Below are 72,089 nucleotides of genomic sequence, written 5' to 3' on the forward strand. Positions count from 1 at the left end.
AAAAGCATCTCCCTTTGGTGGAGTTCTCGTATAATAATAGCTATCACACCAGCATCCAAGCCGCTCCATTCGAGGCATTGTACGGGCGTAAATGTCGGTCACCTCTCTGTTGGGCAGAGGTGGGGATAGTCAGATCACGGGTCCAGAGATTGTAGTGGACGCCATAGAAAAGATTGCACAGATACGACAACGCATGGCGGCAGCACGCGACCGTCAAAAAGCCTACGCGGACAAGCGTAGAAAGCCATTGGAATTTGAGGTCGGGGACCGGGTTTTATTGAAAGTTTCACCCTGGAAGGGTGTGGTTCGTTTTGGCAAACGGGGCAAACTGAATCCGCGGTACGTCGGACCATTTGAAATACTAGAAAAGATTGGCAAAGTAGCATACAAGTTGAACCTACCAGCTGAACTCGGGGCAGTTCACAATGTCTTTCATGTGTCGAACTTAAAGAAGTGCCTATCAGATGAAAACCTCATCATTCCTTTTAAGGAACTCACTATCGACGAGCGGTTGCAGTTCGTCGAGGAACCAGTTGAAATCACGGACCGGGATGTGAAGGTCCTCAAAAGCAAGAGGATCCCTCTTGTTCGAGTTCGTTGGAACTCCAAACGTGGCCCAGAGTACACCTGGGAACGCGAAGACAGGATGACAGAAAAGTACCCCCAATTGTTCGAAACCAATGCTACCACTACTGAGGCCGAAGCCACTACTACTTCGGAATTTCGGGACGAAATTCCAGATCAATGGGGGAAGGATGTGACACCCCAGGAAAATCAGTGAACAATACAGTTTACCTAGCTTCCTCAGTGAGTGCATACCAAATTTCGGGACGAAATTTCCAATTAGTTGGGGATAATGTGACAACTCGAACCTCAGACTTACTTTGTGTAACGATACGTGTTTACGAGAACGTTATTAATTGAATGAATACTTGGTAGGTTATGTTTATATGCATTATGTGTGTATGTAAGTTGTGTGTACACGAACCCAAACCACACACTAAAACCCGATCGCACAAGGCTAACCGGATACACAAGCCCAATTGGGCCACACTTTGAAATCGGATACCATAGGGCAGCCGAGTGGGCTCGGCCCACTCCCCCACTCGCAACACAAAACCGGGTTTAGGGGTTTGTTTTATTGTTTTTGCAAAACACAAACACACACACCAAACTCTCTCCCTCTCTCTCTCGGAAATCGTCTTTCTCGGAACCGGAGATCACACCCTTGAAGTTCTCGGCTCCGTCTTTTGCTTACATCTCGGTTAGCATCAACCTCTTGTTTACGTGTTTATATATGTTTTGTTAGTAACCGGATTTACATGATTATTGTTTATAATCGGATATATGAATGTTATGTTTTTATGTTTGCCATGCTAGATGACCCTATCATGTATGAATTAGGGATTTATGCTAGTTATATTGAATGCATAGTAATCGGAATCAAAGGCCACTGTCATCGTTATTGTTTTGATTGGAATACATGTTGATTAACCGGCTGTAATGTTGATAGGGATTCAGATTTAAGTTGCATGATAAAGGGGTAATTTTATCACATGAATCCGATAGTATAGATGTTCTTGACATGTTATGAACGTACATGAACCTGTTGATTTCTGAATTGATTTCGGTGTTTGATCTGTTTTCCGAAACTGCCTAATTGTTTGCTGATATTACGGAATGTTAGTTGAATTGAAATTGGAAACTGATAATTGATTTCATTAATGCGTATTGCATGAATTAAGGAAACTGTTACATCCTTGGTTGCGACTCAGATTGCGAGTCGGAACCCACAGTCTCGACTCGAGACCACACAGCAACATCAGCCGAAACCATGGTTGCGAGTCTTGTTGCGACTCGTAACCAGGGCATGAAAAGTCGAGACCAAAGGTTGCGAGTCCCGTTGCGACTCGTAACCGGACCATGATGAGCCGAAATCACCATTGCGACTCGCAACCAGCTGTTGCGACTCGTAACCCAGTTGCGACTCGAGAACATTAGTTGCGACTCGAGACCACCTTTGCACGTACACTGTTTTGGGCCTTCGTTGTCACGGGCCCAATCAGTTGGGCCAAATGTTTGGGTTTGTGGACCGTTTGTTATTGGACCAGTATGCGTTACTAACTTGGGCCGAGTGAGAATCTGGACTATTTAGATTGGGCTGTTATATGTATTGGTTGAATGTTAATGCCATGCTCTTACCTGTTTACATGCATACGTGATAGTAACGTGTTAACATATGTGATGCACCCATGTATTACTTTAGTCAAGACCTGACTTGTATAAAAACCGTGATAGGACGTGGTTGACCATTTACTTGCTACCTGTACTCTTTGTGTATCTGCCGAGCAAACCAAGGTGAGTTCACACAGCCAAGGCATGGGATTCCCGGGTTGGGAATCGGGTTGGATATGTTGAATATGGAATGATTACTCGTACTTACGCATTCTCTAGACTATAGACCATCGTCCTCAGGATAGTCAGGACACGTTACGTAAAGCCTACGTAACCCAGTATTTGCCATTTGTCTCCCGGGTCGGGAGGACACGTTATGTAAAGCCTACGTAACCCAATACCATCTACTGGCTTCCAGGTCGGAAGGCCACGCTGCGTAAAGCCTACCTAGCCCCCACGCATACCATGTCCTCGGGGAAGGGCACGTCACGTAAAGCCTACGTGACCCTGTACGTTTTCCTGTTCTCGGTAAAGAAGAACACATGGTCGGAAGTTAGTCTAGTAAGTACCGTTAATGAGAAGCCCTCAATAGCCAGGTTAAACATGGGAAGCCCCCACCAGTAATATGAACACAAGGTTTGGGAAGCCCCCACCTTTAGTACACACTAGTATGGGAAGCCCCCACTAGCTAAACTTATGCACTAGATTATGAACTTACTTTCTGTGAACTCGCTCAACTAGTTTGTTGATTATTTGCTGCATGCCTTGCAGGACCTTAGGTACATTATGGAGCTTGCACAAGGAGGAGCAGGTCATTGTGGGATACGGATCGTGAACTTTATCTGAACTTATAACTATTTTGAGATTACATACTATGCTTCCGCTATTTAAACGATGTTTGGTTTTGAAACCTCAATCATGTCATGATGATTTACATTAATTACTTTTATTATTAAATGCTATGTTTGATATGATTGATGGCTTGATCCTGGTCATGTCACGCCTCCAAGCGGTGGTACTCCGCGTGTGGATTTTGGGGGTGTGACATGTATCGATCACTGAAACGATTACAAGCTCTGACAACACTTCAGCGGCACTTCGTGGCTCACTGGAAGAAAACACCTTGAACTATGTATCTGATTTCGCCCCTAATGACACCTATATATAGGGTTTATGATGTGACAACTCGAATTTCCAAGATTCCTATTTCGCATTTATTGCACGTTCATGTATTGTTTAGTTGTTTAATTGCACAAATAATTGGCTATGGAATTGTATACGTTTTGATACAATGAAGTGTATTGTGTGATTGTGCATGGTTATGTGTTAATTGTGATAAACTTGTCAAATATATAAACTTGGTGGTGAAACTGTGAAACTGTTTGAGATGGTGTACTATTGTAAAATATAATAATTAAGGGTGTGTAGAGTTATTAGTGAAACTTATATGATACTTAACCCTAATCCTTCACTAAACCTCACACAAAAATCCAAGCACGTACTTTCACTTTCTTTGGTTCTCCCTGGCAATCATCACCATCATCATTGGCAAGATATTCATCACTTTCGATTCCGCATTTTCTCTAGAATCAACACAAGGTAAATGACTATTGATTATTTGATTGCATCAATTCTTGATTCTTGTAATATGTGTAAACCCTAGTTTTCATATGATAGTTCTATGGTTATTGGTTGAGTTCTGATGATTTAAGAAATAATGTTGATTAGTGTATGATCAATTGCCTGATGTTAAGACACCAGACATGTCAGGATGATTTAATTGATAATTGAATTGCTGCTAGACAGAATGCAATGTGATTAGGGTTCTTAGACGTGATGATATGAAAACGTAACTGTTACGATGCAAAGAACGTATGACTTTTTGTTATGACTTTTTGTTAGTCAGAGTTTTAATGAATGTGTTTGTCTGAGTTTCGTAACCTGATTTAATTGTCTGAGTTTTAAAAAGGGCATACTTGATCTGAGTTTTGATATATATACTTTAGTCCGAATTTTTATTATGTAGAGGGTCCGAATTACTTGATTGTGTGTGTGTGTCCGATCTTTATAACAAGGCAACATGGTCCGACTTTTAGATGTGATGTGTCCGAGTTCTTTATCACATGTATGTTGTCCGAATTCTTTTTAAGGCAAAGCATTAGTCCGAGTTTTGTGAGCCCACACCACATGTCCGACTTTTAAACATATGTGTATGGTCTGTGTTTTGGCAAGGACATGTTGTCCGAGTTTTGTAAATGAGGGAGGGTGGTCCGACTTTTAATACAAAGCTTAAGAGTCCGAGTTTTAACCCTTGTCACAATGGTCCGAGTTTCAAAGGGGCATGGGCCATGTCCGACCTTTGTGACCCCCATGTTGTCCGACTTTTAATTCCCAAACCCCTCTAGTCCGATTTTCAGACAAGGGAAGCCCCCCCCCCCCACACACACACACTTGTCCGAGTTTTAAGAAGGGCAAGGCCCTGTCCGAGGTTGTGTAATGATTTCTGTGGAACAATGAGTTGTATGTTAAGTGATGTGAATCTGTTAAGGTGTGTATGATTTAATTGAAGCCTCAAACTCTGTTAAACCTGTTAAGCTTATTAACGATGTTAACATGTTAAGTATGTTAACAGTGGCAATTAGGTTAACATCCACGTTAGATTAAAACTGTGTAATTAAAGACGCGACGCATGAATTATGTGATTACGATTAACTGTTTACGTGATGTATGATTCTGTATATAATCGTATGATACTGAATGCAACTGTATGATCTTGCATGTATGAATCGGTCTATGTGATATCATCCTGTACACAATAAGCACACAAAACACAGTTGCTTGAATATCAATGACTTGCAAACCCTAATTTGATGCAAACACTTACATCGTATCATGTGCAACATATCCTAGGTCGTGTGTAACGGACTAGGCATTTGATAAACCCTAGAAGCAATAACATACCGAGCAAACAAAGGTGAGTTCACACAGCCAAGGCATGGGGTTCCCAGGGTGGGAATGGGATTGAATGATTTATTCGTACATACTTAGTTAATCAAACCTAATGATATGGTCCTCGGGAGAGGAAGAGTAAAGATAAGATACGGCTAGACTTGTATACCCATTTGAACTGATCTTCGAACACACGCCAGGGGTTGGCTGCGATATTATGACTAATCATTCGCACACATGCCTTGGGAAGGCCCGCGAACTATAGATACTAAAACTTTGCAAGTAATGCCAGGGTGGCCGCGATACAAATATACAAAGTCTAGGATATTTGGGGGTATTACCCCAAATCTTCGTATACATGCCGAGAGGCCCGCGATGGAAACTAATACGATACATGGCTTAACGAACGAACATAATGCTACTCATACTATTACCATTACTGAACTATACACTGTGAACTCGCTCAACTAGTTGTTGACTCTCTGCTGCATGCCTTGCAGGACCTTAGGTACTTATGGAGCTTGCACAAGGAGGAGCAGGTCATTGTGGACAAGGATTCGTGAATGTTTGCTAGACACTTATGACATTTCAAACTATTAACTATATTGGGTTTATTCACATGCTTCCGCTACTTAAACAAAGTTTGGTTTTGAACATCAATCATGTCGTGATGAATTACATTATCTACTTTTATTATTAAATGCTGTGTTCGATATGATTGGTGGCTTGATCCTGGTCATGTCATGCTCCCAGACGGTGATACTGCGCAGGTGGATTTTGGGGGTGTGACAGATTGGTATCAGAGCCATTGGTTATAGAGAACTTGGTTTTAATATGGGAAAACGTTTTTACTAAAACCAGACTATAACCAGAACAGTGCTCTCAACGATCCACAACGACGCTTCGCTCCACGTGCAAGACTCAACCTCCTAGGTAATAAGGTTATTGTTTATTGCCTACATGCTAGAATTACATAGAACTTTGCTCCTGGTATGCTTAGATCACATTGCTCACTATATGTTATTGCTTGAGAACACTTATGTGCTTACACTCTTCTGTCATCGCACTACTCGCGAACCATTCTCACTTACGTTACATTTGCTATGAAGATCATGGCCGGATATATCAACATGACACAAGCGCAGTTGACGGCTCTCATTAACGAACGAATTGCTACTGCACTTGCAGCCATACAAGCAGGAGGTAAACCCTGCAGTCATAACTAGGATCTTTAGATCCTACACTCCTAAACCAACTCTTGTGTTTAACCTTTTCCTATTCTTATACACAATAGGTCAACACGCTCAGTCACCTGTTTACACCTTCAAAAACCTCAGGGAATGTCGACCTTGTACTTTCAGTGGAACTGAGGGAGTTGAAGACCTCCTCCATTGGTTCGAGAGGCTCGAAACTGACTTTGAGGTGCATGATTGCCCTGAGTCACGTAGATTAAAGTTTGCTACTGGAACACTCGAAGGTGCTGCGTTAACCTGGTGGGAATCACAGGTTCAAATGTTAGGGCTGGCAGCTGCTTATGCCACCCCCTGGAACGAGTTCAAGGACCTAATTAAGGAAGAATTTTGCAGTAGAGAAGTCATTCACAAAAAAGAGGTAGAGTTCCTCAACCTACAGATGGTGGGGTCTGAAATTGAAGCTTATACGAAGAGATCGAATGAATTAGCCACATTTTTTCCTACTATGGTAGACCCTCCCACCAAACGCATCGAGCTGTATCTCAAGGGTCTAGCGCCCGAAATTCAGAGTCATGTGACCGCAGCTAATCTCGGCACTATCCAGCAAGTCACTCGGCTTGCTCATCATCTCACAGACCAGGCAGTAGAACAAAACAAACTACCGAAACGTGTTAAAGCCGATACTACATGTGCATCTAGTGATAACAAACGCAAGTGGGATGAAAACCTGAGCAAGGGATTAATTTTGGTCCAGCCTCTGACGCAGCAGCAAGAGATAGATGACTACCAGAGCCCCAGACAGCAGTTTTCTAGTAGTCATGGGCACAAAAGATATCGAGGAATTCACCCATGCTGCAACAATTGTAACAGACACCACGGTGGCCAGTGCAACAAGGGTCGTTGCCAGCGGTGTCTCAAGATTGGTCATGAAGCTAAGGATTGTCGAAACTCACGTCCTGTAACTCAAGAACAACAACGACCGCCTCAATCTTCACAGAACCAGCAACTGCAACTACCAGCTCCACAGAACACACAGCAGCAGCCACAGCGTGGAAACCGGGGATGTTTCCAAGATTGATCTAAGGTCAGGGTCGAGTTATCCTCTTCCACGCATTGACGACTTATTCGACCAGTTGCAAGGGTCGAGTTACTATTCCAAGATTGATCTAAGGTCAGGGTATCATCAGCTGAGAGTCCGGGATGGGGACGTCTCCATGACAACATTCAGAACTCGCTACGGTCACTACGAGTTTCTAGTCATGCCATTTGGGCTTACGAACGCGCCTGCAGTTTTCATGGATCTTATGAACAGGGTGTGCAAACCCTATCTAGACAAGTTCGTCATTGTTTTCATCGACGACATCCTGATCTACTCCAAGAGTCAGGAGGAACACGAGCAGCACTTACGACTCATCTTGGAACTTCTTCGAAAGGAACAATTGTACACCAAGTTTTCTAAATGCGACTTCTGGCTTCGTGAAGTCCACTTCTTAGGCCATGTGGTGAACAGGGATGGGATTCATGTTGATCCGTCCAAGGTAGATTCGATCAGGAAGTGGCCTGCACCGCGTACACCGACGGAAATACGCCAATTCTTGGGTTTGGCGGGGTACTACAGACGATTCATTAAAGACTTTTCAAAGATCGCACAGCCGCTTACAAAGCTGACACAGAAAGGTGTCACCTACCGTTGGGGAGATTCCCAGGAAACCGCCTTTCAGCACTTAAAGGATAGGCTATGCAGCGCACCTATTCTCTCATTTCCAGAGGGCACGGACGATTTTGTGGTCTATTGTGACGCATCGATACAGGGGCTTGGTTGTGTATTGATGCAGCGTGACAAAGTTATTGCCTACGCTTCGCGACAACTCAAAGTTCATGAACGGAAATACACGACGCACGATTTAGAGCTGGGAGCTGTTGTTTTCGCGCTCAAGATATGGCGACACTACCTGTACGGTACCAGGTGCACTATTTACACCGATCACAGGAGTCTCGAGCATATCTTCAAGCAGAAGGAATTGAACATGCGTCAACGACGATGGGTCGAGCTACTTAATGATTATGAATGCGCTATCAAGTACGATCCAGGCAAAGCCAATGTTGTGGCTGACGCTCTCAGTCGAAAAGACACTCTACCTAGGCGTGTACGAGCTCTGCAGCTCACTATTCAGTCTGATCTTCCTGCACAGATACGAAATGCTCAGGTTGAAGCATTGAAACCAGAAAACGTCAGGGCTGAAGCTTTACGCGGCTCAAGGCAACGATTAGAACAAAAGGAAGACGGCGCCTACTATGTAACAGGACACATCTGGGTCCCACTATATGGCGGTTTATGGGAACTTGTGATGGATGAAGCTCATAATTCTCGCTACTCGGTACATCCAGGTTCGGATAAAATGTATCACGACATCAGAACTACATATTGGTGGCCTAGCATGAAGGCCCACATTGCAACTTACGTCGGTAAATGTTTGACTTGTGCGAGAGTCAAGACAGAGTACTAGAAACCCTCAGGTCTACTGCAACAACCCAGGATACCACAGTGGAAATGGGAAGAAATTTCCATCTGGGTGATCGTAGATCGACTCACAAAGTCTGCTCATTTCTTGGCTATCAAAGAAACGGATAAGTTCTCTACATTAGCAGACATCTACTTGAAAGAAGTTGTTCCGAGGCACAGGGTGCCCACCTCTATTATTTCGGATCGCGATGCACGATTCACTTCAGAACTATGGCAAGCAATGCACAAAGCTTTTGGCTCTCGATTAGACATGAGCACAACATATCACCCTCAGACGGATGGGCAGTCTGAGCGCACGATTCAAACCTTAGAAGACATGCTTCGGGCATGTGTTATCGATTTCGGCAACAACTGGGAAAAACACCTCCCTTTAGTGGAGTTTTCGTACAATAACAGTTACCACACCAGCATACAAGCCGCTCCATTCGAGGCATTGTACGGGCGTAAATGCCGGTCACCTCTCTGTTGGGCAGAGGTGGGGGATAGTCAGATTACAGGTCCAGAAATGGTAGTTGATGCTACTGAACGAATAGCACAAATACGACAACGCATGGCGGCAGCTCGTGATCGCCAGAAAAGCTACGCGGATAAGCGTAGGAAGCCATTGGAATTTCAGGTCGGGGACCGGGTTTGACTTAAAGTCTCACCCTGGAAGGGTGTGGTTCGATTTGGTAAACGAGGCAAGCTCAATCCACGGTATGTTGGACCGTTCGAAATCACTGAAAGAATAGGCAAAGTAACCTACAGACTAAACGTACCAGCTGAACTCGGTGCAGTTCACAACGTATTCCATGTGTCGAATCTGAAGAAGTGTCTGTCAGATGAGACCCTCATAGTTCCTTTCAAGGAACTCACTATCGACGAGCGGTTACAGTTCTTCGAGGAACCAGTTGAAATCACGGACCAGGATGTTAAGGTCCTCAAACACAAGAGAATCCCTCTTGTCCGAGTTCGTTGGAACTCCAAACATGGCCCAGAGTACACCTGGGAACGCGAAGACCAGATGACAGAAAAGTATCCCCAGTTATTCGGAACCAATGCAACCACTACTGAGACTGAAGCTACTACTGCGGAATTTCGGGACGAAATTCCAAATCAACGGGGGGATGATGTGACACCCCAGGAAAACCAGTAAACGATACAACTTACCTAGCTTCCTCAGTAACCGCATGCTAAATTTCGAGACGAAATTTCTTTTAAGTTGGGGATAATGTGACAACTCGAATTTCCAAGATTCCTATTTCGCATTTATTGCACGTTCATGTATTGTTTAGTTGTTTAATTGCACAAATAATTGGCTATGGAATTGTATACGTTTTGATACAATGAAGTGTATTGTGTGATTGTGCATGGTTATGTGTTAATTGTGATAAACTTGTCAAATATATAAACTTGGTGGTGAAACTGTGAAACTGTTTGAGATGGTGTACTATTGTAAAATATAATAATTAAGGGTGTGTAGAGTTACTAGTGAAACTTATATGATACTTAACCCTAATCCTTCACTAAACCTCACACAAAAATCCAAGCACGTACTTTCACTTTCTTTGGTTCTCTCTGGCAATCATCACCATCATCATTGGCAAGATATTCATCACTTTCGATTCCGCATTTTCTCTAGAATCAACACAAGGTAAATGACTATTGATTATTTGATTGCATCAATTCTTGATTCTTGTAATATGTGTAAACCCTAGTTTTCATATGATAGTTCTGTGGTTATTGGTTGAGTTCTGATGATTTAAGAAATAATGTTGATTAGTGTATGATCAATTGCCTGATGTTAAGACACCAGACATGTTTGGATGATTGAATTGATAATTGAATTGCTGCTAGACAGAATGCAATGTGATTAGGGTTCTTAGACGTGATGATATGAAAACGTAACTGTTACGATGCAAAGAACGTATGACTTTTTGTTAGTCAGAGTTTTAATGAATGTGTTTGTCTGAGTTTCGTAACCTGATTTAATTGTCTGAGTTTTAAAAAGGGCATGCTTGATCCGAGTTTTGATATATATACTTTAGTCCGAATTTTTATGATGTAGAGGGTCCGAATTACTTGATTGTGTGTGTGTGTCCGATCTTTATAACAAGGCAACATGGTCCGACCTTTTAGATGTGATGTGTCCGAGTTCTTTATCACATGTATGTTGTCCGAATTCTTTTTAAGGCAAAGCATTAGTCCGAGTTTTGTGAGCCCACACCACATGTCTGACTTTTAAACATATGTGTATGGTCTGAGTTTTGGCTAGGACATGTTGTCCGAGTTTTGTAAAGGAGGGAGGGTGGTCCGACTTTTAAAACAAAGCTTAAGAGTCCGAGTTTTAACCCTTGTCACAATGGTCCGAGTTTCAAAGGGGCATGGCCCATGTCCGACCTTTGTGACCCCCATGTTGTCCGACTTTTAATCCGCAAACCCCTCTAGTCCGATTTTCAGACAAGGGAAGCCCCCCCCACCCCACACACTTGTCCGAGTTTTAAGAAGGGCAAGGCCCTGTCCGAGGTTGTGTAATGATTTCTGTGGAACAATGAGTTGTATGTTAAGTGATGTGAATTTGTTAAGGTGTGTATGATTTAATTGAAGCCGCAAACTCTGTTAAACCTGTTAAGCTTATTAACGATGTTAACATGTTAAGTATGTTAACAGTGGCAATTAGGTTAACATCCACGTTAGATTAAAACTGTGTAATCAAAGACATGACGCATGAATTATATGAATACGATTAACTGTTTACGTGATGTATGATTCTGTATATAATCGTATGATACTGAATGCAACTGTATGATCTTGCATGTATGAATCGGTCTATGTGATATCATCCTGTACACAATAAGCACACAAAACACAGTTGCTTGAATATCAATGACTTGCAAACCCTAATTTGATGCAAACACTTACATCGTATCATGTGCAACATATCATAGGTCGTGTGTAACGGACTTAGACATTTGATAAACCCTAGAAGCAATAACATACCGAGCAAATCAAGGTGAGTTCACACAGCCAAGGCATGGGGTTCCCAGGGTGGGAATGGGATTGAATGATTTATTCGTACATACTTAGTTAATCGAACCTAATGATATGGTCCTCGGGAGAGGAAGAGTAAAGATAAGATACGGCTAGACTTGTATACCCATTTGAACTGATCTTCGCACACACGCCAGGGGTTGGCTGCGATATTATGACTAATCATTCGCACACATGCCTTGGGAAGGCCCGCGAACTATAGATACTAAAACTTCGCAAGTAATGCCAGGGTGGCCGCGATACAAATATACAAAGTCTAGGATATTTGGGAGTATTACCCCAAATCTTCGCATGCATGCCGAGAGGCCCGCGATGGAAACTAATACGATACATGGCTTAACGAACGAACATAATGCTACTCATACTATTACCATTACTGAACTATACACTGTGAACTCGCTCAACTAGTTGTTGACTCTCTGCTGCATGCCTTGCAGGACCTTAGGTACTTATGGAGCTTGCACAAGGAGGAGCAGGTCGTTGTGGACAAGGATTCGTGAATGTTTGATAGACACTTATGACATTTCAAACTATTAACTATATTGGGTTTATTCACATGCTTCCGCTACTTAAACAAAGTTTGGTTTTGAACATCAATCATGTCGTGATGAATTACATTATCTACTTTTATTATTAAATGATGTGTTCGATATGATTGGTGGCTTGATCCTGGTCATGTCACGCTCCCAGGCGGTGATACTCCGCAGGTGGATTTTGGGGGTGTGACATATGATTTCGCTCCAAGGACACAGATACATTACAAGCGAAAAAAACAGTTTCAGGCGAAATCTGATCTTAACACATTTGGGCGGAATCAGTCACTTGGGGTTTCGCTCCAGATGACAAAATGTCATGTGGAGCGGAATCACATCAAATATCCAATATTTTGATTCCGTGCCCTGATCTAACCTTGACTAGACTCGACATAAGACGTAGGCGACAGGCGGATGCACCAACAAACTCCCCCTCGGATGTTGATGGAGTCTTCAGTGTCGAGTCTTCGGTTGTCAATCTTCAGTCTTTATTAGTCTTTGTTCTTCTCTGAAGTATTTGTCATTGCAAGAATCCTCATTCTCTATCTCTCTCTAATGCAGTTCCAGTATCAAAACTGGCTCTAACTGCTTTATCAACATTGTCTTCAGACTCCCCCTCTCAATCTACTGGGATCTTAGTTTGGAATTTTTCACATTCAGGATCTTTTCCTAGCTCTTATCCTGCAAATCTCTTCCCAACACATAAGTTTCTTCAAAGATTAAATCTTTAAACTTTGGAAACTTTTTTCAATAAACATTCAATAATAATTCAATAATGATTTGTTCTCTGAAAATCCCACTTGTAAACATACCATCTTTATACACTCTCTCCCAAACCTATTCTTCATGTTTAGCACTTAGAATTTCGAAAATTAGCTTCTCAACATCAGTCGTCGAAAATCTTTTTGAATTTTCAAAATTTATGCTAAAACACACTAAAATCTTTTGGGATTTTATGAAAGAAAATAAATGCAGAAAAGTAACAATAGTAAAGAAACAATTTACAGACAATATTTTTGTGAGTTCGTGCAAGAGGATCATATCAGTTTTTGAGACAAAATCACTAATACCTTTAAGCTTGATTTCATTTTAAGTTCTAAACAATTCACCTAGATTGTCAGTATATTGGTCCTCTTAAATTTTCACACAAAGTTCAACTGTTCCAAGATACAAAATTAATATTTTGCGGACTTAAACTTACTCGCGTGTCCCACCACTTGTATATAGTCCCGTATCCAGATCCTAATATTTAGTCTTACAGGTGAGTATACCACAGATGATATCTGTGAATGGGGTTAAATTGTGAGGGCCGTGAGAGCTCAGATCGATACTTCCGTATACGCAGAGAGATGACGGCTTCGACTTTTCGGTGTGTCCCCTTTAGAGGATCTTTTGTTTCAATAGTAGTGATTATCAATTTTATTGTTTCATCAACTAGCTGAGGGCGATGCTTATATAAGCTTTTGCAGAAAGCATTATCCGGGGACTAGGTCAGTATTTCCATACAGCAGAAGTCCCGAGATAATACCCCAGATATCACTGAGCATAAAGACCTAGTATCTCAGAATAAGGGACCTTTCAAACAAGATTTCGGGGGTTACCCATATATCCAAGAAGTTGTTCCCCACAAAATAAGCAAGTTTGAGATTTATGTTTATATCTCGTCACAATCTACTGAATGTGCAAAACCTACTGACGCATCCACAGTGAGATTGTTTATTACATATTTAACTTTACAATTCTTTAGCGTGTTGTGATAGTCCACTGATGTACTATCATTTCCTCTTTTATGCAACAAAAACTCATTTTTCATTTTATCATGTTTTTGGCTTTTACAATTTTCTAATGTTTTTGGATTTTCTAAAAAATTCTTACTCCCCCTAAAATTCAAAAACATTTAAAGAAAATTGAAAACAAACTGTACAGAAATGTGACAATTGACATTGAATCGCTTCAATTCTCCATTCGTTTGGCATAAACAATCAGAACTCCCCCTCACAACAAACTATTTTCCCATAATGATTTCAAAACACTTAAGTTTGTATAAATCAAAATGGTTTTTCCGGAAAATAAGTTTTGTTGATTTTACCACTTGTAAAGTTTTGGGGACCAAATCATCACTTTGTTTGCCAATATTTTGAATGATAGTTAACTCAAGTTCAATATAATGACCTTGATTAACCACTTGTAGGATCAACCTGGATCAAATTCTGAACCACTTGTAAAAAACAACAATCATACATATCAAACCTGTTTTTCAACCAATTACCATCTGTTGGTTGAATTCTCAAGTTGCCGACTCCTACTCCACACTTACAAACCTGGGAGTTCCGGCAAGCCCTGCTTAATTTTCAAACACATATTAAGAAAGATGCCGATTCATGATCCACGATTACCAACTTGGGATCTCCAGCAAGTCAGGTTTTTACTCTTTGAAAAATATGTCCACCCAAGCCTGACCTTCCTTGGGTGAAACATCCTCTTCATCTTCAACTTTACTTTCAACAGACTTGTGAACACTTCTTTTGGCAGCATAAAATTCTTTAACATCTTTGGCCTGACCACTGACCATTTTGCCAAAAATACGTTTCACATTTCCGTTGAAAGTCTTTTCAACATCAAATTTCTTCTTGTCAGAATAAAATTGATTTGAAATTTCAACTTTCCCAATTTTAGATTTCAAATTTTCAGCATTCAGTGGTGGAAAGTTCTCATCATCCACTGTCAAAACAGATTTTTCAACTTTTCTTTCAACACGTGGCTCCTCTGATTTTGTGGAATCAGATTCATCACCAGAACTGTTACATGAACCTTTAACAACCCATTTTTTATTTTTCAAATCTTCTTTTCTTTTTAAAACATTCTTTGAACATTCTCCCTTTTCAAAAGTTGAATTTTCAAAGCCTGTAAACTTTCGGGTTTTCAGTTCAGTGTTATCCATAACTTTCTCTTTCAATTTACCAGAGACTTCTTGTTTTGGTTTGAATGTTTTCGGACAATTCCTAGCAACATGACCAGCAGTCTTGCACTGAAAACAGGTTCTGGTTTCTAACTTCTTTGGAACAGCATTCTTCTTCATATCCTCTTGCTTTTTGGCAAGGAATTCTTGAATTGTCTGCTTCCTGGATGCTTGTTCTTTCTCAGCCTCTGTTGTTTTTCCTGAAACAAACACAGTTTTTGGTTTATAAACTTTTTCATTTTTATAATTTTTCGATTGATTGAATCCTAATCCTTTCTTTTTGAAATTACGATTATGGTTTGATTTCTTTTGGAAACTATAACCACAATTGTAACCCATTTTCTTCTTAATTCTTTGTTGTTCTCTTGAAGTGTATTGTTTAGGTTTTCCAGAAAGATTTAAATATTTTATTTCAGAAATATTAATTTATGTGATTTTGAAAACCTTGTTAATCATTTCAAGTTTAACACTTCTTATTGGAAAAATCTCATCGGAATATAATTTGTCAGAATCTTTCAAAGTATATGCTACTTTGATTGGTTCGTCATTCAAACTAGATTTCGATAGCAAAAATTATGTATCATAAACCCGTTTGTCCTTTTTGATTGTTGGCTTTGACGTATCGGACTCTGACTTTGACTCGGGTTTTGACTCCGGTTTTGACTCCTCACTATCATCTTTACCCAACACCTGATCGACCACACTTTTTATCAACTTTGACTCATGATCAGTATCGGATGATGTGTACGTGACATCAATATTTTCTGGCAAGTTATCCGACGGCCTAGACTCCCATTGTAAGTTAATTGCCTTTTTAACTCTCTCAGAATTTGGATTTCGAAGTGAATATCCATTTTTGACCGGGGGCGGACATTTGTGATAGACAACACTTGGTTTCTTACCAGACATCTCCACTTTATCTTCTTCTTTTGTCACTGACTTCTTTTCTTCTGAAGTCTTCACTCCTTCAAACGTCTTCAATTCCTCCACGATCGGATAAATCCTGTCAACAACAAAAGTAGAACATGAGTAACTATGCAATAAATTGCTAACTCTCTCAGTTTCTATTTTCTGTGTTGTCAGCTTCAGTTCCAGATCAGCACATTTCTTTATGTAAAAGTTGACATCATCAAGCTGTCTTATGTAAGCTCCTTTAAGTGTATTCATTGCTACAGCTTGTTCACTGTTTGACTCAGTGTACTTGTTGATCTCTCTGTTCATTGTATCGTATGATTCTTTTAATCTGTTAATGTTATGTAACAATTCGTTGTTTTGCTTGATCAACGAGTCACAATTCACACACTTTTCAGAAACTTTGACTGCTTCAGTATCAACTTTGATCTCAAACTTTGGAACTTCTTTAACTGTTCTATTTGATTGGAAAAATTCATTTCTTCTCTTTCTTTCAGCTTCAGCTTCAGCTTTTAACCTTTCTTCTTCCTCTTCTTCTTCTTCTTCTTCAAATTTTCTCCATTTTTCTTCTTCAGCTTCCCTGACCTTTCTGACTTTTTCTGCCCATTTCAGATCATAAGCATTAGCAATAAAAGCTTTAACATCTGTCGTCCCTTTTGACATCTCTTTGTTCATTAATTCTTGATCTGGGCAAAAATTGTCCCAATTGAAGCCTTCAGCCAACTTCTCATCTTCTTGATCTGCCAGACATACTTTGCTGTTTGTTGGAATGTATTTATCCCAACTAAATTCACCATCTTTTCCCAAACAAGCTCTCTTTTTATCTTCAATCACCCTTCCATGTGCAGTTTGTGCTTGATGTGATGCCTGTTGTTGTTGCTGATACGATTGTTGCATGACTTAATGATAAATCGCCTTTTTGTGGTAGTCGTTGTTTCCAAAAGGATTCTGGGCTCCACTAGCTTCACGATTTGTGCACTCCCTCTTGAAATACCCCTTTTCCCTGCAACGAAAACACGTAACTTTAGATTTATCAAAGCCTAAAGTTGAAACATTTGCATCACAGAAATCATCTCTTCCCGTAATTTGTTTAAACTTCTCAGCTCATCTCAACACACTAGCCATGCACCATTTAATGTCCATTAACTCCATTTCCTCGGCATCAATTTGATCGTAATCCTCTTTCGTGAGCATTGGATTACCGATCTTTCCGGCCACAAAACTACTATATGATTCTAAAACCATTCCCAACAAAGACATTTGATTTTTAGCAACTTCTTCAGTATAATCTTGATCATTTTAAAGACTTAGAACAATATTGCATTGAAGTTTTCTTCCATTCTTTGTTACTGAAATGTTTTGATCGAATGATGGAAATGATGAGAATCTTGTAGAGCTGCTTGATCCCTGAGATGTTTTTTCAGAAGAACCTTTTGCATTATAAGCTGTTTCAACTTTCAGAGAAAAATTTGTCTTTTCAGTAACACCACTCTTGAAATACAAGTTGATGTCTTGTTCTCCATCGTAGTTCTTCATTCTGGCAATTTTTCGCTGCTCCATATCTCTTGAGCTTCCAGGTGTTTGATGAACTCTCCCAGTGTCAGCTTCTTATACTCTTTTCTGTTGTTTCTCAGCATCATCAGAAAAGTTCCCCAGATTTCATGTGGCAGCGCATCTGCAAGTTTTTCAATCAATTCATCAGTATCTTTTTTAATACCAAGTTTCGACATATTTCTCACCAAGTTACAATATCTTTCTATAATTTGCTTGGTGTTTTCAGATTTCAAACCACGGAATAAATCGAATTCTTTCTTCATGAGCGACATCTTGTTTTTCAGCATATCATCACTTCCTATAAATTTTGCTTCCAGTTCAGTCCAGATTGAATGAGCAGTTCCATCATGTTGAAGCAGGATTAAAATGTCCTCTTTGATTGCTTGCTGAAGCAGACTCACCATCAATTTTTCATATCTATATTTCTTTTTCTCTTCAATACTCATTTCTCTAATTGTTTGCTGAACACCATTCGTTGTGGGTCTAACATATGGTTCTTCAGTGTGTTCCCACGCATCCAAGTGATAAGTTTCAACCCAATTTCCAAATCGTTCAGACCATGCATTGTAATCATCAATATCCATGAGCTTAGGCGGTTTCTGAGACGTCCCGGTTTCATTTTCAAGTAAAGCATTCTGAGTGATTGTAATCGGACTAGAAAAGGCGTTATAAAATTCGTTATCCATGTTCTAAAGTTTACAAGTTCACAAAATCCCAAGTTTCAGGTGAGATCAATGTTCTGGAGCGAAATAGCAACAATGCAATTTCAGGCGAGATCAGCTTTTGGAGCGAAATCAACTAGATGACCGTAGGAGCGAAATTAACTTTGAGCTATGGAGCGGAATCACTTTCTGAGCAAAATCAAGTGTCAAATACGAGCGAAATCACCATGACGTCACAATTTGCACGAACAGTTTGAAGCGAAACCCTCAAAATTCAAGTGTTTAAGTCGATTTTAGCTTTGAAACTTTCAAGGAATTATTAATACATGATTACGAGTGCCATGTGTGAAATTGAGCCGATTTACCGAGAAAAGTTTTCAAAATTAAGAAAGAAGGTGTAGAAAATCAGAAAATGCAGCTGAAATGGCAAGAACTCTTCCTCCTGAGCTCTGATACCATTTGTAGGATCGTGTAGTGACCCAGACGAGTCTATCAGAAGAGTCTTATCCAAAACAAGAGGCGGAAACTAATGTTTTGGTGCGATTACAGCTATATTCACTTTCAAATGTTGTTTGTATTGATCACTGAAACGATTACAAGCTCTGACAACACTTTAGCGGCACTTCGTGGCTCACTGGAAGAAAACACCTAGAACTATGTATCTGATTTCGCCCCTAATGACACCTATATATAGGGTTTATGATTTCGCTCCAAGGACACAGATACATTACAAGCGAAATCAACTAAAATAGTTTCGGGCGAAATCTGATCTTAACACATTTGGGCGGAATCAGTCACTTGGGGTTTCGCTCCAAATGACAAAATGTCATTTGGAGAGGAATCACATCAAATATCCAATATTTTGATTCCGTGCTCTGATCTAACCTAGACTAGACTCGACATAAGACGTAGGCGACAGACGGATGACCCAACAGGTATGAATTTGAGTTTTTTGAGGTTTGGTCATCGAACACATGTCCAACGGTTCAAACGTCATGGTGTCAGTGGCGCCGGAATCAAATATCCAGGACTTGTTTTTTTCATAATTGGTTGCCATATTAACTTTTCCAATACTCAAGGGGCGGTGTGATTTCATGTTGAAAAAAAAAAGTTTGGCTCCAATAATATAAGAAAGGGTATTAATAGGTAAAAGAAAAAAAAACAAAAATATTTGAGTGAAAAAGAGATATTTTCGTGTAGATGGATAAGACCCCTTTTTCAACCCTTTAACCCTTTCTTTCACACATTTTCTGTTTACCACAAAACCACACGAATATATAAAGTGGATATGGGTAATAACCAAAAAACAATCAAACACACATCTATGTGTGTTCGGAGAAACAGAACGGGGAATGATCTGCAGCGGCACCTCCCTCTTCTCCGGCAAGGCCTCCTCCTCCGGCTATTACCAAACTGAAAGAAGTAGAGAAGAAGGCTCGATGAGTCACGGAAGAACCAGGGTACCGGGTTTTCTGTTTAAACCGAAGGGTGTCGGATGGAGGCTCAGATCTGTTCGGTTTGGTTCTGACCGGTGGCTGTTCGGGGTTTAGAAAAATGTCTACGGTGGTTCTCAGAGGTGGGTTTGTTTTTTGATTTTGGGAGTTTGGTTTGAGTTGAGTTTTTTTTGAGAATTTTTCTGGCAGAGGTTGTAAAGGAGCAATGGTTTCAAGAATCAGAAACCTGCTCTCTTACCATGTTGTAAATCAGAGAAGATTACGGAAAACTTGTATTTCATAATTTTTGTGTACATCTCAGAAACACAGCACGACCACTTATATAGCTTACAAATGAAAAAATAAAAGGAAATAGTGCATAGGATCCGGCTGTTGATTTGCTATCAATTTGCAGCTGTCACCTCCTTATTTTTGTTAAGGATGTGACGGTCTCTAATTTTTCTCCGAAGTTTGACTTCCCTTTCTAACACTCTCTCCTCTCAAATCCCCAATCCACAAATCCAATCTTTCTGTTTTATATGATGTCTCTCTATCAATTTTGATTGATTTCAAAATCTTTGAACCACCAGCACACCACCTATTGAGAAGGCCCCCTTCATCCTCGTTCAACAACCCTTCATCCTTATTCAACAGCCCCTACGGATTTTAGGTTGGAGAGTATTTATTTAAATATTAGTAATTACTAATATTTTGTTGCAATATGACGCTCTATCATAGGCTATATATCTTTACTAGGTTATCACCCATGAATACTCACGGGTTGTGAATCTTTTTATCTAAAAAATAAATATACATATATATATGTAGAGAAAGTATAATGTACTTCACGCCTTAACGTACATTAACGTACTTCACGAAATATATAACATGCGTAATTATTTTTTTGACCAAAATAACGTGCGTGATTTTGGATCCCATGCGTGATTATGTGGTCCCATGCATGATTATGTGGTCTCATGCGTGATTATATGTTCCATGCGTGATTATACCCCTGATCCAACGTTACCATTGTCTCCTACGTGAAGTATGATAAGCCGTGAAGTATGTTAACCTTTCTCTATATATCGTACATTACGGCTTAACGTACTTCAGGTACAACAACGTGCGTGATTTGTTCTATAACATGCGTGATTAATGTTTTCAATATGTGTGATTATTGTGTTTCAACATGCGTGATTTTGGATTTTTGAGTTATAACGTGCGTGATTTTAAAATGAATGTGCGTAATTACCTGTCGTACGTGATGTACGTTAAGCCGTATTGTACATTAACCTTCCTCTATATATGTGTGTGTATATATATATATATATATTAATAAATGAAAATTGCATGATGAATAAGGTAGATTAATAAATGATTACAACGTCTGTAAAATTAAACAGTTATAAAATATAATACTGAGAAAAACAAAGTTGTTTTCTAATCCATTATATCATAGCTAAAAGAATATTAAATAACTTAAGCGGAAACTTCTTCTTTAACTTCTTCTTTAACACGTGCAAGACGTCGTTCAGGAATACGGACCAAAGCTTCTGTCCCTTTAAAAAGTATCATATCAAACTTTGACCCGGAAATCATGTCGAAGATAATAAAGTGTTCATCTTGAATTTTCATGTGTTCTTTGATGCGATTCCATCCGGTAGTCATATAAAAACTTTCACCATGTTTTTCAATAATAACTTGCCATGTATAGTTAGGAAAAACAGTTATACTAACATGTTTTGGTAGGTATTATGTTCTTTGAAATACTTTGAAAAGAAAAGTAATCAATAACATGAGAAATCGATCAACGAACCATCTTTGACCATCAATATTCTTTGTACGAAGATTCTTAACCCAAGTATTTCCTTTAAGAACTTTGATCTTTATTTTAGAAAACTCATCTAACCTACCTAAGTCAGTAACTAACTTGAGAAGGATCTACATTTGATAACAACATTAAAAATACGTAAATTTTATTAAATAAAAAACAGTAAAAGATTAAAAAAATAAAGGTAAAACAGGATAATATAATACCAATTGATGAGTTACTGTCATTGCAAAAAGAAAGGATAGTTAGGATCCTCACTAAGTTGTAGATAACCTTCGACATTGCTAATATGTTCGTATTCTTGCTGAATCAAATGAGTGTTGTTTAACAAAAGTTGACGACCATGTTTATTGAATATCATAATATTAAAATGTGTCGCATCCTTGATTTGTATTTATAAAAGAACATTGCAAAATCATACTTAAAAAAAAGGTAACAAAAGTTGACGACCATGTTTATTGAATATCATAATATTAAAATGTGTTGCATCCTGATTTGTATTTATAAAAGAACATTGCAAAATCATACTTAAAAAAAGGGTTATACATCAAATATTGACAAACTTGAGAAATATTTTACAAATACTAAGTAAAAAGTTGGTTATTTTTCGTCCATATATTAACCAAAATTGTAAAACATTAAATACACATAAAACTCAAATTTAACTATAAAAATTTATGATGGAAATTATTATTATTATTATGTAAATGTATATGGAATATACCAAAATCTTTTCTTGAGTAAATCGAATCCCTTCTACGAAAAGAACCATCTAAGAGGTATGACGATAGTATTTTAACTGTTGAACTCCAAGCTGCATGTTGAAGAAATATCAAAACAAACCTCTTTAGTTATGAGTTCCAACAAATGTAATTACCTAGTAAAAAAGTACAATAAGTTGAAGAAAATAAGATGTCATATTATTATGTAACATATTACTACTAAGTTGCTTATTATAGTTATGTAGTCCAAGGTTTTTGGTGATTACTACTAAGTTGCTTATTATATTTATGTAGTCCAAGGTTTTTGGTGTTTACGGAATTGTAGTCATCAAAAAATTTTATACAATATCTCTGTAATAGATCAAGAAAATAAGATACCATAAAAACCGGTTCGCTAATAAAGCCTAATCTATAAATCTTCAAATTACCCTAACTATACATTATAAATTAACAACTTAATTTAAAAACATAAAATAACTCATACAAATACATATGTTAAATGATGTTAAAATAAACAATAAACTAAAAACAATTGAAAATGTTGAAATAGTTAAAAAAAACTACCACAATTACTAAAGAAAATATAATAATGTTTTCTAAACATTAAAATTGGTAACAACGATTTTATGAGATTTCAAATTTCTTGATCTACTGCAAACAAAGCATCTTTTGACTCTTGGACCATTTAAAAACAACCATTTTGCCCCATGGAACTCTCCATTGTTTCATGACATCACCCCAATTGACAGCATTATATCTATAACAAACAACAAATAATAATTGTAGATGAGAATTAAATAAAAGATAAAACACATTATAAATAAATTAAAAAACCATGTAGTATCTAAATCCACTTCTTCTGTTGATATCTTCAATTCCCCTTCACCTCCACCAATCATCTTAATGGTTATATTTGAATTGTTCTATAAAACGGCAACAATTACGATGTGTTCAGAGAGCCACTACAAAATAGTAATAAAAAATTTAGTACATAATTAAAAACATACAAAAAGATATTTGCAACCAAAATAATTTAGGATTTGTATATAATTAAAATCATACAAAAAGATATTTGCAACCATAATAAAAGGATGATTCCTTTGCAAGGAGAAGACCATCCTTTTAGACTGAAGTTTGATGTGACTATCCAGCCTTTAAACATTCAAACAAAACACCATTCCAATCCAAAAGTTGGAATGGACCTCTGCTATCCTTCCTATTATTAGCACAAACAGCAAATCGTATTACTCTCAAATTTCAAATAATGAAAAGGATGATGAAGCAACTCTTCTATTCAAGTTCAACCCATACGCCATTTTACAATACACATTTAGTTGCTAATTAAAGTCTAAAAGTAAGACATTTAGTTTATTAAAGAGCTTAAAATATAATTATATATAATCACAGACATTAAATAATTTTTTTGACACTTTTTTTAATTATCTCTACTAAACGGATAAACTAAAGAAAAAAAGTAAGAAACAGTTGGATGTTAGAAGCAAATTTTATAAAAAAAAACACCACCTAAAGAGTAAGACACAATTATTCGGTCATAACAATAGTTTTGATTCTTTTGAAAACTCAAGGCAACTTTTTTGGTAATCGATTACGATTAAAAAATGAAATCGAGGCAACTTATTATTGATTATTTATTGTTTACTTAGGTTCCTGGTCGCTTCGGTTGGGTTCGATAATTGAGTTCGGGTTGGGTATGTCAAACATTCTTACTAAAGCTATGAGTTTCTTTCTCCCTAATTTATCTTAACCTGCTTTTATGTTTTTAATCGTAAGCAACTAAGATGACCAAAAACAACCTAACCTAAACTCGATTACTGAACCCAGCCCCATCTAAACAAAAAAGTGAATTTATTTTCCCTTTTTTTATTTTAACCAGGTGTCTCAAACTATGAGTTCCATTTTTTACTTCTTATATACCCGGTGCCATTTTAACTGTATTCAATAACCAAAAGTAACCCAAATTGGGTTTAGGACTACAATGGTCAGTTTTCAATATTTTTTTTTACATTTAATCGGGTTTGGGTATGTCAAGAAATTCAGGTTTTTGTGTACTCGGTTTTCGGGTGGCTTTGGGTCAGTTTTTTTTATCATAGGTAATTCCTCATCTTAGGGATGAGCAAATGATATCGGGTATCGGTACCGAATTTACCGAACCGGGTACATTTTCAATACCGATTCGGTTTGACATTTTTTTAAAAATTAACAGTTTTAGTTCAGCTACATTACTTAGTTAAGCTCACTTTCTAATAGCTATAAAATTATTAAAAGCCTGTTTAAACTACTTATGCCTAACCGTTCGACAATATGATCTTTTTAATTATGAGAATTTGTGCTTCTTTCTTTAAAGCAATCCCCTTTTACCCATATCCACTATGAGTTAAATAACTTGTTTGGACCTGAACATATACTAATCCCAACCAAAGTGAACCGGTTCAAAATCACAGTGACCAATGAAAACAAAAACAGGAAAATAATGAACAATTAAAGTATATATCAAATCACCTATATATTATGTATATAATCTGTATACCTTTTTTGCTCGCATGTGTAAGAGATTACTTCGTGCCGGTGTAAAGATATCAGCCGAAATATAAGCAAGACACAAAGCTTCCATAGACTAAGAATTGATCAAATAAGGGCTTATGTTTGTCATTTATTAACTATATTCAAATATTAAAGAAGATTAGTAAATGGAGAACATTAGTGAGCAACATCTAAACAATTACGTTCATTGAAAAGAGATTTAACTGATAATGACTGCATGATTGAAGATCAAGTTACCCTGATGATCTCTGCATTGGTGGATCACATGAGGTAGGCCAATTCAAGAAAACCGTGTTGCAGATAGGAGATAGTGCGACCTTAATCTGTGGGTTTGTTAACAAAAAATAAAGTGAATAACCACCATTACACCATAAAAGTTAGCATTGAATGAAAATACAACATACCTTCAAACACACTTCATGCTCTACTTTTAACTATTTGTCATTGCTCCTCTTCAAGCTCTTTTAAAGATCTTCAATCCTTTTTTCCATGAACTTAATATCCTAAATCATCATGTACAGGAAAACCAATATAAGGAATGTAAATCTATTATATAAAACAAAAGGAACTCAATACAATTCATAATATTTGTCCAATTAAAACATTTCCTTGCTACTCATCAACTTATTCGTAAAGCTTACCAACATTATGCTCAAAATTAAAAAAAAAAATCGTACATAATTGTTTGAATTAACCGGTGAAGATAACCACAGTAATAATCTTAGTCATGACTTTAATTTCATATTCATACCAAATAAGAGCATATTGACAACAAAAACACATGGGAATTTGATATACATATGAACAATTTCAATATTCCATTCACCTTACATAATGGAAGAAAAATTATGACGTATGAAAAGTGAAATTTAACGAACCTTTCATGACATTATAGATGGTGTTGTTAAGATTACCAGGTGATGTGTCTCGTCTAGATTGCAACCATCTAGGTGGTGGCGGAAGGTTATGTATACAGGCCCTGCAATGATTACTCACTCAAATTAATTTATGATCAATTTATTGTACATTTCTTCAATAAAAAAGAACAGGTTGCATAAAAATACCTTTCAAGTAAATCCATAATCTCATAGTAAAACACCAAGAAATCAAGAGCCACCTAAACGAACAACGTGTATGAAGAGCTTCCATCAATTCATCCACTATTGAGATGTATTCTTCTCCTTCGAACCTTCGTTCTCTTAGTCCCAAATCTATTAAAGATTATTCAGTTCAATTGAGTTAGTCGTAACTTATGTGGGGAATGTTTTAAATTTGTGTAAGTGTATGTGTGGTTACTTACAGAGACGATCTTTTAGAAGCTTTTCATTGTTGGTGCCAACATCAAGCATAATAGGAAGGACCTGTGATAGCAAGATAGGATACCAACCATCATTAAATCTGATGTTATGCATGACAATATTAAAGATAGACTTTAGGAAACATTCATCCGGTTTGACATGGCCCCTTTTGGGATGCTTTTTGACCCGTTTGAGATTCAACACAACTCAGAATAGCATAAGAGCTATGTCGAACATTTAGGAATTAGTAGTTTAAACAGGCGTTTAATAATTTAATAGCTATTAGAAAGTGAGCTTAACTAAGTAATGTAGCTGAATTAAAACTGTTAGTTTTTATAAAATGTCAAAAGTCGGTACCGAATCTGTACCGAAAATGTACCCGGTCCGGTAAATTCAGTACCGGTACCCGATACCATTTGCTCATCCCTAAGATGAGGAATTACCTCTGATAAAAAAACTGACCCAAAGCCATCCGAAAACCAAGTAGACAAAAACCTGAATTGTAAGCATTACCATGTCTACCTGAATAATTTTTTTACGATTATACTAAGTTAATTAAAATCAATATTAACACATACACGCTTTTAGGATTCATGTTATACCTTAGCAGCTGGCCAGTTATAGATTATTGACATCATCTCTCCTTTATCTTTTGCACTCAAGTACATTCCATGTGGGCGTCTAAACAATCCTGAATAGTTTTGGCATACCAAACCTACTGTAAGAGTGTAAATTATTGGAGCTATATCTTTAATGTTGTTAATCAGCTGAAAACAAAATATACAACATTATACATCAATACATTATGTTCAATCATTCATATGGTACGCTGTTTGTTAGTAAACATACTTTGTAGTATAATTTCCCATTCCTGTCATGTAGTCTATTCAAGATCCTCCATCAACTCAAAACATTGCACTACGGATGAATCAAGAATCAAAAGAATTGATTCAGTTACCCTTTTGAGTATTGAAATGGCGAGCCCACCTACTACCAACCCACCTTGAGTTAATGACCTTTGCCATATTGCGCGGCTTCTCAACACCATCATGCATCTGAGTCTTGAACACCATTTTGCAAACCCAGCGGTGGGTCTTCATCTTGACAATCATCAGCCCGGCCATAAGCATAGCCAGACAGCCCAGGATGGCACCCGCAAAACCGGCCTCCTGCATCAAAATTTTGTAATTAATCTGGGCCATAAAGCTTAAAGTGGGCTCCATCTCAATAGCACAAAACAAACATAACTCCGACCAAGCCCGGGCCTTCAACAGATGATTAAAATCCCAGCCTAGCCGCCCCATACAGGTCTCCTCACAGCCTCGTATGTCCCGGTAGTAAACCCGAAATCCACCCAGCAAGCCCAGATAACCAAACAGAACGCCTATATGAATAATGAACAGGGCGAGAATCTTGCCGCAACCACTGTGGATGTAACAAAGGCTGAGAAACCCCAAACGTCTTGTTGCACACACAGATAACTCATTACCCAACCTAAAATGATGAAGATACCCCTGGAGCACCACAGTTTCCAGCTGAAGTTACTTAAATGAGCCAGTCAATCAGTACGACTCGCATATTCTCGTCGATATTCATTGATGCAAATAACTTCAAAAAAAAAAAAAACAAAACAATATACATCTTCATCAGTGATCTATTTTTGAGAAACAATTTGAACCAATCATTACACTAAAATGTTTCCAAAACAAACTTATGCAGCTAATTGCAAAAATAATGAAATTTCCAAAACAAACTTACCGAGCGGTGTAGCTCGTGTCTTGCAAAATACTATTTACAACTAAAAAATACCAAGGACGATTGTTGGTCTTCACGTCTAGGGTTCTACACAGTACATGGTAAAAAAACTGGACCAGACCCAGTCGAGGCAGATGACCAAACAGAAGCATAGCATTAGAACAAACATTAGACCGCTTAGTTGAATATTCAAACATGAGTTTTGTAACATGTATGCATAAAATGTTGACACAGAGTCAAATAAAACCACTTTTAAAATATCTTTTTATGTTCACATCTCTAACAGACCACGTTTTTTAACATACACATGAAAAACACTCTCGACTGTTTCGACATCATGATCAATTTGTAACATGAAAGAACTGTAAAAGGGTTGTAAAAGCAAATTCAATCCACATGTTCCGACCCAATGTAACATGAAAGAACTGTAACATGAAAGAACTGTAACATGAAAGAACATCCTATTGAATTAAAGGGTTGTAAAAGAATTTTTTTTTTGAATAAAATGGGTGATTGAATCATGCAATGAAACATGAAAGAACTGTAAAAGGGTTGTAAAAGAGCAAATTCAATCCACATGTTCCGACCCAAACAACAAACCATTAGAACAACCAAATAAAAACACTAAAAACAAACCAACAACATTACAATACATACCTGCGATTTATCAAGATACTGAGCTACCCCATGGCCTCTCTTAATATGAAATCATTTATAAAATCGTTAAAAGAATATAAAGTTATGATCTATTCTTAAAAAACCTACTTTGGTGGAAAACCAGCTTAAGCTGTCTGATTTTGATGATTTCCTAAATTTCATGAATCAAAGATTTCTTTAATTCATGTATTTATTTAGTCATTAAATCATGCATTTACTATCGCCAATGTGTAGCAGTCCACTTGGTATAGGCACATGCCTATTAAGGAGAGGTTAGGTCCCAGGTTCAAACCTTAGCCGTTCAAAAAAAAAATGTTTTGTACTGCTGCTTTCGATTTTTCAAGATTTGAGAATATCTATAGAAGTTAATTTTCAGAAGTCTTACTTGTTTCTTGTGTAACTTTAAGTTGTGCTTCAATTGTTGCAACTGCAGTCGTTTGGATATGACAGAATGCCACAACTTTGAAAATGTCACCCATGCATTATATAAAGTTTTTTGAAACAAATGATTATATGAAAGAGAAATAAAACAAACTGTTCCAAAAGTAAAAACCAAAGTAACACCACTTGCTTTTATAAAGGCAAATTTTGTATAAAGAACACATAATTTTATCTTATTTATATTTTTGGGTAACAAACATTCTTTATCCAATAAGAAAGCCAATCATTAAAGGATAGAAGAAACGAAAAATATCATTATGATCGGTTATTAACTTGGGTCAACTTGTGATCCGAATAGAACAACGAAAATGATTGGCTACAGAAAACAGAGCCATTATAAAATTGGGTAAAAACCAAAGTAAATAAAATAAAAAAGAATAGGATTTTGTACCAATTCCAGTCAACACCTGAAATAACATCTTTGTTTACCATCTCATAACCCATATGATCAACCTGCGTATTATAGTCACAAATATTAATATACACACATGTAGATGTATAATATGAACATATTAATGATCAAGAAGCAAATAATAAAAAAATCGAACAATAAAAAGTAGTATTTAACCAACGTCAAAACAATATTAAATCATAAGTTAATTCTCGTTCCAATCCTGTATTTTCTGTCATTTTTTTCAACATAAGAATTCTCTCATTGAGCCACATTATGTTTTTATGAAAAAAACTCACATAGTATTATATGATCCTCGTGTTAAAAATAAACAATAATCAGGATCTAACACATGTTAATAAAATATGAAAGACTGCACGACACATTTGAAAGGACATGACAACATTTGAAAAATGTAAAATATAGATTGTTGGAATCACAATGATGATATAATAAGCAAAACCCTAATCGGAACCAAAACAAAAATCAAAACTCAAATAGTCAAATATACAAACAAAATATGTATACTAACCTTGACTGGGAACCTAAGATAAGATGACCAAAAACCTAATAGGCTAACAGATCAACGATAAACAAAAATTTCAACTAATGAAAGGACGTAGAATAAACTTAAAAAAATAAGAATTAGTAATAAAGGATTGCTTACCTAATGTGCGACATCAGTTTCCAAAGGTAGGAGATTCATCTGAAAGGGAAAACAACATAGCATAAAACAATTGTTGAATACAGGCATATCAAAGACGAACAATAGGTAGAGATACAATATGTAGGGTTTGTGAAATCCAAAACAACAAATCAAAGATTTATCACAGCAATAGATCAAAAACATCAAAATCAAAAAAGAACATCAGACCTGTGTTACCATTGAAGAATAGCTATAGAAAAGAACCGTTGTAGACATCGAGTATGTAGTGTTTATGAGATCAAAAGCAAAAAACCAATAATACGATTAACACGATTCGAATCAGAGAACAAAAACATCAAAGATCAAGAACGAAAAACATACTTGTGATTAATATTGATGAATCGCCGTAGGAAGAACCGGATGCAGCAAGGGTTTGGAGAAAAAGGGAAAGTGTGAAAGATATCAATAATAGAGACAAAAGAACATAAGGGATCCGATTCCATCTTTGTGGTTTACACGACTCTGCAAAGAACGATGAAGTAGTGGATTAGTATTTAGGGTTTGTAAAAAAGTGAAGTTATGAGAGAAGAAAGCGTTAAAAGGAATATATACGATCCATTTGAGAACATGGGTGGCCCAAATGTAGCCGGATCCCGCGTCCAGAGTTGATTTTGGTTTGTGATTTGAGAATTTTGGTTTGTGTATGGAGAGTTTAGATGGATTACCTCCCAAAATCAAGATTCACTAAACCAATGGATGCCACGTCAGCAAAATGGCTCCACCATTCAAGGACACATAGCCCAAATCATCTCATTTATTTATATATATAGATTGTGTTGTTTGGTGCTATTTAATTTCATTAATTTGTTTTCTTCGTTACGAAATTAGGGTTAATTTTAGTATTCCTTTTTGGTCACATATATATGGCTACTCTTACTGTGCCATAAGCCACCATTGTAGTTGCTTAGATATGATATTTAATGCTCTGTTTTTGTTGTTTATGCCACATATATCAGTATAATATATAACTCATTTTGGTATGAGAATTAAGATTTATGCTATTCATGGCTTTTATATATGTTTTGAAATTGTTATAGTTTGAATTGGTTTTCCGTGAAGGGGATTGGAAGAGGTTCACATTACTTGTAATATTGTAAGTCATAACCAATTTTGATTATTGTTTGTAAGTTTTCTTTGTCACAGTTGGGGATTTGGAGAATTGTAGAGAGGGATAATGAGATGCTTTAGAATAGATTAGGGGTACAAATGAGCCGAACCCGAGCTCCACCAGGTTCGAGCTTGTGCTCGTTTGACTTATGTAAGCTCGAGCTCTCGAGCTCGGCTTGATTCGAGCTTTGTGTCTAAAGCTCGAGCTCGGCTCGCAGGTTATTTTTCAAGCTCGGGCTGGACTCGGGCTCGGCTCGTTTATTATTTCATAATTAATTTGTATTAATTATAATTATCAATTTATCACTAATTTAGTATTTATTTATAAATTTATAAATATTAATCATTAGTATTTAAATATATATTTAACAGACTAATAAAAATGTATATAAACAGTTGATTCATTTAGGCTCGCGAGCCGGCTCGAGCTTGATAAGCAAAGCTCTGGCCCATTAATTGTTGGAAATTTGGTGAATGGATATTAAATATATTTATAATTTAATGAAATTATAAATATTAATTAGAATATTCATCTGGTAAATAAAAGAGTAACTCTTGAGTATTTAATTAGTTTTATTAGAGTTTTAAATCTCTAATTAAGTGACTAATTAAGTGAATAATTAAGTGAATCATTTCACTAGTCTTGTTCAAATAGTAGGCTATGTGCCTTTCTTTTTGTAACAACAAGAATAGGGTATTGCTTGATACATGAAGAATACTAGAAGTAGTATGAACACTTGAACATCAACTAGAGAGATGAGTACTCTCTACTTGTTTCCACCACATGAGTTCAAACACTCCAATTACCGGATGTAACCTTGGGCCGGTGAGCCATCTCCGGCAGTACAGACTACTTCGGCTGTTGTACCCTGGGAGACAGACGCGTCATCTTTAGTAGAGGCGCAAAATCTGTTTTAAGGGAAGCGTGTTGAACACGTGCCTCAACCAAAATCGCCAACGTTTTAGTGTGCTCTTTGTTGCAGTCAAGGAGTATTTTTCAAGACTCAAGATGATGAATACTCGAGTCTAGGATGCTATCAAGTGCGCGTGAAGGACCTACCAGAGATGCGGCTTGAATCAAGATTGGTATATATAATTATGTTTATATTCTTTTATTTAGTTATTGCAACCGGTATTATACATGATATTTGTGACAACTCGTAATTCGAACCTACTTTGGGTAACGTTACGTGATTATGTGAACTTTATTTGAATAACATGTTATACGTGCCTTGTGTAAATTGTGAAATATACGAATGTTACGTTATGTGTATATGCTTGTATGATCCGACCGCACAACTCTCACACGATCGCACAAGCCCACTTGGGGGCCGTAATTCTTGTACTCGGACCAAAGGGGCAGCCCATGATGGGCCGGCCCACTCCCTTTATACGAATAGAGGATGGGGTATACCTCTCATTATTTTGCAAAACACCTTCACTCACGAAACCCTACTTGCTCACTCTCTTTGTGATCAAAGATCTTTGTGATTCGGGTCATTCTCTTAACCAGTTAGTGTTCTTTGATGTTGTAGCTAAATGATATTATGTTGCCATGATATAGTGTATATGAATGATGTTCTTGTGAATCGAATATGTATAAAATGTGAATCGGCTATCATGTGTGGTTATCGGATTTATTGCATGATGTGTTAATGGTATCTTGTGATTGATTGTGATTTAAATCATTAATCGTTGATGTGCATGTGAATCGGCTGGAATATATTAACAATCGGATAAATGTTGTGATTGTTAAGTTAGTATGTATGCTAGTAATCAAGGATATGAATCGTGATAATATGTTAAAATGTTATGAGTATTGTTCATGATTTGGTTATGATTAGGGTTCTTATGAATCAGTTGATAATTGCCTTGTTTGATCGATTGTATGTCAAACGAATAGTTGGAAACTTGTTAATTGATAAATGATAAGTTTGGAAACGAATAAATGCTTGTAACCGATTGCATGAAATCCGGAACATTTAAACTAATCGCACAAGACCGAATACACAAGTGCAGTCGCACAAGATGATCCACTCGCACAAGGAGTCCATTCGCACAAGACTGCGGATCACACAAGGAGTCCAGTCGCACAAAGCACCCACAGTCGCACAAGATTACTGGACCGCACAAGTTGTTGTATTACTTAACTGTTGGGCCGGGTATATGTTGGGCCGGATTAGCTTCAATCGCACAAGGGTTCACGGATCGCACAAGGGATCCGTGATTTTATTGTTTGGGCCGGTTACTTATTTAACCACTTATGTTATTTGGGCTTCATGATAATGGGCCGGGTTTTATTGGGCTCCAACGGACGACTCGCACAAGGTCACTAAGCTTGTGCGAGCCTAATCTTGAATACGTTATAACTGTTGAACGTGTTAGTGTGTGTTGCTATGATCCGTGTGTGTTTCCTATATGTTATCTTATGTGATACTTGTGTGCATTACTTGAGTCAAAACCTGACTTGTATGGTATCCCTGACAGGACGTGGTTGACCACTCTTAGTTCAAGAAAACCTTTTTGTGTATATGCCGAGCAAACCAAGGTGAGTTCACACAGCCAAGGCATGGGGTTCCTAGGGTGGGAATGGGATTTGGATGATTTATTCGTACATACTTAGTTAATAGAACCTAATGATATGGTCCTCAGGGTGAGGATGGTAGTTGATAAGATACGGCTAGACTAGTATACCAATTGAACTGATCTTCGCACACACGCCGGGGTTGGCCGCGATATTATGACTGATCTTCGCACACATGCCTGGGAAAGGCCGCGAACTATACATACTAAAACTTCGCACACATGCCAGGGTGGCCGCGATACAAATATACCTAGTCTAGAATATTTGGGAATATTTCCCCTAATCTTCGCATACATGCCTAGAGGGCGGCGATGGAAACTAATACGAGACATGACTTATCGAATAAACATAATGCTACTCATACTATTACGATTACTGAGCTATACACTATGAACTCGCTCAACTAGTTGTTGACTCTCTGCTGCATGCCTTGCAGGAACTTAGGTACATATGGAGCTTGCACAGGGAGGAGCAGGTCATTGTGGGACATGGATCGTGGATGCCATGTTAACATTTATACCTTGAATTTATGATTTACATTGGATTTACATACTTATGCTTCCGCTACTCAAATTATGTTTTATTTGGTTTGAACATCAATTGTATTGAATGGGGTTTTACGAACTACTTTAATTATGATACACTATGTTCAATATGATTGATGGCTTGATCCTGGTCATGTCACGCCTCCAAGCGGTGGTACTCCGCGTGTGGATTTTGGGGGTGTGACAGATTGGTATCAGAGCCATTGGTTATAGAGAACTAGGTTTTAATATGGGAAAAACGTTTTATTAAAACCAGACTATAACCAGTACAGTGCTCTCAACGATCCACAACGACGCTTCGCTCCACGTGCAAGACTCGACATCCTAGGTAATATGGTTTATGTTTATTACCTGTTTGCTAGAATTGCCTAGAACTTTGCTCGTACTAAACTTAGATACACATGACACTATTACGTGAGAATACCTATGTGCTTACACTCTTCTGTCATCGCACTACTCGCGAACCATTCTCACTTACGCTACTTTTACTATGAAGATCATGTCTGGACGTGTTAACATGACTCAAGCCCAGTTGACGGCTCTCATTAACGAACAAGTTGCTGTGGCGCTTGCAGCCGCACAAGCAGGAGGTATATCCTGTAGTCATAGCTGACACTAGGGTCTTTAGATCCTACACCCCTAAACCAACTCTCGTGTTTAAACTTTGTCCTATTCGTACACAATAGGTCAACCCGCACAGCAACCTGTCTGCACTTTCAAGAACTTCATGGACTGTCGTCCAAGCACATTCAATGGCACGGAAGGAGCAGTGGGACTACTCCATTGGTTTGAGAAGCTCGAGTCGGTATTCGAGATGTGTGAATGCCCTGAGGCTCGCAGGGTCAAGTACGCCACTGGTACTTTGGAAGGAATCGCGCTAACCTGGTGGAACGCGCAAGTACAGATTCTAGGGCTGGCAGCTGCTAACGCCACCCCTTGGAACGATTTTAAGGAACTCATTAAGAGGGAATACTGCACGCGTGATGACATTCACAACTTGGAAGATGAGTTTTATCATCTGAAAATGACAGGGTCGGAAATTGAAGCTTATACGAAACGGTCGAACGAACTGGCCATCTTGTGTCCAACCATGGTGGACCCTCCAATTAAGCGCATCGAGTTGTACCTCAAGGGTCTAGCATCAGAAATTCAGAGCCATGTGACATCGGCTAACCTCGACAATATCAAAGACATCCAGCATCTTGCTCATCGCCTCACAGATCAGGCAGTGGAACAGAACAAGCTGCCCAAACGCGTCAGTGCTACCACTCCAGCTGTTACTCCTGCTACCCTTAGCGACAACAAACGGAAATGGGATGGGGATTCCAGTAGGGGATCAGTTTCCATTCAGTCTCAAGCACAGCAGCGCAAGACAAATGACTACCAGAATCCGAGTCAGCAATCATCAGGTAGTCAGGGGTTGTAGTATTGTCTTAGCCGGTCAAGCTTTCTCCATCGACCTTATACCCATAGTCTTGGGAAGCTTCGATATCGTTATCGGGATGGATTGGTTATCCCAACATCAGGCAGAAATCTTATGCAGCGAGAAGATCATTCGTATTCCCCGTTCTGGTCAAGAACCTCTCGAAGTTCAAGGCGACAAGAGTGGTGCTGTGGTTGGCATCATCTCTTTCTTGAAGGCTCAGAAATGTTTGCGGAAGGGTCACACTGCTATTTTGGCACTCGTTACGGAATCATCAACGAAAGAAAAGAAATTGGAAGACATTCCAGTTGTACGCGACTTCCCTCAGGTATTTCCTGAAGATTTACCTGGTCTACCGCCTCATCGTCAGGTCGAATTTCAAATCGAGCTCGCTCCAGGAGCAGCACCCATAGCTCGAGCACCGTATCGTTTAGCTCCAACTGAACTGGAAGAGCTGTCAAAGCAGCTACAAGAGCTCTTGGAAAAGGGCTTAATTCGTCCAAGCTCTTCGCCTTGGGGAGCTCCAGTGTCATTCGTGAAAAAGAAGGACGGTACATTCAGGATGTGCATAGACTACCGGGAACTGAACAAGGTGACGGTGAAGAACCGTTATCCTCTTCCACGTATAGACGATTTATTCGACCAGTTGCAAGGGTCGTGTTACTACTCCAAGATAGACTTGAGGTCATGATACCATCAGCTGAGAGTCCGGGATGATGACGTCTCCAAGACAGCATTTAGGACTCGATACGGCCACTGCGAGTTTCTTGTCATGCCGTTCGGGTTAACGAACGCACCTGCCGTATTTATGGACCTTATGAACAGGGTGTGCAAACCCTACTTAGACAAATTTGTGATAGTGTTTATTGACGACATCCTGATCTACTCCAAGAGTCAGGAGGAGCACGAGCAGCATCTACGACTTATTTTGGAACTCCTACGAAAGGAACAGCTGTACGCTAAGTTTTCGAAATGTGACACTTGGCTTCGTGAAGTCCACTTTCTAGGCCACGTAGTAAACAAGGATGGGATCCATGTCGATCCATCCAAAGTAGATTCGATCAGGAACTGGCCTGCACCACGTACACCAACGGAAATACGCCAATTCTTGGGTTTGGCGGGATATTACAGACGGTTCATCAAGGATTTCTCAAAGGTTGCTCAGCCACTTACACTACTGACACAGAAGGGTGTCACCTACCGCTGGGGCAACACTCAGGAAACTGCTTTTCAGCACTTAAAGGATAGACTTTGCAGTGCGCCTATCCTCTCATTGCCAGAAGGCACGGACGATTTCCTGGTTTATTGTGATGCATCCATCCAGGGTCTTGGATGTGTGTTAATGCAGCGCGACAAGGTCATTGCTTACGCTTCGCGCCAACTTAAGTTTCACGAACGAAACTACACGACGCACGATTTAGAGCTGGGAGCTTGTTGTTTTTGCACTCAAGATATGGCGACACTACCTGTACGGTACCAAGTGCACTATTTACACCGATCACATGAGTCTCGAGCATATCTTCAGACAGAAGGAATTGAACATGCGTCAACATCGATGGGTTGAATTACTTAACGATTACGAATGCGCCATCAAGTACCGTCCAGGCAAAGCCAATGTTGTGGCTGACGCCCTCAGTCGGAAAGACACTCTACCTAGACGCGTACGAGTATTGCAGCTCACAATCCAATCTAGTCTTCCTGTACAGATACGAGATGCTCAGGTAGAAGCATTGAAACCAGAGAACGTCAGGGCTGAAGCCCTACGCGGCTCAAGGCAACGATTAGAACAGAAGGAAGACGGCGCCTACTATGTAACGGGGCGTATTTGGGTCCCACTTTACGGCAACTTACGCGAGCTTGTAATGGACGAAGCTCACAAGTCTCGCTACTCGGTACATCCAGGGTCGGATAAAATGTACCACGACATCAGAACCACTTATTGGTGGCCTAGCATGAAGGCCCACATCGCTACCTACGTCAGTAAATGCTTGACCTGTGCAAGAGTCAAGGCAGAATATCAGAAACCAGCAGGCTTACTTCAGCAACCAAAGATACCACAATGGAAATGGGAGGAAATTTCCATGGATTTAGCTACAAGCCTACCTAGATCCCAACGCGGGAACGATACTATTTGGGTGATCGTGGATCGACTCACCAAGTCTGCTCATTTCTTGGCTATCAAAGAAACAGACAAGTTTTCCACACTAGCAGACATATACTTGAAAGAAGTAGTCTCAAGGCACAGGGTGCCCACCTCTATCATTTCGGATCGCGATGCACGATTCACATCAGAACTATGGCAAGCAATGCACAAAGCTTTTGGCTCTCGGTTAGATATGAGCACGGCTTATCACCCTCAGACGGATGGACAGTCTGAACGAACGATTCAAACTCTAGAAGACATGCTTCGGGCATGTGTCATTGATTTCGGCAACAGCTGGGAAAAGCATCTCCCTTTAGTGGAGTTCACATACAATAACAGTTATCACACCAGCATTCAAGCCGCTCCATTCGAGGCATTGTACGGGCGTAAATGTCGGTCACCTCTCTGTTGGGCAGAGGTGGGGGATAGTCAGATCACGGGTCCAGAACTTATAGTGGACACCACGGAAAAGATTGCACAAATACGACAACGCATGGCGGCAGCTCGCGACCGTCAGAAAAGCAACGCGGATAAGCCTAGGAAGCCATTGGAATTTCAGGTCGGGGACCGAGTTTTACTTAAAGTCTCACCCTGGAAGGGTGTGGTTCGTTTTGGCAAACGGAGCAAACTCAATCCGCGGTATGTCGGAGCATTCGAAATCATAGAAAGAATAGGCACAGTAGCCTACAGACTGAACCTACCAGCTGAACTCGGGGCAGTTCACAACGTATTTCACGTGTCGAATCTGAAGAAATGCCTGTCAGATGAATCCCTCATAATTCCCTTGAAAGAGCTCACTATTGACGAACAGTTGCACTTCGTCGAGGAACCAGTTGAAATCACGGACCAGGATGTTAAGGTCCTCAAACACAAGAGAATCCCTCTTGTTCGAGTTCGTTGGAACTCCCGTCGTGGCCCAGAGTACACCTGGGAACGCGAAGATCAAATGAAAGAAAAGTACCCTCAATTGTTCGCGAACAGTACAACCACTACTGAGGCTGAAGCTACCACGGAATTTCGGGATGAAATTCCAGATCAACGGGGGGAGGATGTGACACCCCAGAAAAACCAGTAAACGATACAACTTACCTAGCTTCCTCAGTGAGTACGTACCAAATTTCGGGACGAAATTTATTTTAAGTTGGGGATAATGTGACAACTCGTAATTCGAACCTACTTTGTGTAACGTTACATGATTATGCGAACTTTATTTGAATAACATGTTATACGTGCCTTGTGTAAATTGTGAAATATACGAATGTTACGTTATGTGTATATGCTTGTATGATCCGACCGCACAACTCTCACACGATCGCACAAGCCCACTTGGGGGCCGTAATTCTTGTAGTCGGACCAAAGGGGCAGCCCATGATGGGCCGGCCCATTCCCTTTATACGAATAGAGGATGGGGTATACTTCTCATTATTTTGCAAAACACCTTCACTCACGAAACCCCACTTGCTCTCTCTTTCCTCCTCTCTTGAAGCCGACGGCGAGCAACCCTTTCAGATCAAAGATCTTTGTGATTCGGATCATTATCTTAACCGGTTAGTGTTCTTTGATGTTGTAGTTAAATGATATTATGTTGCCATGATATAGTGTATATGAATGATGTTCTTGTGAATCGAATATGTATAAAAATGTGAATCGGCTATCATGTATGGTTATCGGATTTATTGCATGATGTGTTAATGGTATCTTGTGATTGATTGTGATTTAAAGCATTAATCGTTGATGTGCATGTGAATCGGCTGGAATATATTAACAATCGGATGAATGTTGTGATTGTTAAGTTAGTATGTGTGCTAGTAATCAAGGATATGAATCGTAATAATATGTTAAAGTGTTATGAGTATTGTTCATGATTTGGTTATGATTAGGGTTCTTATGAATCAGTTAATAATTGCCTTGTTTGATCGATTGTATGTCAAACGAATAGTTGGAAACTTATTAATTGATAAATGATAAGTTTGGAAACCAATGAATGCTTGTAACCGATTGCATGAAATCCGGAACATTTAAACTAATTGCACAAGACTGAATACACAAGTGCAGTTGCACAAGATGATCCACTCGCACAAGGAGTCCATTCACACAAGACTCCGGATCGCACAAGGAGTCCAGTCGCACAAAGCACCCACAGTCGCACAAGATTACTGGACCGCACAAGTTGTTGTGTTACTTAACTGTTGGGCCGGGTATATGTTGGGCCGGATTAGCTTCAATCGCACAAGGGTTCACGGATCGCACAAGGGATCCGTGATTTTATTGTTTGGGCCGGTTACTTATTTAACCACTTATGTTATTTGGGCTTCTTGATAATGGGCCGGGTTTTATTGGGCTCCAACGGACGACTCGCACAAGGTCACTAAGCTTGTGCGAGCCCAATCTTGAATACGTTATAACTGTTGAACGTGTTAGTGTGTGTTGCTATGATCCGTGTGTGTTTCCTATATGCTATCTTATGTGATACTTGTGTGCATTACTTGAGTCAAAACCTGACTTGTATGGTAACCCTGATAGGACGTGGTTGACCACTCTTAGTTCAAGAAAACCTTTTTGTGTATCTGCCGAGCAAACCAAGGTGAGTTAACACAGCCAAGGAATGGGGTTCCCAGGGTGGGAATGGGATTTGGATGATTTATTCGTACATACTTAGTTAATAGAACCTAATGATATGGTCCTCAGGGTGAGGATGGTAGTTGATAAGATACGGCTAGACTAGTATACCAATTGAACTAATCTTCGCACACACGCCGGGGTTGGCCGCGATATTATGACTGATCTTCACACACATGCCTGGGAAAGGCCGCGAACTATACATATTAAAACTTCGCAAACATGCCAGGGTGGCCGCGATACAAATATACCTAGTCTAGAATATTTGGGAATATTTCCCCTAATCTTCGCATACATGCCTAGAGGGCCGCGATGGAAACTAATACGAGACATGACTTATCGAACAAACATAATGCTACTCATACTATTACGGTTACTGAGCTATACACTGTGAACTCGCTCAACTAGTTGTTGACTCTCTACTGCATGCCTTGCAGGACCTTAGGTACATATGGAGCTTGCACAGGGAGGAGCATGTCGTTGTGGGACATGGATCGTGGATGCCATGTGTGACAACTCGTATTTCAAACCCGTTTTTGTATCGTATGTGAACGTTTTATGATTATATGAGCTTGGATGTATTGAATGCTATTATGAATGTATGTATGTTATGTGCAATATGTATTACGTGTATGTATACAACTAGCCCAATTGCACAAATGCACAACACCAATGCCGACCGCACAAGCCATTCGGCTTTACACTTGTACCCGAATCTATAGGGCGGCCCAAGTGGGGGTTCGGCCCACCCACCGTACACGCATATCACATGGAGAGGGGTAACCCTTTCACACTTTTCACAAAACACTCTATACACACAACCCTAGCTAGTTCTCTCTCCCTCTTAAACCCGACGGCAACAACCCTTGGTGACCGAAGATTTGGCTCTTCATTCGGATCGCTCTCTCTTGGTTTGATTATAACCGATTAGTGTTTTATTTGTATTTTCGTGTTAAATGATGTTATTGTTCCATGTTTGGGATTACTTGTATGATTTGTCTACATGATGAAATAGAACCGGATGATTGTTAATCGGCTTTATGATTGTGAAATCGGGTTTGCTTATGGTCGAACATAAAGTGTTACATGATGATTAAAACCCTTAAATGATTATGTTTAGGTGTTATGAGTATTGTTCATGATTTGGTTTTGATTAGGGTTCATAGAGATTTGAAGATGAAACCCCTATTTGATCGATAAATGCATGAGGGAAAACTGTTAGTGATGATTTAAATTGATTGAATGTAATTAAGGAAACTATTGTATGTCTGTAACCGAATGGCATGATATTCAGAGATTTATAACAGCCGCACAAGACCTCTTAATCGCACAAGAGGCCCACTCGCACAAGACTTCTTGGTCGAACAAGAAGTCCAATCGCACAAGGTGCCCTAGTCGCACAAGATCATTGTATCGCACAAGTTAGGTTCTCTTGATATCAGTTGGGTCGCACAAGTATGTTAAATGTTTATAAACTGTTGGGCCTTGAAGCCCAAGTCTCAAACGCACAACCCGACCGGATTGATCCAATCAGGATCGTACAGCCCATAACGAACCGCACAAGTGGGGTGTTGGTTTAGTTAATTGGATCGCACAATGTCACTTAAATTAATAAGTAATTGGCCGGGTATTTTAGTTGGGCTGGACTACCCCAATCGTACAAGCCCAGCCGGATCGCACAAGGCTTTTATGTGTTATCGGATTGGGCCGAGAATGTGTTGTTGACTGTTATGTATTTGGGCCGGACTTATCGGATCGCACAACATGTTGCGGATCGCACAAGTGGTGCCGATCGCACAACATGTTGGGCCGATTACTATTGGGCTATTTTACTCGCACAAGTTGAATACGTAGTTTGACTGTTATGTGTTTACCATGATAATCACATGTTCGTACTGTGTTAACCTATGTGAAACCAATGTGCATTACTTGAGTCAAAACCTGACTTGTATGGTAACCCTGTTAGGACGAGGTTGACCACTTTAGTTCAAGAACCTTTTATTGTGTATCTGCCGAGCAACCCAAGGTGAGTTCACACTCTTACCAAGGCATGGGATTCCCGGGGTGTTGGGAATGGGATTGATAAGGATAAGGTTGAATAGACTCATACGGACACTGTTACTAGACTACCATACCATCGTCCTCGGTTGTGCAGGACACATACGTAAAACCTACGTATAACTAAGTTACTCGCTATCCTCGGTTGTGAAGGATACTCACGTAAAACCTGCGTGAACGGATACTCACTACTGCCTCGGTTGTGTCAGGCACTTACGTAAAACCTACGTAAACCCCCACATACCCTATCCTCGGTTGTGAAGGATACTTACGTAAATCCTACGTAAACTTGTACGTATTACTGTTCTCGGTTGTGAAGAACACTTATGGTTACGCATAGTCTAGTGGATAAATAACATGGGAAGCCCCCACCAATAGAAACCTATATTGGTCCAGTAGAGCCACTTGATACTCATGAACTTACTGTTACGCATTTACTTTCTGTGAACTCGCTCAACAAGTTGTTGACTCTCTGCTGTATGCCTTGCAGGACCTTAGGTACTAATGGAGCTTGCACAAGGAGGAGCAGGTCGTTGTGGGCAGATGGATCGTAATTACTTATTAAACACTTATGACGTTTCAAACATTAATACTTATGTTGGGTTTTACATAAATGCTTCCGCTACATTTACTTATGTTGGTTTTGATAAACACCTTTCGTATTGATGGATAACTTTTACTATTTAATTACATGTTCAATATGATTGGTGGCTTGATCCTGGTCAGTCACACTCCCAAGCGGTGGTACTCCGCGTGTGGGATTTTGGGGGTGTGACAGATTGGTATCAGAGCCATTGGTTATAGAGAACTCGGTTTTAATATGGGAAAACGTTTTATTAAAACCAGACTATAACCAGTACAGTGCTCTCAACGATCCACAACGACGCTTCGCTCCGCGTGCAAGACTCGACATCCTAGGTAATAAGGTTTATGTTTATTACCTGCTTGCTGGAAACGTATAGAACTTTACTTGTAGTACACTTAGATACACATGATACTATTGCCTGAGAATTCCTACGTGCTTACACTTTTCTGTCATCGCCTTACTCGCGAACCATTCTCACTTACGCTACTTTTACAATGAAGATCATGTCTAGACGAATCATCATGACTCAAGCCCAGCTAGAGGCTCTCGTTCAAGCGCAAGTTGCTTCGGCACTTGCAGCTGCTCAAGCAGGTAGTATATCCTGCAGTATAGGCTCATACTAGGATCCTTAGATCCTGCATTAACTCTCGTATTTAATCTCGTCCTATTCATACACAATAGGTCAACACGCGCAGCAACCTGTCTGCACTTTCAAGAACTTCATGGACTGTCGTCCAAGTACTTTCAGCGGCACAGAGGGGGCAGTTGGACTCCTCCACTGGTTTGAAAAGCTCGAGTCTGTGTTCGAGATGTGTAAATGCCCTGAGGCTCGCAGGGTGAAATACGCCACTGGCACGCTAGAAGGAATAGCACTAACTTGGTGGAACGCCCAAGTTCAGATCTTAGGGTTGGCAGCTGCTAACGCCACACCCTGGAATGAATTCAAGGAACTGATCAAGAGGGAGTATTGTACTCGGGAAGACATCCATAAGCTGGAGGATGAGTTTTACCATCTGAAGATGACTGGATCGGAGATTGAAGCTTACACCAAAAGGTCAAACGAACTGGCCGTGCTGTGTCCAACTATGGTGGACCCTCCAATTAAGCGCATTGAGTTGTATCTCAAAGGGTTGGCGCCAGAAATCCAGAGCCATGTTACCTCGGCTAATCTTGACAACATCCAGGATATTCAACGCCTCGCTCACCGCATCACAGACCAGGCAGTGGATCAGAACAAACTGCCTAAACGTATCAGCGCTACTGCTACCGTTACTACTTCAGCTACTCCTACTACTCCCAGTGACAGCAAGAGAAAATGGGATGGGGATTCCAGCAAGGGATCAGCTTAAGTTCAGTCTCAGGCCCAGCAGCGAAAGACTGACAGTTATCAGAGTCCCAGCCAGCACTCTTCAGGTAGTCACAGGCAGGGCGGATATCGAGGGAACCTCCCAAAGTGCAACAACTGCGGTAGACACCACGGTGGCCAGTGTAACAAGGGTCGCTGTCAAAGATGCCTCAAGATGGGTCATGAGGCTAAGGATTGTAGAAGCTCTCGTCCTGCGAACCAGAACCAGCAGCAGCCACAGGCACAGCAGAATCAGCAACAGGGCAACAAAGGATGTTTTCATTGCGGCGCAGAAGGGCACTTCAAAAGGCACTGTCCTCAGCTGAACAGGAACAACAACAACAACAATAACAACAATCAGGGCAATGGCAACAACAACAACGGGGGAAACAACAACGGCAACGAGGCAAGGGGTCGTGCATTTGTGTTAGGGCAGGGTGATGCCAGGAATGATCCCAACGTCGTTATGGGTAAGTTTCTTCTCGACAACATTTATGTTACTGCTTTGTTTGATTCGGGTGCGGATACAAGTTACATGTCTTTGAAAATGAGTAAATTGTTAAAACGTACATCAACTCCTCTAAACACCAAACACGTCGTAGAACTAGCTAATGGTAAGAGTTTAGAAGCCACGCAAGTAGTCAGGGGTTGTGGTATCGTCTTAGCCGGTCAAACGTTCTCGATCGACCTTATTCCCATAGCCTTGGGAAGTTTTGATATCGTTATTGGGATGGATTGGTTATCCCAACATCAGGCAGAGATCTTATGCAGTGAGAAGATTATTCGCATTCCACGTTCTGGTCAAGAACCTCTCGAATTCCAAGGCGACAAGAGTGGTGCTATGGTTGACATCATCTCTTTCTTGAAGGCTCAGAAGTGTCTGCGGAAGGGTCACACCGCAATCTTGGCACTCGTTTCAGATGCATCAGTGAAGGAAAAGAAACTGGAGGATATTCCAGTTGTACGCGACTACCCTCAGGTGTTTCCTGAAGATTTACCTGGATTACCGCCTCACCGTCAGGTCGAATTTCAAATCGAGCTCGCTCCAGGAGCAGCACCCATAGCTCGCGCACCATATCGTCTAGCTCCATCAGAATTGGAGGAACTGTCAAAGCAACTGCAAGAGCTCTTGGAAAAGGGCTTCATTCGTCCAAGCTCTTCGCCTTGGGGAGCTCCAGTACTTTTCGTGAAAAAGAAGGATGGTACCTTCAGGATGTGCATCGACTACCATGAACTCAACAAGGTAACGGTGAAGAACCGTTATCCTCTTCCACGCATAGATGACTTATTCGACCAGTTGCAAGGGTCGTGTTACTACTCCAAGATAGACTTGAGGTCTGGGTATCATCAGCTGAGAGTCCGGGATGAGGACGTCTCCAAGACCGCATTCAGAACTCGCTACGGCCACTACGAGTTCCTTGTCATGCCGTTCGGGTTAACGAACGCACCTGCTGTATTTATGGACCTTATGAACAGGGTGTGCAAACCCTATCTTGACAAGTTCGTCATTGTTTTCATCGACGACATCCTGATCTACTCCAAGAGTCAGGAGGAGCACGAGCAGCACCTACGCCTTATTTTGGAACTCCTACGGAAGGAACAGCTGTACGCTAAGTTTTCGAAATGCGACTTCTGGCTTCGTGAAGTCCACTTTCTAGGCCACGTAGTGAACAAGGACGGGATCCATGTCGATCCATCCAAGGTAGACTCGATCAGAAACTGGCCTGCACCACGTACGCCAACGGAAATACGCCAATTCTTGGGTTTGGCGGGGTACTACAGACGCTTTATTAAAGACTTTTCAAAGATTGCTCAGCCGCTTACACTACTGACACAGAAGGGTGTCACCTATCGCTGGGGAGAGCCCCAGGAGACTGCTTTCCAGCACCTAAAGGATAGACTTTGCAGTGCACCTATCCTCTCTTTGCCAGAGGGCACAGACGACTTCGTGGTTTATTGTGATGCATCCATTCAGGGTCTTGGATGTGTGTTAATGCAGCGCGACAAGGTTATTGCTTATGCTTCGCGCCAACTTAAGATTCACGAACGGAACTACACGACGCACGATTTAGAGCTGGGAGCTGTTGTTTTCGCACTTAAGATATGGCGACACTACCTGTACGGTACCAGGTGCACGATTTACACCGATCACAGGAGTCTCGAGCATATTCTTAAGCAGAAGGATTTGAATATGCGTCAACGGCGATGGGTCGAGTTACTGAACGATTACGAATGCGCTATCAAGTACCATCCAGGCAAGGCCAATGTTGTGGCTGACGCCCTCAGTCGAAAAGACACCTTACCTCGGCGCGTGCGAGCGCTGCAGCTTACGATTCAGTCTAGCCTTCCTGCACAAATACGAGATGCTCAGGCAGAAGCAGTGAAACCAGAAAACGTCAGGGCTGAAGCCCTACGCGGCTCAAGGCAGCGATTAGAATAGAAGGCAGACGGCGCCTACTATGTAACGGGGCGTATTTGGGTCCCACTTTATGGCGGACTACGCGAACTTGTGATGGACGAAGCGCACAAGTCTCGCTACTTGGTACATCCAGGATCGGACAAAATGTACCACGACATCAGAACTACTTATTGGTGGCCTAGCATGAAGGCCCACATCGCTACCTATGTCAGCAAGTGCTTGACCTGTGCGAGAGTCAAGGTGGAATACCAGAAACCAGCGGGCCTACTTCAGCAACCCACGATACCACAATGGAAATGGGAAGAAATTTCCATGGATTTCGTTACAGGCCTACCTAGATCTCAGCGTGGGAATGATACCATATGGGTGATCGTGGATCGACTCACCAAGTCTGCACACATCCTAGCTATAAAGGAAACGGATAAGTTCTCCACTCTCGCAGACATCTACCTCAAAGAAGTTGTTTCGAGGCACGGGGTGCCCACCTCCATCATTTCGGATCGGGATGCACGATTCACATCAGAACTATGGCAAGCGATGCACAAATCTTTCGGCTCACGTTTAGACATGAGCACAGCATATCACCCTCAGACGGATGGGCAGTCTGAGCGAACGATTCAAACTCTTGAAGACATGCTTCGGGCATGCGTTATTGATTTCGGCAACGGTTGGGAAAAGCACCTCCCTTTGGTGGAGTTCGCATATAATAACAGTTATCACACCAGCATACAAGCCGCTCCATTCGAGGCATTGTACGGACGTAAATGCCGGTCACCTCTCTGTTGGGCAGAGGTGGGGGATAGTCAGATTACGGGTCCAGAGATTGTAGTGGACGCCACAGAAAAGATTGCACAGATACGACAACGCATGGCGGCAGCACGCGACCGTCAGAAAGCCTACGCGGATAAGCGTAGAAAGCCATTGGAATTTCAGGTCGGGGACCGGGTTTTACTAAAAGTCTCACCCTGGAAGGGTGTGGTCCGTTTTGGCAAACGGGGCAAACTAAATCCACGGTACCTCGGACCGTTCGAAATCATAGAGAAGATAGGCAAGGTGGCCTACAAGCTAAACCTACAAGCTGAACTCGGTGCAGTTTACAATGTATTTCACGTGTCGAATCTGAAGAAGTGCCTATCAGATGAGACCCTCATCGTTCCTTTTAAGGAACTCACTATCGACGAGCGGTTGCAGTTCGTCGAGGATCCTGTAGAGATCATGGACCGGGATGTGAAGGTCCTCAAACAAAAGAGAATCCCTCTTGTTCGAGTTCGTTGGAACTCCCGACGTGGCCCAGAGTACACCTGGGAACGCGTAGACAGGATGACAGAAAAGTACCCCCAGTTATTCGGAACCAATGCAACCACTACTGAGGCTGAAGCTACTACTGCGGAATTTCGGGACGAAATTCCAGATCAACGGGGGGAGGATGTGACACCCCAGGAAAACCAGTGAACGATACAACCTACCTAGCTTCCTCAGTTAGTGCATACCAAATTTCGGGACGAAATTTCTTTTTAGTTGGGGATAATGTGACAACTCGTATTTCGAACCCATTTTTGTATCGTTTGTGAACGTTTTATGATTATATGAGCTTGGATGTATTGAATGCTATTATGAATGTATGTATGTTATGTGCAATATGTATTACGTGTATGTATACAACTAGCCCAATTGCACAAATGCACAACACCAATGCCGACCGCACAAGCCATTGGGCTTTACACTTGTACCTGAATCCATAGGGTGGCCCAAGTGGGGGTTCGGCCCACCCACCGTACACGCATATCACATGGAGAGGGGTAACCCTTTCACACTTTTCACAAAACACTCTATACACACAACCCTAGCTAGTTCTCTCTCCCTCTTAAACCCGACGGCAACAACCCTTGGTGACCGAAGATTTGGCTCTTCATTCGGATCGCTCTCTCTTGGTTTGATTATAACCGGTTAGTGTTTTATTTGTATTTTCGTGTTAAATGATGTTATTGTTCCATGTTTGGGATTACTTGTATGATTTGTCTACATGATGAAATAGAACCGGATGATTGTTAATCGGCTTTATGATTGGGAAATCGGGTTTGCTTATGGTCGAACATAAAGTGTTACATGATGATTAAAACCCTTATATGATTATGTTTAGGTGTTATGAGTATTGTTCATGATTTGGTTTTGATTAGGGTTCATAGAGATTTGAAGATGAAACCCCTATTTGATCGATAAATGCATGAGGGAAAACTGTTAGTGATGATTTAAATTGATTGAATGTAATTAAGGAAACTATTGTATGTTTGTAACCGAATGGCATGATATTCGGAGATTTATAACAGCCGCACAAGACCTCTTAATCGCACAAGAGGCCCACTCGCACAAGACTTCTTGGTCGAATAAGAAGTCCAATCGCATAAGGTGCCCTAGTCGCACAAGATCATTGTATCGCACAAGTTAGGTTCTCTTGATATCAGTTGGGTCGCACAAGTATGTTAAATGTTTATAAACTGTTGGGCCTTGAAGCCCAAGTCTCAAACGCACAACCCGACCGGATTGATCCAATCAGGATCGTACAGCCCATAACGAACCGCACAAGTGGGGTGTTGGTTTAGTTAATTGGATTGCACAATGTCACTTAAATTAATAAGTAATTGGGCCGGGTATTTTAGTTGGGCTGGACTACCCCAATCGTACAAGCCCAGCCGGATCGCACAAGGCTTTTATGTGTTATCGGATTGGGCCGAGAATGTGTTGTTGACTGTTATGTATTTGGGCCGGACTTATCGGATCGCACAACATGTTGCGGATCGCACAAGTGGTGCCGATCGCACAACATGTTGGGCCGATTACTATTGGGCTATTTTACTCGCACAAGTTGAATACGTAGTTTGACTGTTATGTGTTTACCATGATAATCACATGTTCGTACTGTGTTAACCTATGTGAAACCAATGTGCATTACTTGAGTCAAAACCTGACTTGTATGGTAACCCTGTTAGGACGAGGTTGACCACTTTAGTTCAAGAACCTTTTATTGTGTATCTGCCGAGCAACCCAAGGTGAGTTCACACTCTTACCAAGGCATGGGATTCCCGGGGTGTTGGGAATGGGATTGATAAGGATAAGGTTGAATAGACTCATACGGACACTGTTACTAGACTACCATACCATCGTCCTCGGTTGTGCAGGACACATACGTAAAACCTACGTATAACTAAGTTACTCGCTATCCTCGGTTGTGAAGGATAATCACGTAAAACCTGCGTGAACGGATACTCACTACTGCCTCGGTTGTGTCAGGCACTTACGTAAAACCTACGTAAACCCCCACGTACCCTATCCTCGGTTGTGAAGGATACTTACGTAAATCCTACGTAAACTTGTACGTATTACTGTTCTCGGTTGTGAAGAACACTTATGGTTACGCATAGTCTAGTGGATAAATAACATGGGAAGCCCCCACCAATAGAAACCTATATTGGCCCAGTAGAGCCACTTGATACTCATGAACTTACTGTTACGCATTTACTTTCTGTGAACTCGCTCAACTAGTTGTTGACTCTCTGCTGCATGCCTTGCAGGACCTTAGGTACTAATAGAGCTTGCACAAGGAGGAGCAGGTCGTTGTGGGCAGATGGATCGTAATTACTTATTAAACACTTATGACGTTTCAAACATTAATACTTATGTTAGGTTTTACATAAATGCTTCCGCTACATTTACTTATGTTGGTTTTGATAAACACCTTTCGTATTGATGGATAACTTTTACTATTTAATTACATGTTCAATATGATTGGTGGCTTGATCCTGGTCAGTCACGCTCCCAAGCGGTGGTACTCCGCGTGTGGGATTTTGGGGGTGTGACACCATGTTAACATTTAAACCTTGAATTTATGATTTACATTGGATTTACATACTTATGCTTCCGCTACTCAAATTATGTTTTATTTGGTTTGAACATCAATTGTATTGAATGGGGTTTTACGAACTACTTTAATTATGATACACTATGTTCAATATGATTGATGGCTTGATCCTGGTCACGTCACGCCTCCAAGCGGTGGTACTCCGCGTGTGGATTTTGGGGGTGTGACAATATTTCCTACGAATAACGGGAGTCTCGTTATGATATATTTTGTAATTATATTTTACAAAAGGTGAACCTATTTCCTACAAACTTAAAACAGATTTCATGAGATTGTTGCTACAATCTTAAAACCTTATTTATAAGGATTTTGGGTTCACAAAAGGATTTATAATAAAAAAAATATATTTTAAAGATTATGATCTTGTAAATATTTTCTTTTTGGAAATATGTATGTGGTACAACTTGTTGTGTTTGGATTTCTTGAGATTGAGATACAATCTTAAATCCTATACCGTGGTACAAAACGAATGTTTTTGGTTCAACCGTTTGGTTTTTAAACGATTTTGGGAATCGTTAATTTTTTCTAACTTTTGTGTTAGATCAGGTTTATTAGTGTAAACCATACGTTTTTGTAAACGTTAAATTCTCTAACATGTGTGTTAGACCAGAATTATTGGTGTCAACCATACGTTTTTTGTAAACGTTAAATTCTCTAACATGTGTGTTATGTCACACCCCCAAAATCCACCTGCGGAGTATCACCGCTTGGGAGCGTGACTGACCAGGATCAAGCCACCAATCATATCGAACATGTAATTAATATCAAGTATAATAAATGTAAACCAATAATTCAATACGATAGGTGATCAAAACATAATCATAGTTTCAAAGTATAGCGGAAGCATAAGTATGAAAACCCAAACGTGTAACATAAGTTCAAATGTTTTAAGTGATTTAACATGGCATCCACGATCCATGCTCCACAACGACCTGCTCCTCCCTGTGCAAGCTCCATATGTACCTAATGTCCTGCAAGGCATGCAGCAGAGAGTCAACAACTAGTTGAGCGAGTTCACAGTTAACAGTTCAGTAATAGTATAGCGTGAGTAGTAGTATGTTCGTTCGTTATGTCATGTATCGTATTAGTTTCCATCGCGGCCTCCCAGGCAGGTATGCGAAGATATTAGGGGGATGTTCATCCCGTGTATTCTAGACTAGGTTTACCTGTATCGCGGCCTACCAGGCAGGTGTGCGAAGATTAGTAGATTACAGTTCGCGGCCTTCCAAAGGCAGGTGTGCGAAGTCAGTCATAATATCGCGGCCAACCCTTGGCAGGTGTGCGAAGATCAGTTCAATAAGTGTTACTAGTCTAGTAGTAGTTTCTAACAGTGGAGTTTGTACAATAGTTCATCAAATCACATCACTACGTTCCAGTATAGATAAGTACCAGTAAATAATCGAATCCCATTCCCACCCTGGGAACCCCATGCCTTGGCTGTGTGAACTCACCATGGTTTGCTCGGTATGCTAAGGAATACACACGCTCACAGTTAGTCAATCACGACCTATCGTATGCACGTATATTCAATCAGTTCATGTTCGTAATAACCCGCATGCAATCTAATGTCACATAGTGCTTGATAGCCAATATCATGTATCAATCATGTATCACGTAACAGTTAACCCATTCATACAATTCACGTAATTCATGCATCGTGTCTTTGATTACACAGTTTAATCTCACGTGGGTGTTAACCTAGTTACCACTGATAACGTACTTACATTTTATTATCGTTAATAAGCTTAACAGGTTAGTCATTATAAATCACACAGTTCATTGTTTCAAATTGGATATCACATAACATCAGACAGGGCCTTGCCCTTCTAAAACTCAGACAGTATGTGGGGGGAAGGGGTTTCCCCTGTTCAAAGTCGGACAAGAGTCCTTACAATATGAAAGTCGGACCTAGTATGAGGGTTTTGGGGATTAAAGTCGGACCAATGAGGCCATGGGGGGTTAAAACTCGGACACTAGATTATCAAATCAACATTCGGATCCCCTCCTTAGTTTAAAACTCGGACTACACTTAAATGAAGTAAACCTCGGACCATTTAAGCTTCAAAAAGTCGGACTAAGGACCCCTTATGAAACTCGGACATATGGCTATTCATAAACTCGGACCCCCAAAGATCCTCTACACAAGTTCGGACCGCTATATGATGAACAAACTCGGACCATGATGCAAGGTTAAACTCGGACCACATTGTGTTCAAGAAACTCGATCATATAGCCCCCCTTAAACTCGGACCATATGCTTCACTAAACTCGGTCAACATTTAAACACTATGTAATTCGGACCTTATGACATTTAAAGGTTTGAATCATATAATACAATAACATTCGGACTACAATAGTTGCTGGCAAAGTTTGGACTATCCTAAGTGTTTAATTCACAAAGTTCGGGCAACAAGCACAATACAAAACTCAGACTATTTAGTTTAATAGAAGTCGGACCACTTAAGTGATTAAAGGTCGGACAAGTGGATTTGGCAAGAAACTCGGACCTTACACCTCATTAAACTCGGACCCCTTGTGTTTATGAAACTCGGTTACATGACAATGCTAATACTCGGACATGTTAACTTGTCTACAGTTCAGTGTATCCTCGGACATTCATGTATGTTTAAAAACTCAGACAAGTATAATGATTCTCAAAGCTCCGACTAGCATCATTCACAAAACTCAGACAATTCAATCATGCACAAAACTCAGACAACTAGAATCAAGGTTACGAAACTCTGACAGAAATCGTGAGTTCCAATACAGAATCAAATGAATCAAATCAGTTACATTTCTCTTGGTTTCTAACCCTAATATCAAACACAGTGACGGCAGAATCATAATCAATCCACTCATGATCAACAATAATCAAACTATATCATTACAGGAACCATCTATCAATCATACGACTAATCATTATCATCAATAATTCAGAATCAAATCAAAATCACAACCTATCACATGAAAAACTAGGGTTTTATAAACATCAATCAATCAACAATTAGTCAAGAATTGATACAATCAAATAATCAACGCACAATCATTAACAATTACCTTGAATGATTCTAGAGAAAGAGGAATCAAGTGTGATGATTATCTTGTGCCAATGATGATGGTGATGATGCTTACTAGAGGATTAGAGAGTTACAAGTACGTGTTTTGATTTTTAGAGAATGATTAGTGAAAAGGGGATTAGGGTTAAGTATAATTAAGTTTTCACTAATAACTCTTCACACCCTCAATTATTCTATTTTACAAAGGTACACCATCTCAATCAATTTCACAGTTTCACCACCAAGTTCACATATTTGACAAGTCTATCACAATTAACAAACAACCATGCAAAGTCACACAACACACTTCATTGTATCAAAACATATACAATTCCATAACAACTAACTGTGAAATCAATCAACTAAATAATACAAGAACGTGTAATAAATGCGAAGTAGAATCTTGGAAATTCGAGTTGTCACATTATCCCCAACTTAAAAGAAATTTCGTCCCGAAATTTGGTACGCACTCACTGAGGAAGCTAGGTAAGTTGTATAGTTCACTGGTTTTCCTGGGGTGTCACATCATCCCCCCGTTGATTTGGAATTTCGTCCCGAAATTCAGTAGTAGCTTCAGCCTCAGTAGTGGTTGCATTGGTTTCGAATAACTGGGGGTACTTTTCTTTCATTTGATCTTCGCGTTCCCAGGTGTACTCTGGGCCACGTCGGGAGTTCCAACGAACTCGGACAAGAGGGATTCTCTTGTGTTTGAGGACCTTAACATCCCGGTCCGTGATTTCAACTGGCTCCTCGACGAACTGCAACCGCTCGTCGATAGTGAGTTCCTTAAAAGGAACTATGAGGGTCTCATCTGATAGGCACTTCTTCAGATTCGACACGTGAAATACATTGTGAACTGCACCGAGTTCAGCTGGTAGGTTCAGTATGTAGGCTACTGGGCCTATTCTTTCAGTGATTTCGAACGGTCCAACATACCGTGAATTGAGTTTGCCTCGTTTACCAAATCGAACCACACCCTTCCAGGGTGAGACTTTAAGTAAAACCCGGTCCCCGACCTGAAATTCCAATGGTTTCCTACGCTTATCCGCGTAGGCTTTCTGACGGTCGCGTGCTGCCGCCATGCGTTGTCGTATCTGTGCAATCTTTTCCGTGGCATCCACTACAATCTCTGGACCCGTAATCTGACTATCCCCCACCTCTGTCCAACAGAGAGGTGACCGGCATTTACGTCCGTACAATGCCTCGAATGGAGCGGCTTGTATGCTGGTGTGATAACTGTTATTATACGAAAACTCCACCAAAGGGAGATGCTTTTCCCAGCCGTTGCCGAAATCGATAACGCATGCCCGAAGCATGTCTTCAAGAGTTTGGATCGTTCGCTCAGACTGTCCATCCGTCTGAGGATGATATGCTGTGCTCATGTCTAATCGTGAGCCGAAAGATTTGTGCATCGCTTGCCATAGCTCTGACGTGAATCGTGCGTCCCGATCCGAAATAATGGAGGTGGGCACCCCGTGCCTCGAAACAACTTCTTTAAGATAGATGTCTGCGAGAGTGGAGAACTTATCCGTTTCCTTAATAGCCAGGAAGTGTGCAGACTTGGTGAGTCGATCCACGATCACCCATATAGTATCATTCCCACGCTGAGATCTAGGTAAGCCCGTAACAAAATCAATGGAAATCTCTTCCCATTTCCACTGTGGTATCCTGGGTTGCTGAAGTAGGCCTGCGGGTTTCTGATATTCAACCTTGACTCTTGCACAGGTCAAGCACTTGCCAACATAGGTGGCGATGTGGGCCTTCATGCTAGGCCACCAATAAGTAGTTCTGATGTCGTGGTACATTTTGTCCGACCCTGGATGTACCGAGTAGCGAGACTTGTGTGCTTCGCCCATCACAAGCTCTCGTAAACCGCCATAAAGTGGGACCCAAATACGCCCCGTTACATAGTAGGCGCCGTCTTCCTTTTGTTCCATTCGTTGCCTTGAACCACGTAAGGCTTCAGCCTTGACGTTTTCGGGTTTCAATGCTTCCACCTGAGCATCTCGTATCTGTGCAGGAAGATCAGACTAAATGGTGAGCTGCAGAGCTCGTACGCGTCTAGGTTGAGTGTCCTTCCGACTGAGAGCGTCGGCCACAACATTGGCTTTGCCTGGATGATACTTAATAGCGCATTCGTAATCGTTAAGCAGTTCGATCCATCGTCGTTGACGCATGTTCAACTCCTTCTGCTTGAAGATATGCTCGAGACTCCTGTGATCGGTGTAAATTGTGCACTTGGTACCGTACAGGTAGTGTCGCCATATCTTAAGTGCAAAAACAACAGCTCCCAGCTCTAAATCGTGCGTCGTGTAGTTCCGTTCATTAATCTTGAGTTGCCGTGAAGCGTAAGCAATAACTTTATCACGCTGCATCAATACACAACCAAGCCCCTGTATCGATGCGTCACAATAGACCACGAAATCGTCGGTGCCCTCTGGCAATGAGAGAATAGGTGCACTGCAAAGCCTATCCTTCAAGTACTGAAAAGCGGTTTCCTGGGAACCTCCCCAACGGTAGGTGACACCTTTCTGTGTCAGCATAGTGAGCGGCTGAGCGATCTTCGAGAAGTCTTTGATGAACCGTCTGTAATACCCTGCCAAACCCAAGAATTGGCGTATTTCCGTCGGTGTACGCGGTGCAGGCCAGTTCCTGATCGAATCTACCTTGGATGGATCGACATGAATCCCATCCCTGTTCACCACATGGCCTAAGAAGTGGACTTCACGAAGCCAGAAGTCGCATTTAGAGAACTTTGCGTACAATTGCTCCTTTCGAAGAAGTTCCAAGATAAGACGTAAGTGCTGCTCGTGTTCCTCCTGACTCTTGGAGTAGATCAGAATGTCGTCGATGAAGACAATGACGAACTTGTCAAGATAGGGTTTGCACACCCTGTTCATAAGGTCCATAAATACGGCAGGTGCGCTCAATAATATCAAACCATCCATCATATCAAACATAAAGTATAGTAGTTAAAATAATTCATAAAACCCAATACAATTGATGTTCAAACCAAACTTTGCTTGAGTAGCGGAAACATAATAATGAAAACCCAAGATAAGTTATAAGTTCAAATATCGTTCATTGCGTCTCCTCGTCCTAACATGAAAACTCGACCTCTTGCCTCGTTGCCATTGTTGTTGTTGTTTCCCCCGTTGTTGTTGTTGTTCCCGTTGCCCTGGTTGTTGTTGTGGTTCTGATTCTGGTTCAACTGAGGGCAATCGCGTTTGTAATGACCTTCTGCCCCACACTGGAAGCATCCCCGGTTTCCACGCTGTGGTTGCTGCTGCTGGTTCTGTGGAGCTGGCGGTGGGAGTTGCTGGTTCTGATTTGCTGGCCGAGAGCTTCTACAATCCTTAGCCTCATGACCCATCTTGAGGCATCTTTGACAACGTTCCCTGCGACATCTTCCGCTGTGGTGTCTGTTGCACTTACTACACAGTGGGTGAATTCCCCGATATCCACCCTGCCCCTGACTGCCAGATGATTGCTGACTCGGATTCTGGTAGTCATTTGTCTTGCGCTGCTGAGACTGAACAGAAACTGATCCCTTGCTGGAATCCCCCTCCCATTTCCTCTTGTTGTCACTGGGAGTAGCAGAAGTGGTGACAGCAGCAGTGGTAGCCTTGACACGTTTTGGCAGCCTGTTCTGGTCCACTGCCTGATCTGTAATACGATGAGCAAGGCGTTGAATAGCCTGGATATTATCAAGATTAGCCGATGTCACATGGCTCTGGATCTCTGGCGCCAAACCCTTGAGATACAATTCAATACGTTTCACTGGAGGGTCCACCATAGTTGGACATAGCACGGCCAGCTCGTTCGACCGTTTGGTATAAGCCTCGATTTCCGACCCAACCATTTTCAAATTATAGAGCTCATCCTCCAACTTATGAATGTCTTCACGCGTACAATACTCCCTTTTGATAAGTTCCTTAAAATCGTTCCAGGGTGTGGCATTAGCAGCTGCCAACCCTAAAATCTGAACTTGGGCGTTCCACCAAGTTAACGCGATTCCTTCCAAAGTGCCAGTGGCGTACTTGACCCTGCGAGCCTCAGGGCATTCACACATTTCGAACACAGATTCTAGCTTCTCGAACCAATGGAGGAGTCCCACTGCCCCCTCGGTGCCACTGAATGAGCTTGGACGACAGTCCATGAAGTTCTTGAAAGTGCAGACAGGCTGCTGCGCGTGTTGACCTGCTTGAGCAGCTGCAAGTGCCGCAGCAACTTGAGCTTGAACGAGAGCCTCTAGCTGGGCTTGAGTCATGTTAATTCGTCCGGCCATTGATCTTCACATCAAAGGCAACATAAGTGAGAAAGGTTCGCGAATAGTGCGATGACAGAAGAGTGTAAGCACGTAAGTGTTCTCAAGCAATAACAAGTAGTGAGCAAAGTAAGGTAAGCATACTACGAGCAAAGTTCTATGCAGTTCTAGCAAGCAGGTAATAAACTAAACCTTATTACCTAGGATGTCGAGTCTTGCACGTGGAGCGAAGCGTCGTTGTGGATCGTTTGAGAGCACTGTTCTGGTTATAGTCTGGTTTTAATAAAAACGTTTTCCCATATTAAAACCAAGTTCTCTATAACCAATGGCTCTGATACCAATCTGTCACACCCCCAAAATCCACCTGCGGAGTATCACCGCTTGGGAGCGTGACTGACCAGGTTCAAGCCACCAATCATATCGAACATGTAATTAATATCAAGTATAATAAATGTAAACCAATAATTCAATACGATAGGTGATCAAAACATAATCATAGTTTCAAAGTATAGCGGAAGCATAAGTATGAAAACCCAAACGTGTAACATAAGTTCAAATGTTTTAAGTGATTTAACATGGCATCCACGATCCATGCTCCACAACGACCTGCTCCTCCCTGTGCAAGCTCCATATGTACCTAATGTCCTGCAAGGCATGCAGCAGAGAGTCAACAACTAGTTGAGCGAGTTCACAGTTAACAGTTCAGTAATAGTATAGCGTGAGTAGTAGTATGTTCGTTCGTTATGTCATGTATCGTATTAGTTTCCATCGCGGCCTCCCAGGCAGGTATGCGAAGATATTAGGGGGATGTTCATCCCGTGTATTCTAGACTAGGTTTACCTGTATCGCGGCCTACCAGGCAGGTGTGCGAAGATTAGTAGATTACAGTTCGCGGCCTTCCAAAGGCAGGTGTGCGAAGTCAGTCATAATATCGTGGCCAACCCTTGGCAGGTGTGCGAAGATCAGTTCAATAAGTGTTACTAGTCTAGTAGTAGTTTCTAACAGTGGAGTTTGTACAATAGTTCATCAAATCACATCACTACGTTCCAGTATAGATAAGTACCAGTAAATAATCGAATCCCATTCCCACCCTGGGAACCCCATGCCTTGGCTGTGTGAACTCACCTTGGTTTGCTCGGTATGCTAAGTGTGACAACTCGAACTTTAGACATGCTTTGATGTAACGTTACGTGCTCATGAGAACTGAATTATATGATTTTAAATGAATAATTGTTTACGTGTGTTGTGTATGTATGAATGTTATGTGTTGCACGAGCCCAAACTACACAAACCGGCCACACAAAGCCCTTTGGGCCACTCCTTGTGCACGCGGACCATTAGACAACCAAGTGGGCTCGGCCCACTCCCCACTCGCAACACAAAACCGAGTTAGGGGTTTTGTTTTACCATTTTTGCAAATCACAAACACACACAAACCCTAGAAGCTTTGCTCTCTCTCTCTCGGCTTGTTGAGGAACCGACGGCACAAGGCCATCCGACCACCCTCTTGTTCGGATCACATCTCGTTACTTGTAATCGGTTAGTATATTATCTATGATTATGTGTTTTATGCTTAGGTGATGCCATGATAAATCGGATTGTATGATTTAGTATTCGGTTGGTATGAGTTATTTGATTGTGCTCTTGTTAATCGGTTTCTGTGAATGATGATCATGTTTTCATACGAAATAGGTTGCATGAGTGATTTGTTAATTGGTCCGGATTGATGTTTGTAATCGGCTGAGATGATTCTGTTTGTACATGCGAATTAGGGTGCATGCTAGGATGGTGTTATGATTAGGATTCGGTTTAGTGTTGGTTGATAATCCGATTATTGATTTGATACGGTTATGAATTTGCTAAATGATGAAGGTTTGAAGACATTATGAATATGATTGAATGTTGTACAATCCTTGTTTGATCTGATTTCCGAAACTGCCTAAGTGTTTGCTGAAATCACGGAGTTTAATTGACTAGAATTATGGAAACCAGTTACACAGCCAGTTGCGACTCAGATTGCGGGTCGAAACCTCCCCGTCTCGACTCGAAACCACAAACAGCACCAGCCGAAACCACGGTTGCGAGTCCCGTTGCGACTCGTAACCAGACCATGATGAACCGAGATCTCCATTGCGACTCGCAACCAGCTGTTGCGACTCGTAATCTCCGGTTGCGACTCGAGATCTCCGTTGCGACTCGAGACCACCCTTTACACGCACACTGTTGGGCCTTCACTGTCACGGGCCCAATCTATTGAGCCCAACGATTTGAATTGTGGACTGTTTATTAATGGACTTGTATGTGTTTGCTATTTGGGTCGATTGAGAATCTGGATTGTTTTGTTATTGGGCTGCTTATGTCATTGGGCCGGGTATGAATGGACTTAGAACAATTGGATCCTCACATGCTATGTCTTATCTGTTTACGTGCGTACATGTTTGCCATGACTATACGTGATTACTATATACGTGCTATATACGAACCTGACTCGTATAATAACCATGATAGGACGTGAGTGATCATTTACTTGCTACTTGTACTTTCTGTGTATCTGCCGAGCAAACCAAGGTGAGTTCACACAGCCAAGGCATGGGATTCCCGGGTTGGGAATTGGGTTGGATATGATGAAATGGAATGATTACTCGTACTTACGCATATACCAGACTATAGACCATCGTCCTCAGGTTAGTCAGGACACGTTACGTAAAGCCTACGTAACCCAGATCTTTTGCCATATGTCTCCCGGGTCGGGAAGGACACGTTACGTAAAGCCTACGTAACCCAATACCCTCCACTGGCTTCCAGATCGGAAGGCCACGCTGCGTAAAGCCTACGTAGCCCCCACGCGTACCACTGTCCTCGGGGAAGGGCACGTCACGTAAAGCCTACGTGACCCTGTACGTTTTCCTGTTCTCGGTAAAGAAGAACACATGGTCGGAAGTTAGTCTAGTAAGTACCGTTAATGAGAAGCCCTCATTAACCAGGATGAACATGGGAAGCCCCCACCTTTATTACACACTAGTATGGGAAGCCCCCACTAGCTATACTTATGCATTACTTTATGAACTTACTTTCTGTGAACTCGCTCAACTAGTTTGTTGATTATTTGCTGCATGCCTTGCAGGACCTTAGGTATACTTGGGAGCTTGCACAGGGAAGGAGCAGGTCGTTGTGGGCAGATGGATCGTTAATGATGTCGAACTCATAACTCGTTTTGAATTTACTTTACTATGCTTCCGCTACTTAAAACAGTATTTGGTTTTGAAACATCAATCATGTCATGGTGACTTACGTTAATTACTTTTATTATTATTAAATGCTATGTTTGATATGATTGATGGCTTGATCCTGGTCAGTCACGCTCCCAAGCGGTGGTATTCCGCGGGTGGATTTTGGGGGTGTGACAGATTGGTATCAGAGCCATTGGTTATAGAGAACTTGGTTTTAATATGGGAAAACGTTTTTATTAAAACCAGACTATAACCAGTATAGTGCTCTCAACGATCCACAACGACGCTTCGCTCCACGTGCAAGACTCGACATCCTAGGTAATAAGGTTTATGTTTATTGCCTGTTTGCTAGAACTGTTTAGAACTTTGCTCGCATTACGCTTAGATACACATGCTTGATTACATGAGAACACCTATATGCCTACACTTTTCTGTCATCGCCCTACTCGCGAACCATTCTTACGTATGCTACTTGTTACTATGAAGATCATGTCTGGACGAATCAACATGACACAAGCCCAGCTAGAGGCTCTCGTTCAAGCTCAAGTTGCTGCGGCAGTTGCAGCAGCTCAAGCAGGTAGTATATCCTGCAGTATAGGCACACACTAGGATCTTTAGATCCTACATTAACTCCCGTATTTAACTTCGTCCTATTCGTACACAATAGGTCAACACGCGCAGCAGCCAGTCTGCACTTTCAAGAACTTCATGGACTGTCGTCCAAACTCTTTCAGCGGCACAGAAGGAGCGGTTGGACTCCTCCACTGGTTCGAGAAGTTAGAATCGGTATTCGAAATGTGCGAGTGCCCTGAGGCTCGCAAGGTCAAGTTTGCTACTGGTACTTTGGAAGGGATAGCACTGACTTGGTGGAACGCCCAAGTCCAAATCTTAGGGTTGGCAGCTGCTAACGCCACCCCATGGAACGATTTCAAGGAACTCATCAAGCGTGAGTATTGCACGCGGGAAGATATTCACAAGCTAGAAGACGAGCTGTATAACTTGAAAATGGTTGGATCGGAAATCGAGGCGTATACTAAACGGTCTAATGAGCTGGCCGTTCTGTGTCCTACTATGGTGGACCCTCCATACAAGCGCATTGAGTTGTATCTCAAGGGATTGGCGCCAGAAATTCAGAGCCACGTGACGTCGGCTAACCTCGAAAACATCCAAGAAATCCAGCGTCTTGCTCACCGTATCACCGATCAGGCAGTGGATCAGAATAAACTGCCCAAGCGTGTTACTGCTACTGCTAACGTCACCACCTCAGTTACTCCTGCTACATCTGGTGACAGTAAAAGAAAGTGGGATGGGGATTCCAGCAAAGGTTCAGCGATTGTTCAGCCACAAGCTCAGCAGCAGAAGATTGACCACTATCAGAGTCCCAGTCAGCAATCCTCTGGTGGTCACAGACAGAGGAGATATCAGGGTAGTCAACCCAGGTGCCACAACTGCAACAGGCATCACCACGGCCCATGTAACAAGGGTCGTTGTCAAAGGTGTCTTAAGATGGGTCACGAGGCCAAAGACTGCAGGAGCCCTCGTCCTGCGAATCAGAATCAGCAGCCTCAGCAACCAGCTCCACAGAACCAGCAGCAGCAGCAGCAGCCACAGCGTGGAAACCGGGGATGTTTCCAGTGTGGGGCTGAAGGTCACTTCAAACGCGATTGCCCTCAGTTGAACCAGAATCGCAACAACAATAACCAGGGCAACGGGAACAACAACGACAATGAAGCTCGTGGTCGTGCTTTTGTGCTAGGTCGAGGCGACGCAGTGAACGATCCCAACGTTGTTATGGGTAAGTTTCTCCTCGACGATATTTACGTTACTGTTTTATTTGATTCGGGTGCGGATACAAGCTATATGTCTGTGAAAATGTGTCAACTGCTAAAACGTGCACCAACACTTTTACCCACCAAACATGTAGTAGAGTTAGCTAACGGTAAAAGTCTAGAAGCCACGCACGTAGTTCAGGGTTGTAATCTTATCCTAGCTGGTCAAGCCTTCTCTATCGATCTCATTCCCATAGTTTTGGGTAGCTTCGACGTCGTGATTGGGATGGATTGGCTTTCCCAACACCAGGCAGAAATCTTATGCAGCGAAAAGGTTATTCGCATTCCTCGTTCTGGTCAGGAACCTCTAGAAGTTCAAGGCGACAAGAGTGGTGCTGTGGTTGGCATCATCTCTTTCTTGAAGGCTCAGAAATGCTTACGTAAGGGTCACACTGCCATTCTGGCACTCGCTACAGACGCATCAGTAAAGGAAAAGAAATTGGAGGATATTCCAATTGTACGTGATTACCCTCAGGTGTTTCCTGAAGACTTACCAGGCTTACCGCCTCATCGTCAGGTCGAATTTCAGATCGAGCTCGCTCCGGGAGCAGCACCCATAGCTCGCGCACCATATCGTCTAGCTCCATCAGAATTGGAGGAACTGTCAAAGCAGCTACAAGAGCTCTTGGAAAAGGGCTTTATTCGTCCAAGCTCTTCGCCTTGGGGAGCTCCAGTGCTTTTCGTGAAGAAGAAAGACGGTACGTTCAGGATGTGTATAGACTACAGGGAACTCAACAAGGTAACGGTGAAGAACCGTTATCCTCTTCCGCGCATCGACGACTTATTCGATCAGTTGCAAGGGTCGTGCTACTATTCGAAGATAGATTTAAGGTCAGGGTACCATCAGTTGAGAGTCCGGGATGAGGACGTCTCCAAGACAGCTTTCAGAACTCGTTACGGTCATTACGAGTTTCTTGTCATGCCATTCGGATTAACGAACGCGCCTGCTGTATTTATGGATCTTATGAACAGGGTGTGCAAACCCTATCTAGACAAGTTCGTCATAGTTTTCATCGACGACATCCTGATTTACTCCAAGAGTCAGGAGGAACACGAGCAGCACCTTCGCCTTATTTTGGAACTCCTTCGGAAGGAACAGCTGTACGCCAAGCTTTCTAAATGCGACTTCTGGCTTCGTGAAGTCCACTTCTTGGGCCATGTGGTGAACAAGGATGGGATCCATGTCGATCCATCCAAGGTAGATTCGATCAGAAACTGGCCTGCACCGCGTACACCGACAGAGATACGCCAATTCTTGGGTCTGGCAGGTTACTACAGACGGTTTATCAAGGATTTCTCGAAGATTGCTCAGCCGCTTACGCTACTGACACAGAAGGGTGTTACCTATCGCTGGGGAGAGCCCCAGGAGACTGCTTTTCAGCACTTAAAAGATAGGCTTTGCAGCGCACCTATTCTCTCATTGCCAGAGGGCACAGAAGACTTCGTAGTATATTGTGATGCATCCATTCGGGGATTGGGATGTGTGTTAATGCAGCGCGACAAGGTTATTGCTTACGCCTCTCGTCAACTCAAGGTTCACGAACGGAACTACACGACGCACGATTTAGAGCTGGGAGCTGTTGTTTTTGCGCTTAAGATATGGCGACACTACCTGTACGGTACCAGGTGCACGATTTACACCGATCACAGGAGTCTCGAGCATATCCTTAAGCAGAAGGATTTGAACATGCGTCAACGGCGATGGGTTGAATTACTGAACGATTACGAATGCGCTATCAAGTACCATCCAGGCAAAGCCAATGTTGTGGCTGACGCCCTTAGTCGAAAGGACACCTTACCGAAGCGCGTGCGAGCGCTACAGCTTACGATCCAGTCTAGCCTTCCTGCACAGATACGAAATGCTCAGACAGAAGCACTGAAGCCCGAAAACGTCAAGGCTGAAGCCTTACGCGGCTCACGACAGCAAATGGAACAGAAGGCAGACGGTGCCTACTATGTAACGGGCCGTATTTGGGTCCCTCTTTATGGCGGTCTACGCGAACTTGTAATGGACGAAGCACACAAGTCTCGCTATTCGGTACATCCAGGGTCGGATAAAATGTACCACGATATCAGCACTACTTATTGGTGGCCTAGTATGAAGGCCCACATCACTACGTACGTTGGAAAGTGCTTGACCTGTGCAAGAGTCAAGGTCGAATATCAGAAACCAGCTGGCCTACTGCAGCAGCCTAAGATACCTCAGTGGAAATGGGAAGAAATTTCCATGGATTTTGTTACGGGTTTACCTAGATCCCAGCGTGGGAACGATACAATATGGGTCATAGTTGATCGACTCACCAAGTCTGCACACTTCCTGCCGATTAAGGAAACGGATAAGTTCTCCACTCTCGCAGACGTATATCTTAAAGAAGTTGTCTCGAGGCACGGGGTGCCCACATCTATCATTTCGGATCGCGATGCACGATTCACGTCAGAACTTTGGCAAGCAATGCATAAATCCTTTGGCTCACGATTAGACATGAGCACAGCATATCATCCTCAGACGGATGGGCAGTCTGAGCGTACGATCCAAACACTTGAAGACATGCTTCGGGCATGCGTCATCGATTTCGGCAACGGCTGGGAAAAGCACCTCCCTTTGGTGGAGTTTTCTTACAATAACAGTTACCATACCAGCATTCAAGCCGCTCCATTCGAGGCATTGTACGGGCGTAAATGCCGGTCACCTCTCTGTTGGGCAGAGGTGGGGGATAGTCAGATCACGGGTCCAGAGATTGTAGTGGACGCCACAGAAAAGATTGCACAGATACGACAACGCATGGCGGCAGCACGCGACCGTCAGAAAGCCTACGCGGACAAGCGTAGAAAGCCATTGGAATTTGAGGTCGGGGACCGGGTTTTATTGAAAGTTTCACCCTGGAAGGGTGTGGTTCGTTTTGGCAAACGGGGTAAATTGAATCCGCGGTACGTCGGACCATTTGAAATCATAGAAAAGATTGGCAAGGTAGCCTACAAGTTGAACCTACCAGCTGAACTCGGGGCAGTTCACAATGTCTTTCATGTATCGAACTTAAAGAAGTGCCTATCAGATGAAAATCTTATCATTCCTTTCAAGGAACTCACTATCGACGAGCGGTTGCAGTTCGTTGAGGAACCAGTAGAAATCACGGACCGGGATGTGAAGGTCCTCAAACACAAGAGAATCCCTCTTGTCCGAGTTCGTTGGAACTCCAAACGTGGCCCAGAGTACACCTGGGAACGCGAAGACAGGATGACAGAAAAGTACCCCCAGTTATTCGGGAACAAGGCAACCACTACTGAGGCTGAAGCTACTACTTCGGAATTTCGGGACGAAATTCCAGATCAACGGGGGGAGGATGTGACACCCCAGGAAAACCAGTGAACAGTACAGTTTACCTAGCTTCCTCAGTGAGTGCATACCAAATTTCGGGACGAAATTTCCAATTAGTTGGGGATAATGTGACAACTCGAACTTTAGACATGCTTTGATGTAACGTTACGTGCTCATGAGAACTGAATTATATGATTTTAAATGAATAATTGTTTACGTGTGTTGTGTATGTATGAATGTTATGTGTTGCACGAGCCCAAACTACACAAACCGGCCACACAAAGCCCTTTGGGCCACTCCTTGTGCACGCGGACCATTAGACAACCAAGTGGGCTCGGCCCACTCCCCACTCGCAACACAAAACCGAGTTAGGGGTTTTGTTTTACCATTTTTGCAAATCACAAACACACACAAACCCTAGAAGCTTTGCTCTCTCTCTCTCGGCTTGTTGAGGAACCGACGGCACAAGGCCATCCGACCACCCTCTTGTTCGGATCACATCTCGTTACTTGTAATCGGTTAGTATATTATCTATGATTATGTGTTTTATGCTTAGGTGATGCCATGATAAATCGGATTGTATGATTTAGTATTCGGTTGGTATGAGTTATTTGATTGTGCTCTTGTTAATCGGTTTCTGTGAATGATGATCATGTTTTCATACGAAATAGGTTGCATGAGTGATTTGTTAATTGGTCCGGATTGATGTTTGTAATCGGCTGAGATGATTCTGTTTGTACATGCGAATTAGGGTGCATGCTAGGATGGTGTTATGATTAGGATTCGGTTTAGTGTTGGTTGATAATCCGATTATTGATTTGATACGGTTATGAATTTGCTAAATGATGAAGGTTTGAAGACATTATGAATATGATTGAATGTTGTACAATCCTTGTTTGATCTGATTTCCGAAACTGCCTAAGTGTTTGCTGAAATCACGGAGTTTAATTGACTAGAATTATGGAAACCAGTTACACAGCCAGTTGCGACTCAGATTGCGGGTCGAAACCTCCCCGTCTCGACTCGAAACCACAAACAGCACCAGCCGAAACCACGGTTGCGAGTCCCGTTGCGACTCGTAACCAGACCATGATGAACCGAGATCTCCATTGCGACTCGCAACCAGCTGTTGCGACTCGTAATCTCCGGTTGCGACTCGAGATCTCCGTTGCGACTCGAGACCACCCTTTACACGCACACTGTTGGGCCTTCACTGTCACGGGCCCAATCTATTGAGCCCAACGATTTGAATTGTGGACTGTTTATTAATGGACTTGTATGTGTTTGCTATTTGGGCCGATTGAGAATCTGGATTGTTTTGTTATTGGGCTGCTTATGTCATTGGGCCGGGTATGAATGGACTTAGAACAATTGGATCCTCACATGCTATGTCTTATCTGTTTACGTGCGTACATGTTTGCCATGACTATACGTGATTACTATATACGTGCTATATACGAACCTGACTCGTATAATAACCATGATAGGACGTGAGTGATCATTTACTTGCTACTTGTACTTTCTGTGTATCTGCCGAGCAAACCAAGGTGAGTTCACACAGCCAAGGCATGGGATTCCCGGGTTGGGAATTGGGTTGGATATGATGAAATGGAATGATTACTCGTACTTACGCATATACCAGACTATAGACCATCGTCCTCAGGTTAGTCAGGACACGTTACGTAAAGCCTACGTAACCCAGATCTTTTGCCATATGTCTCCCGGGTCGGGAAGGACACGTTACGTAAAGCCTACGTAACCCAATACCCTCCACTGGCTTCCAGATCGGAAGGCCACGCTGCGTAAAGCCTACGTAGCCCCCACGCGTACCACTGTCCTCGGGGAAGGGCACGTCACGTAAAGCCTACGTGACCCTGTACGTTTTCCTGTTCTCGGTAAAGAAGAACACATGGTCGGAAGTTAGTCTAGTAAGTACCGTTAATGAGAAGCCCTCATTAACCAGGATGAACATGGGAAGCCCCCACCTTTATTACACACTAGTATGGGAAGCCCCCACTAGCTATACTTATGCATTACTTTATGAACTTACTTTCTGTGAACTCGCTCAACTAGTTTGTTGATTATTTGCTGCATGCCTTGCAGGACCTTAGGTATACTTGGGAGCTTGCACAGGGAAGGAGCAGGTCGTTGTGGGCAGATGGATCGTTAATGATGTCGAACTCATAACTCGTTTTGAATTTACTTTACTATGCTTCCGCTACTTAAAACAGTATTTGGTTTTGAAACATCAATCATGTCATGGTGACTTACGTTAATTACTTTTATTATTATTAAATGCTATGTTTGATATGATTGATGGCTTGATCCTGGTCAGTCACGCTCCCAAGCGGTGGTATTCCGCGGGTGGATTTTGGGGGTGTGACACTAAGGAATACACACGCTCACAGTTAGTCAATCACGACCTATCGTATGCACGTATATTCAATCAGTTCATGTTCGTAATAACCCGCATGCAATCTAATGTCACATAGTGCTTGATAGCCAATATCATGTATGAATCATGTATCACGTAACAGTTAACCCATTCATACAATTCACGTAATTCATGCGTCGTGTCTTTGATTACACAGTTTAATCTCACGTGGGTGTTAACCTAGTTACCACTGATAACGTACTTACATTTTATTATCGTTAATAAGCTTAACAGGTTAGTCATTATAAATCACACAGTTCATTGTTTCAAATTGGATATCACATAACATCAGACAGGGCCTTGACCTTCTAAAACTCAGACAGTATGTGGGGGGAAGGGGTTTCCCCTGTTCAAAGTCGGACAAGAGTCCTTACAATATGAAAGTCGGACCTAGTATGAGGGTTTTGGGGATTAAAGTCGGACCAATGAGGCCATGGGGGGTTAAAACTCGGACACTAGATTATCAAATCAACATTCGGATCCCCTCCTTAGTTTAAAACTCGGACTACACTTAAATGAAGTAAACCTCGGACCATTTAAGCTTCAAAAAGTCGGACTAAGGACCCCTTATGAAACTCGGACATATGGCTATTCATAAACTCGGACCCCCAAAGATCCTCTACACAAGTTCGGACCGCTATATGATGAACAAACTCGGACCATGATGTAAGGTTAAACTCGGACCACATTGTGTTCAAGAAACTCGATCATATGGTCCCCCTTAAACTCGGACCATATGCTTCACTAAACTCGGTCAACATTTAAACACTATGTAATTCGGACCTTATGACATTTAAAGGTTTGAATCATATAATACAATAACATTCGGACTACAATAGTTGCTGGCAAAGTTTGGACTATCCTAAGTGTTTAATTCACAAAGTTCGGGCAACAAGCACAATACAAAACTCAGACTATTTAGTTTAATAGAAGTCGGACCACTTAAGTGATTAAAGGTCGGACAAGTGGATTTGGCAAGAAACTCGGACCTTACACCTCATTAAACTCGGACCCCTTGTGTTTATGAAACTCGGTTACATGACAATGCTAATACTCGGACATGTTAACTTGTCTACAGTTCAGTGTATCCTCGGACATTCATGTATGTTTAAAAACTCAGACAAGTATAATGATTCTCAAAGCTCCGACTAGCATCATTCACAAAACTCAGACAATTCAATCATGCACAAAACTCAGACAACTAGAATCAAGGTTACGAAACTCTGACAGAAATCGTGAGTTCCAATACAGAATCAAATGAATCAAATCAGTTACATTTCTCTTGGTTTCTAACCCTAATATCAAACACAGTGACGGCAGAATCATAATCAATCCACTCATGATCAACAATAATCAAACTATATCATTACAGGAACCATCTATCAATCATACGACTAATCATTATCATCAATAATTCAGAATCAAATCAAAATCACAACCTATCACATGAAAAACTAGGGTTTTATAAACATCAATCAATCAACAATTAGTCAAGAATTGATACAATCAAATAATCAACGCACAATCATTAACAATTACCTTGAATGATTCTAGAGAAAGAGGAATCAAGTGTGATGATTATCTTGTGCCAATGGTGATGGTGATGATGCTTGCTAGAGGATTAGAGAGTTACAAGTACGTGTTTTGATTTTTAGAGAATGATTAGTGAAAAGGGGATTAGGGTTAAGTATAATTAAGTTTTCACTAATAACTCTTCACACCCTCAATTATTCTATTTTACAAAGGTACACCATCTCAATCAATTTCACAGTTTCACCACCAAGTTCACATATTTGACAAGTCTATCACAATTAACAAACAACCATGCAAAGTCACACAACACACTTCATTGTATCAAAACATATACAATTCCATAACAACTAACTGTGAAATCAATCAACTAAATAATACAAGAACGTGTAATAAATGCGAAGTAGAATCTTGGAAATTCGAGTTGTCACATGTTAGACTAGAATTATTGGTGTAAACCATATGTTTTTTGTAAACGTTAAACTCTCCTAAGTAGAGTTTTTTATTACTTTAAATAAGAGTTTTATGTTACTTGATTAGAGTTTTATGTCTCTAATTAAGTCTCTATTTAAAGTAGACTCTTCATCCACCCATGGATTGATATGAACAAATAAGTCTTATAATGATTTTTGTAATCATTTGTCTTCTAACATGTGTGTTAGAAACGTTCATGAAACGTGTTAGTTTGGAAGCAATTTTTTAATTGTTTAGTTTCTAACGTGTGCATTAGAAATGACTTATTTATTTGAACCATATATGTGTTTTTAGCAAGTCGAATTAACATTTTGTGAAAATGTTAATATTTCTAACGTGCGCGTTAGAATTTCTTTTGTCACACCCCGACCACGTAAAACAACAAAACGTGGCGGAAACGTCGGGGAGTGTTGTAACAGAATCATTGTTTCACAACCATGGATCAAATAGTTTTATTTTATTGAATTATTAAACTTAATGGTTTGGTACAATTCCGGTAAAAACAAATAATTGTTTCTCAGTTTTAAAGTCGCTAAGGCACAAGTCCATCCTATGTGTAGCGTGCATCAACAATCATCACATAGTAGTACCTGAAACATATATGAAAATAGGTACGTCAGCATAAAAATGCCTGTGAGTAACATAGGATTTTGTGTATTAGATTCATGGCTTTGGATAATGCGAGAAAAGGTTTTATGTTTTCAAAATAGCCATGAATCCAATGTAAAAGTTTTGTTTCTGAAAACGTGTCGTTTTGGAAAAGGGTTTAAAGTATAGACAAAAATATACTTTGGTTTTGAAAAGTATGTATAAATAGTATAACAAAGTATACTTTAGTTTTAAAATAGTTAAATGGATAGTATATCAAAATATACTTTAGTAATTAAAATAATAGATTTGGTAGTATATCTTAAGTATACT

The 72,089-nt window shown here is 41.1% G+C and overlaps 1 protein-coding gene across 50 annotated transcripts; it reads right to left on the reverse strand.

Moving 5' to 3' along the window:
* Window positions 1–23,016: 23,016 nt before the first annotated feature.
* Window positions 23,017–30,788, reverse strand: LOC110921219 (NAD-dependent malic enzyme 59 kDa isoform, mitochondrial-like). 50 transcript variants are annotated; one of them, XR_004880358.1, is made up of 18 exons: window positions 30,609–30,788; window positions 30,456–30,477; window positions 30,249–30,287; window positions 28,096–29,643; window positions 27,832–27,945; window positions 27,592–27,762; window positions 27,340–27,506; window positions 27,187–27,255; window positions 26,940–27,104; window positions 26,781–26,859; window positions 26,340–26,400; window positions 26,104–26,250; window positions 25,954–26,018; window positions 25,444–25,542; window positions 25,277–25,362; window positions 25,026–25,112; window positions 23,540–23,693; window positions 23,017–23,439 (listed from the first exon to the last, which is right to left on the reverse strand). XR_004880358.1 is itself a non-coding variant. In XM_035983646.1 (7 exons), the coding sequence occupies exons 1-6, from the start codon at window positions 27,386–27,388 to the stop codon at window positions 25,504–25,506; spliced, it is 450 nt and encodes a 149-aa protein (XP_035839539.1). In that variant the 5' UTR covers window positions 27,389–28,202; the 3' UTR covers window positions 23,017–25,362; window positions 25,444–25,503. The 50 variants fall into 50 exon arrangements, 1 of the variants encoding a protein (XP_035839539.1); XR_004880356.1 differs by having other exon boundaries at window positions 25,026–25,155; window positions 25,918–26,018; window positions 26,940–27,028; window positions 27,592–27,945; XR_004880357.1 differs by lacking the exon at window positions 26,781–26,859 and having other exon boundaries at window positions 26,940–27,028; window positions 27,187–27,506.
* Window positions 30,789–72,089: the final 41,301 nt, after the last annotated feature.

Source organism: Helianthus annuus, chromosome 2 (genome assembly GCF_002127325.2).
Source record: "Helianthus annuus cultivar XRQ/B chromosome 2, HanXRQr2.0-SUNRISE, whole genome shotgun sequence".
Lineage (NCBI taxonomy): Eukaryota > Viridiplantae > Streptophyta > Magnoliopsida > Asterales > Asteraceae > Helianthus > Helianthus annuus.

Excerpts from the sequence above, each read along its gene's own strand:
- LOC110921219 (XM_035983646.1), bottom strand. The coding sequence starts at position 27,388 with ATGATGGTGTTGAGAAGCCGCGCAATATGGCAAAGGTCATTAACTCAA. Across the intron at positions 27,029-27,339 it reads GCAAAGGTCATTAACTCAAG|GATTGTTTAGACGCCCACAT; the intron begins GTGGGTTGGTAG and ends AAAACTATTCAG. Across the intron at positions 25,543-25,953 it reads TAGACGAGACACATCACCTG|GATATTAAGTTCATGGAAAA; the intron begins GTAATCTTAACA and ends ATGATGATTTAG.